This window comes from Cottoperca gobio, chromosome 5 (assembly GCF_900634415.1).
Source record: "Cottoperca gobio chromosome 5, fCotGob3.1, whole genome shotgun sequence".
NCBI classification, from domain to species: Eukaryota; Metazoa; Chordata; class Actinopteri; order Perciformes; family Bovichtidae; genus Cottoperca; species Cottoperca gobio.
Window position 1 is genome coordinate 20,606,820 of NC_041359.1, and position 72,089 is coordinate 20,678,908.

Sequence of the window (72,089 nt, forward strand, 5' to 3'; positions counted from 1 at the left end):
CCCTATATTTGTCTTGGTTCATTGCACTTAGTATTAAACCATAACATATATATATATATATATATATATATATATATATATATATATATTATATATATATATATATATATATATATATATATATATATATATATATATATATATATATATATATTTTTTTTTTTTTTAAGTATAGGTTTAAAAATGTGTAAGGATGTAAAATCTGAGACAAATTTGTGATATTGTGCTATATAAATAAATTTGATTTGATTTGAAAATATAATTAGGTCCAGATAAAATAAAAAGTAAAACAGTAACTGAGCATCAGCCGTCACATTTGAGCCGAGGTAAGGCATCTTCCTAAACATTGTGAATCTTTTTCTAACATTATAGAGGATATTCTCTGGAATGTTAATTAATGAATTAATGTTAATTCATTAATTAATGTTAATTCATTGATCCAGTGTCTTTGTGAGAGAGGAATGTCCAATTTCCAGTTTTAAATGTGTTATTTTGTAGCACAAGCACATTTGGACATGTTCAAATGGAGCAATACCTTCTTAATGCTGACATGTCGATGGCAGACCCAACCATTCACTTGTGATAGAGGGGTTTCCCCTGAGTGGTGGTTACGATTACAGTGTGATTATTGGTTTTCTTGGCAGCTGCCCTTATCCAGAGTGACAGAATCACAACAACACTGTGTGTGTGTGTGTGGGTGGGTGGGTGTGTGGGGGGTTTAAAGAACCATAGAGGTGAACCAGTGGTAGCAAGTGGTTATTTTGTAGATAATGTGTGAGCGTCTGAGTGTTTATGTACATCTGGTAATAACTTACTGGTGTATGTGTGACTTGTTTCTACGTCATTTTGTTTTTAATACAAGCTATTTAAAATGCATGTGTTACTGTTTATCTGTATTCAAATGTATATCACGTATGTATAAATATGCTCATGTAAAGTTCGTCATGTGAATGTTGTCTCCAGTGTTTGATGGTTTGTGTGTTGAATTCATGGAAGTTTGTCTCATCTAGTGTAATATCCTGTTACAACCCCCTGTGTTGTCTGGAGCATCTTTTCTCCCCGCATGTATGTTTTCCCTTGTGGATGGTTTTGTATGTGTGTTTGTGCGTGTGAATGTGTGTGTGGTCTTACGTTTAAAATTGGAAATAATATTGTTTGATGGTTTGTTGCCTGATTTCTGTATTGTGGTTTCACTAAACCAGCCAACATGCATCAGTGTTGAATGCCCCATCCTAAATAAAGCCTGTCACATTGTGTCCTCTCTACCTGTTGATGACCTTACTGTGCTCTTCTGCTTCTGCTCTCCCCTCTATCCTATTTTGTCTTTGACTGTCCTTCTGTTTCTGTTTCTACCTACATTCTTCTCTGCTTTAAATTTTCCTATATGCACACCTTCCCTTTTTTAATTTTTTTTATTCCCCACCTACCCATGTACATTTCTGTCTCTCTCCTCCTCTGACTTCAACTCTGCTCTCTACATATCTCTCACTTGCTACCTCCCAACTCTCCTCGCTTTAACTCTCCTGTTACTTCACCTCTTCTTTTTCACCTTATCCTGCGTTCATCTCCATTGTATCCCCTTCCTTTCATCTCTTTGTCTCTCTCCTCTTCCTCCCTGTTCTGTCTTCTCTCAGAGGGAACCGTGAGAGCTCCAGCCGGGCGTCTAGCAGTCGTCAAAGCAGCACAGACAGTGACATGAAATGCCTGGAGCCACGGCCCTGGAGCAGCACCGACTCAGACAGCTCCAACCGCACCCTCCGGCCACCCGTCACGAAGGCTAGCAGCTTCTCTGGCATCTCCATCCTTACCAGAGGGGATAGCCTTGGCAGCAACAAAGGCTCACAGGGAAGTTGCAAAGGTTCTCGCTCTGGTAAGGACTGTGGAGGAAAGTTATTAGTTCTTTCTGTTGCATGTCATGAATGCTAGCATTAGCTAACCATAGCTTTTACTATCCATTATATGCATTGCTTCTTAAGTGAGGCACACGCAGCTTGTCTGGTTCTTGGAGGCAGTTGGAAAGATTGTTGTCTTGCTGTTCAACAAACAAAATGACCTTTAAAATGATATTTTACATGAAACGGTACCAATCAAATCTCTCAAATCACCGCCCCACACGCATACAGAGCACGAGTTCTCCTCATTAGCCAATATGTCATATCACTTTGCTCAACAAAATCTAAAAATGGTCCCCCAAACCTTCTTTGAAAGTGTTTTTGTTTCACTATAATTAACCCCACGGCAAAAACATTTAAACTCGAGAGGTTTCTCTTTTCTTGCTGAAATGTTAACTTGAGTGTGCGCTCTAGTGGTCCAGGAAACTCTCATTATGTTGTAACGTATGGGATAATACAAGGAAAGAAAAAATATTTTGATAAGGAGGTTTTTGTGGGTTTCATGTCTTCTTCTGCATCACTAGGCCTGCCCCTAGTCAGTCCTGATGTGTGTCCCCCACCTGCAGCCTCCCAGTCCAGCCGAAGCCTACTTCCCTGCCCAACACAACAGCCACAGCCACAGCCCCAGGTTCAACCTCAGACTGCGCTGCTGCCCACCCCACAGCAACATCCGATGGGAAACCACATGATTGCTCAGGTATGTATCTGCACTACATGCATTTATGTCAAGCGAATCAATACAAATAAAGATACACTTTCAAGTTACGATTAAGATCTAATTAAATATAGTAGTCAAACATCTTAAGTTATCGTATGTCTATCTTCCTACTCTTAATTAATAATGAATTAGTTAATTGTTCTGTCTGAGATAGAGCTGCAAGGATGAGATGACAGAAAAATAAACGCCAACTATTTTGATAATGGGTCAATCGTTAGAATAAAGTAATCTTTCATCTCTTCTGTAATTTTATACCAAACGATGAATCGATTTTATTTAGCAAAAGAAAAGGCAGATAATCGAAAATAACGATTAGTTGTAACGCTAGCCTGATCACATTTAAGAAGAATGTACTTAAAGCATCAATATAAAAGTTATTATCAGTCAATGACAACATTTCTAATACTAGAGTAGTAAAAATTACATTTCACTTTGTAAACAGATTTATTGCTTTTTTTTTTAATATTCTTAAGAAAATAAATGTGATTTTAATTTCTATCCGTCTGTTCATCAACAACTTTTCCTCTGTGTTCTAACCCACATCTTTTCCACTTCTTCATTTCTCTTTATTCCCTTCTATCCGCCTGCTTCCGACACCCTCACCCTCTCACTGGCTTGCTAAACTCTCTTTCTATGCCTCTTTTATTTCCTCTCTTTCTGGTGATGCGTCTAGCCGGTGGCATCTTTGCAGCCCTCTCAGCCTGTCTCCTACTCCAGCCCTTCCTGCCCCCAGGTTCTCCTGCCAGTTTCTCCTCCCCAGCAGTACACAATGGTACTGACACCTTTTGTAGTCTAATTTAGTTGAACACTTCATTACTGACACACTTTGCATTTAGCTTTTGCTGCATTCTAGAAACTCTTGCTCTCTTATACCATGTTTTCATTCACATTAGTTTGGTATTTAACTACACTCGTGGTAGAATTATGTACCATTCACGTAGTACTTTGTCTCGGGCTGCGTACAGATCGGTCCCTTCCTGAGAGACTTCCCTCAGAACAAGTTCATTTGTTTGCTTTTCCTTGTGAGTCAAGAACATGTGACTTTTTGTGACGATAGTTCTTTATTTTTAGCACCCTTTTTGGGGAGCACATTTATGTTGTCAGTAATATACACAGATTTGTGTCGATAACAAAATAAAATCCACGTGATTAAATGTAACTAATGCGTGTACATTTTGTAGTATTTAATGCTCAAAACGTTGCTGTGCTCGCATCCTAATCAGCACTAAACATGTTTTACCACATGAGTTGTGAGCGGATGAGTGCGTATCGAGGTGAAATTGTGAAACCCCAAACTGCACAATTGTCCTTGGACTAAACTCAGAATCTAGCTCTTCTTATTGTACTGGATGCAAAGAGATGAAATTGGTATCGATCCTCTCATCTGAGATGGATATTTTCCAAAATGTCAGTGTTCCTTTTAATAATCATATCTCATTTGCTCCCACACTGTGGCTAATGTAGCATTATGGTTTGAGTGATGATAACTCTCAATCACTCAAACCTCAGACCTTACACCACAACATTAACAAGAAGCACTGACGGAGAGAAGCCAGCAGCAGGTCTGCAGCCCATTTGAGGTCATGTCCTATAACTTTATCTTCAGATATATAAAGTTTTACATCATTACCTGTTGCTTTATATATCTGTAGATGGTGCAAATAGTGACTTGCTATAATGCTCTTTGTCCAACTGTCTGCTACCGTTTCAAAATACTGTCCAAGTGTAATTTGCAGTTTTTAATTCCATCATACCTTTTGTAATAAATACTGTGTAATCTAGATTCATCCTAATAATGTTGTACTTTGTATTTAGTATAGTGTCAATCAAAACCCACCAGTGACATAATTCCATTCCTCCCAGGGAGAAGAGCTGGCGCCACAATTCACCCAGATGACGCTGAGTCGGCAGGGCTCCAGTGAGAACCCTGAGCCTCCGCCCATGTATCAGGCTCCTCCCACGGTGCTGGCCCAGCACCCGCCTCCTCAGACCAGCTACATCATGGCTACCACGGGTCAGCCTATGCCGCCTCAGTCTGGCTATCAGCCTGCCACTGGACACCCTCACCCTCCACCTCCTCCACCTCCTCCATCCCAGCCCGTCATGCAAGCCCCGCCACCCCCACAAGGCTACATGCAGCCCCCTCCACCTCAACAGGTAGGCTGTTCTCCACAGGTTGTTGTATATGGCATCAGACACAGCTTTTAAGTTTTGTTTGAATGTCCTTAAAGTACCTTAACGTTTTTTAGAAATAGAAATAGAAATTGAACCCAGGTCAACAAGAAATGTTGTATTACTGTACATCCCAAAAGGTTTATAGAAGAGTTGCATTACTGCTGTGGACAAACACTATTCCAGGAAGAGCTGATGACGTTAAATCTTGCAACTGAGGACTTGAGTGTTGTTGATTTTTAGGGGGGAACTCCTATATGTACTGGAAGAATTTAACTAGTTTATTCCATCAAAGTATGTGTGGAAGAGTTAATTTCTCCTTTTATATTCTAGTTAATTTCAAACATGCTGACACTATCTCCGTTCATATCAGATGTTCCTGCTTCTTTGAGATTTTTGCCACTGTGGTGGATCATGTTCCTTGCACCTCATACTAATGAGTGTTAATGCAAAGATTTGTTAATGAAAGAGAAGGGTGCACAGTGTGATCATCGCTGCACGTTGTTAACATACAGATACAGAGAGATGAGACGTGAGTGCTTGCTCTTATGAAGTATGAGTGATATGGCAGTCTTATGGTGGATTTCCATTTCAGGAACCTGATGGCATGAGCATTCCTGATTCATCTCCTAGCGATGTATAACCGGGGATCTTCAAAGTTGGTTACACAACAGCACAATTTAGTCATCTTCCTTTACAGTAACTGTGTATAGGGAAGTAACTACTGATAGTTAATGGAATAAGACTTAATATTCTGGTAAGATAAATGAAGTAACGGCAATTACAGTGAAACAACGTCACACTGAGTAATAGTTTCCCGGTAAAGGAAAGATAATTGGTATAATTTGCAAGCCACCCCTACCTACGTCAACTGAATTATGTCCATGTTATGTTTCCAGCTGGGGCACAAGTACGCCTCTCGCCTCTGGCTACAACATTTTCCAGAAAATGTATATTCATAACCTATGTTGTTGTTGTTGTTGTTGTTGTTGTTGTTGTCGTTCCAAGTGTTAATGAATGACGACAATAGAAGCTCATCTTGATTCAGGTGCAGGTTGATCGTAATACCATAGGTGTCAAATCATACACCTTTTGTCTCCAGTCTTTCTCTCCTGTAACAGGTAATGCTTTATTCATACTTCTGTCCTTTCAGAATCCTTTCCTCGTACTATGATAGGTTTCCTGGAAGGAACTATGAAATGTGGTTATTTGTTCACTAATTACAGGGAAAGTACAGATTTCCATGAAAGAAACATTAAAACTCAAGAAGATTCACACTTATTTTTAGAAAACATAATTCTTCGAATGTGTTGAATTTCAATGCGTGCCTGTACACAGATTTTACGCTTTTGCATGCACGGCCAACCTGCTGTGTAATGACTGAAAGACTAATAATAATAATGCCTTTTAAAGCGCGTTATAAAAGAAGTGTGTTAGAAGACGAGTGCTTTACATATCAATACAAATCAATAACAAACAAGTATAAAATAGAGTTTTTTAAAGGGACATAAAAGAAGACTGTTTTAGCTTCGCTGTTCTCCGTCAAGTCATTCCACAGCTAAGGGGCCCGAACAGAAAAGGCCGGGCCACCTTTAGTTTTAAGGTCTGACCGGGGGAATAGCCAAGAATGACCGAGCAGAGGATCTCCGCTTGCCTTCAGGCTCGTAGGTCAGGAGGTCAGTTATATTTCCTGGAACTAATCCCCTATGATCATTATAATGCTCTCTCCTGTTGGACCAGGTTATGAGTCTGCCTGTGGCATTTTGATTCTGCTGAAGTTTATTGAGGTTTTGTTGTGTGTGGCATGAGAACAGTGCATTGCAGTGCATTTCTAAATTCTATGCAGATAAATGACCTGACCTTTAGATTTGTTTTTTATAATAAATAAAAAACCAATATGATTGGACAACAGAATTAATATGCTGGTCAAAGTTGAGGTGGTTATCAAAGATCATACCGAGGTTTCTGCAAGATTTAATTTGGGCTGTACTTATGTAACACTTTAATACTGCAAATGACATAGTCCTTTCCAGGAAACGTATCTAGAGTATTACGAACCTGTAAAATTACATGTTACTTTAAAAACTCTCCAGTGATGCATAAATGCCATTAATATAACGCATTAAAAAAGATTGTTCTTTTATAAACTCGGAGTTAGGTGACATATCAGGGATGTGATTCCTGTGAAGTAGCACGATTCACCCAGTGGGGGAGTTTGGTCCTCGCACCCTAAGCGCCTGTGTGTCACCTCCACAAGCTCGGTCTCAGTCAGTCAGCTCGTCTGTCACATTCTTCCGATTGCAGAGGCGGTGACAATAATGAGTTCTCTCACTCTCTGTCACTCACACTCTTCCTTCCCTCCCTCAGGCTTCTGCTTGAATCCATAAAGTAGTTATTATAATTCATTTGAGCAGAGAGAACTAAATTGACCTGGCCGTTAAACACCCTGTGGGAGACATTAGACCCTGTAATGTTTCTCTGGGGCTAAATTGTAAAGGAAGATAGTCTGTTTAGTAGAGTTTTAATAGCTGAAGTGACTAAATTTCTTTTTTTAATTGGCAATAGTGTTGTGTTCATATGAAAGGAATCTGGGGTCAGTAGTGTCTCCTTAAAGCACCTTCTAAATTGGAGCATACAGACTCATAAGAAGAACACTATCACAAGGGCCAGAGTGCCTTTTTCATAGTAAATGGTGGAGAATAGACTATTTACTGGAATCAGGTGCACATTTTACAGTACTTGGACAGCAGAGCAAACAACAGCAGAGCACAAATGTGTGTGTTTTTCCACATGGGATTGTGTGTGGGGGGGGTAGGGATGCTAATTTAGATAATTATTTTCTGTCCGATAGCTGACCCTTGTTAACTGATCATTAACCATTAATCGACAAGATTAATGCCTTGCATGCAGGAGTGCTGTGGTTGAAGTGCCTCACAAGCCTCCCAGCTGCAACGATCAATGAGTATGAAGTGAGCAGTCATTTCAAAACGTTGAGCGTAGCAGTGCACTGAGTTTATTTGTTGAGATTAAAGATCAGTGTCAAGTCCCTTTGTCTTGCTTTCCTACCTGCTGATGAAAGTGAAGAGGTTTAGCCCGGCTCAGCCTCTCTTAAGGTGGTGTGACCTTTTTAAGGTAGACCAGCTATTCTCTTTTCAGTGACGAGCTGCTCCTCCGAGTTAAGCTCCGCTTTTTTTTAAATCTGTTTTTGTACGATTGCATTAATCGGTCAAAATTCGTATTGTCGAATAACACTTAATAGGTTAAATATTATCCCTATTATGGGGCTTTGTATTATTGTATAAATCTTTATGCGTAGCCACTATTTGTAATCTTACAAAACGTTTTGACATGTCTGCACTGAAAACCTGCTGCTTTTAATAATCCATCCGTCGGTTTTCGTTTTGTTTTATACATTAAATTTCCTGCGCTTTTATTTTGTAGTTCCAAACACTGACTTGTATAGACGCCATCTTTTAATGCTTTTAAACACCCTACACACATTCCTATATTATCCTCACTCTTGGATTTCCATACTTGTATAAACAGCATGAGCTGGAAAAGGAAGATACTCTGTGTTTAATGTGTGTGTGGGTGGTCGACAGTGTAGCAGGAGTGCAAATACTGACACTGCTGCAGCATCTAGATGTGCTGAATGGTGTCATGTATGCAGATGAAGGTGGAGCAGGAACTATCGATCATCCTAACATTCAACTCCCTCTCTGTTTATTCGTTCAATGTCTCATTTGGAAATTCTGCATGCTTCATTTAGCCCAGTTGCATAAGCCGCAAGTTGTTCAAGCTTCAACGTTCGACGCTTGGACCTCTGCGACTGTTGTACATCATCACATGCAATTTCTATTTAACATTCTGGTTTGTGCACATCACTGTTGAACACTGAGGAAGCACAGAATTGAGTTCTATAGGCATTGTCTTAAATCTGCCATAATGAATATTTTATTAACAATGCATCACGGGACAACTTACGTGCAAGTTGTTGCTCGTTGTTATGAAGCCACAGACAATTGTTGCATCATGAAGCTGTAAAGCAACTTTCAAGTCCTACGTTTGTTTGTTTGTTTGTTTGTTTGTATGTCACCAGTGTCATTAAGCCGTTGGTGACTGAAATCATCTTATTTCCATGAGAAGTTAGTGGAGACAAAAAAGGTGCTAAAAGAAGAGTGAATATGGACTTAAAATCATCCGCTGGACAGACACTTGATTTCATATGAATTGTAATGTTGCTTCGTATCTGCTTGTTGTGTAAAAAGTTTGCAAACACGTTTGACATATCAACTTAAAAGGAGAGTGCATGTCAGCGTTGTTCTCAAAGCTGATGATAATAAATATATAAAAAATGTAATTCTGTGCTGTGAACATATAGGAGGGGGTTCCCTGGTATTGTCTCTTTGTTATGTGTGAACAAGGTTGAAGACTGCTGATCTATTTCACTTTGATTCATCTTTGTGTATCTATTCATCTCTAAATCTTTTTGTTGTTTCTCTTCAGATACAGGTGTCGTACTACCCTCCTGGTCAGTATCCCAGCTCAGGCCAGCAGTACCGTGTGCCCCAGCCCATCTCCCACCAGGTGTCTTATCCTGCCCAGCGCACACAACCCATGCCTCAGCCCACACAGCAGCCAGGTCAGTTTTAACTTTTTGTCACGCTGTACTGTGCTGTACGGTCATCAACTCTACCTAATACATGAAGACATATGTCATCAGTGTTTCCTGTGCATTGTTTGTCTAAAAGCATTAACTAACACACACACACACACACACTTTTTACTTAATTGGAGGAGCATCCAAAATGTATCCAGACCAAGTCAATACCCAGCTACAGTCCACTTGTTTTTATAACTGTATTTTGTTTTTCCCTAAGCAAAAGAAATGCTAAATCATACTCAGTTTTAAGTCCACTAGGTGAAAGGTTGATTTTTTTAAACGACCTTTTCCCTGCATTGTTTTACCAAGTCAAACACGCTAGGACCAAAATAGAGCTCTTTTTTCCGTGGAAAACCCCAACACTTTTATCCCTCAGTCTCATTTGGAGACCGTCAAGGTTGGCTGTGTTTGTACAGTAAGTGACAGACAGACATTGTTGACAACCAGAATGGACTCTGGCTCATAGCGGAGGCCGCCAAATCCATCATGCAGTCAGTGTGGCCTAACATCCATCCATTGTCGCTGCCTGGTTTGAATTATGAGTTTTGTGATGGTGAAGATTTACATTTAACAAACTTAACTGGAAACCTAATTGGTATAAAGCCTGTTGGGTTCTGAATATGTCTACAAACACTTCTGGGTTATGAAACCATTGATTACTATCTTTTTTTAAGGTATTAAAAAACCTAAAAAAGTATAAAGGTTCAGAGAAATGCGGTGTTTTTGTGCCATCATCCAAGTCACAAGTCTCATCCTCACATTTTAATTAACTCACAAGAGCATAAATCTGTTTTGTTCTGTGTTTGAAGTCGACTTCTGTCCTGTTGTACGGGGATGTTTCCCCTCAAAGGCCCAACTACCCTTCTTCTCTTCTTCTCCTCTCTTGGACTCTACTCTTCCTTAATCACACTACTGTAATGTGTCTGTTGTCATCAGGTCTCCAGACCATGATGCCCAGCCAGCAGCCGAGCTACCAGGGCATGATGGGTGTGCAGCAGCCACAAAACCCCGGTCTGCTCAATTCCCAGAGGGCAGGCATGGGAGGACAAATGCAAAGCATAATGGTTCAGTACCCACAGATGCCATCATATCAGGTACAGACAGTTCTGAGTTAGCTGTAGATTAACATTAATGATACAAAAATAATTTTTGTTGTTGTTATTGCTAAGCAAAATTAGCCTTGCCTGGTGAGCTGAAAACTTTGGCTCGTAGTGTAAACATGTGGATATTCTTACAAGGTTAAACAGCTCCATCTGGTGCACACTTAAGAGAAGAATTTATGTTGGAGTGGCATTCACAATACATTGTAACAACATGATATTGTTAAGAGGGCAAACAATAAGCAAACATGGGCATCATCAAAAGGTAGATGTGGATTTAATTGTCATTAAAACAGCTGATTCACTTAGTGTAAGTAAAAGTATCAATACTGCAGGGTGGAAATACTCGTGTCAAATCATTTAATTAACAGTAAAAAATAAGTAAATACTGTCCATTTTAGAATAATGAATATTATATAATAATATTATAATTACTGATGCATTAATGTGTAAATGTGTACTTTTAATTACTTTTATATATAGCTTGTGTGTTTTACCAGGGGATCAATAGCGTTTTACCTTAACTGATGAATTATCCATCATAATTTATTTGTTGGCTATATTTTGCATCTTCAAAGTAACTAAAGATATTGAATAAATGTAGTGGAGTAGAAGAATAAAGTGGAAATACTTGAGTGGTAGTGTACAGTAGTACCCGGATACTATTCTAAATGCTTGTGAACAAAATAAAAGCAGACCGAAGGCGTCTCCTGAAACAGCATCACGTGTTGTTAATGTTAAAATGACATCATGACAGGTCTCGAGTAAATCCCTCTCTGCTAGTCTTGTCTTCTTTTCTTCAGACGGCACTTAGAAGAACCACCAAGTATTTTTTCCTGAATGGTGTCTTTTCTCCAGGTACCAGTGGGGAATGAGAATCAGCAGGTGGTGCAGCAGCAGTACCAGCAGCAGGTGATGGTGCCAGTCAGCCAGTCTGTCCAGGGACCCATGCCTGTCTACTACAGTGTTATCACACCCACACAGCAGAATAGCACAAGGTTTGTCTGCAAACGTTATGCACAGTGAAGCTTAGTGAGAGCATTTCCTCCCATCAGTGAAGTCGTTTCATTTCGCCGTTTGTTCAGTTGTAATTGTGACGCATGAGCACGTTGTAAAACGTTAAACTTGGCTAGCATTTTCTAGACGGAGTATTAGGTTTGCAACTAATGATTATTTTCATTATCGATTTAATCTGACTTTTTTAAACCTCTTGTTTTTGTCAGTCCAAAACCCCAAAGACTTTAATGTGATATAAAAACAGAGAAAAGCAGAAATCTCCGTAGTTGAGAAGCTGAAAAAAAGCATTTCCCGCCATTTTGTGTGGGTATTTTTCTCCTGTGTATGTGAATTACCTTTCCAATTGCATTTATCTTCTCCCCTTTGTATGCGTCTAATCCTTCAGCCCGTCAGTAAGTTACCTGCAGCCCCCCAGCTCTGAGCAGTATCAAATCACTCAGTCGCCGTCCCCTTGCAGCCCTCAACAGTTGCAGCAGCAATATTCAGGTGAGACTTGGTGTCAAAGGGTTGTAAAGTGGCCAATAGTTAAACATTTTGTGAGCAATAGATGAACACAATTTTAACTTTCTTTTCAATTTCGATTTAGTTTAGTTTTAATTCATTGTATCTAATTTGAGAGTATTATTCTCTCAAAATGAATGCCTGGAGTATTTGCAACTGTCCTCTATGGAGCTGACTGCGGGCCAAGTAAGGTAAAAGGTATTTAGGGTAAAGTTAAACAGAGGTACACAAGGTTCACAAGTTGAACTTGTTAATCAATGTCCTTAAAAAAGAAATGTTTGAAGATATCACAGAGCTGCACGTCAGAAAGGACTTGTGCTCCCATTTGGCCTTAAGTAAATGTTGCTCGTAATGATGGTCACTTTATCCTTTCAACCTCTGCTCCTGTTTGTGCCTTTCACTCAGCTGTATGTTTATTTATTGAACAACTTATGTGATTGGTCTGTTTTTTTAGACACAATTATGTTAGTCATTTGCTCTAAAAGTGAAATTTCAGGCTCTTATTTCTTTTATTTTCCTGCCCGGACACTAAATTCAACAATAAACTTAAGATTTGGATCTTCTTCAATTTTACAAAATGTCAGCAGCTTATTTTTCTTGTTTGGAATAACGAATGGGGATTCATCTTCTGGAATTTATAACTGTAGCTGGTAGTGTGTACATTTATCAAATCCTGGGCCTCAGTTAGTCAAATGTTTTGAATTTATAAGATGCTCTTTTTGTTTTTGTTTAAATAAGTCTGTAGCTTGACCTGAAAAATGTGTTCTACTTGTTTTATACTTTGCCTATAGCTTCTGATAAAACCAACAACTTTTACACTTGCATGTAAGATTTGAGCCCGAGTAATAAGTCTTCTGCCAAACAATATTTATAGCAATATCCTTTTAATTATTCCTGAAAGTAACTTAGTTTACTATATTTGTTTTCATACTTTACCTGTTATGATGACATAAATGATTTACTTGCCATTAGTGATGGGATGTTATAGGATGATATAGGATGATATAGGATGATATGATATAGGATGATGATATAGGATGTTATAGGATGATATGATATAGGATGTTATAGGATGATATGATATGGGATGATATAGGATGTTATAGGATGATGATATAGGATGATATGGGATGATATAGGATGTTATAGGATGATGATATAGGATGATATGATATGGGATGATATAGGATGATATAGGATGATATGATATGGGATGTTATAGGATGATGATATAGGATGATATGGGATGATATAGGATGATATGGGATGATATGATATGGGATGTTATAGGATGATGATATAGGATGATATGATATGGGATGTTATAGGATGATGATATAGGATGATATGATATGGGATGATATAGGATGTTATAGGATATGGGATGATATAGGATGATATGATATGGGATGATATAGGATGTTATAGGATATGGGATGATATAGGATGATATGATATGGGATGATATAGGATGTTATAGGATATGGGATGATATAGGATGTTATAGGATATGGGATGATATAGGATGTTATAGGATATGGGATGATATAGGATGTTATAGGATATGGGATGATATAGGATGATATGATATGGGATGATATAGGATGTTAAAGGATATGGGATGATATAGGATGATATGATATGGGATGATATAGGATGTTAAAGGATGATGATATAGGATGATATGATATGGGATGATATAGGATGTTATAGGATATGGGATGATATAGGATGATATGGGATGATATAGGATGTTAAAGGATGATGATATAGGATGATATGGGATGATATAGGATGTTAAAGGATGATGATATAGGATGATATGATATGGGATGATATAGGATGTTATAGGTTATAGGATGCTATGATTGGTGATGATCTAGATGTTTCTGATGTTATTCTGATATGATATTGGGATGATATAGGTGTTTCGGATATTGATATAGGATGTCTGGGATATATTGATGTAAAGGTGTTGATTAGGATGCTTGATATGGGACTTATAGTTTTTCTGATCTGCTTCTTGTGCTTGCTGTTCTGGGCTGCTTGGCTCTCTGGCTGTCTCGCCTGCTGCTCTCGGATTTCTGCTCTGGGCTGCTCTAGGCTGTTCTGGTCTGGCTTCTCTCGTCTGCTCTGGCTCTATCGGTGTTCAAGGATGCTGATATAGATGATCTGGGCTGTTAGACTGTTACGGATATGTATGGATGATGATGCTATTGTGATTGCGATAGAAACACTCAGGAAAGTTATTGGTGGGGGGAATTTTCCATTATTGGGATAGTCCGTGAATAGCCTCACATGCAGTCCACGTGAGAATAAAAAAAATACAGGATCATTATGTAAACAACTCACAATGGTTGCTATTGGTTTTTTAATCCTTTAATTAGGTAGGGGGCACATTATGATTATGATTACCTTAGTTAAGATTGTTTTTTTTTCCTACCTGTGATGCAAAACTTATTTGTTTCTTGAACAAAATGTACGATATTCCAGTATGTTTTATTGCCATTTTAAAAGTTTTAAACATGATTATCGGGATAATATTATGAATCACAATTACTTTGACCAGGATAATTGTGATGTGAAATTTTCATATCTTCCCCTGCACTGCGTTAGGTAATGAGAAATACATATTTAAGGACCCAGGACTTAACTTAGTAAACCAAATAATTTCTCCTTGCAATAGAGACGTGTCAATGTAGTTTTACCCTCACTATAAATGTCTGTGTAACTACATTTGTGCTCTCTCTGTGTGTTCTCTCAGGAGTACCGCCTCCTGTGCCTGGGGTGATGGTCATGCAGCTCAGTGTCCCCAATGGACCGCAGCCTTCCCAGAACCCTCCTCTGGTCCAGTGGAACCCATGCAAGTACTACAGCATAGAGCAGAGGCCCAGCAAGCCAGGAGAGCTCTACAAACCGGACAACACTCCACAGGTACACACACATACACACGAAGGTCTTCTCCACCAGGGGGTGATGTGATTTGTAAATAAATGGGAAGGATCTCATGATTCCAGACTGTAACTCACAAATCCTGTCATTCATGAATATGTATATTTAATTTATACATTAGCAAGCCCCTAGTGGTCATCAGTAGGAATGACAATGACACGACTCTTGTGACACAGTACTTTATATATTTTATTTTATTTTCTCTCTCTCTGTGTGCAGGCCAGCACCCAGCTGACGAGTCCCCTGGCCTCCCCCACTCAGTCTCCCACCCCATCTCCCGCCGGAAGCGTCAGCAGCGTCTGTCCCGGCCTGGGACCATTACCCCTCATCTCACAGTTCCCTCGGCCAGGAGGTCCAGCTCAAGGTACAAATTAACCATGAGGAAGAAGGTTCAAACACGTACACAGCTTTCTTACACTCCGATACAGCAGTACTTTAAACTGCAACAAACATGTTTCAAGATTCAGTAGTCATGAATGTTAGAAATGAGGACCAACACGAAGACCAGGTAGTGTTAACGGAATTAAATGTGGAACCAGGCTGTTAAAAAAAGATTTCTCCTTTAGTGCACAGGCAAATAAAAATGGACTTATTGTTACAACTGTTGCAGACGTGTGCTTGAACCCCCAGTTTAGACCTTTGTCACATTGACCTTTTTAAACCTGGTCAGTTGGCTTTTGGCCCTGAGCCAATAGCCTCAGCAGGTTCACGCTGCTGGCGCTGTGCCACCTGGTCAAACCTCCTGTACCCACACATGGCTTTACCTCATCCCTGCCCTCTGACCGATATTTACACACAGCCACGATACCTTTACTGGTAAACAGACCCTCTGTTTGGAACGCGTGATTACACACGCAGTCTTGCATCAGTCTGCGATCCGTGTAATGTCGTGCTGACTCAGCTCTATGTCGGATCGTCTTCAAGACACCGATATTATGAAAATAAATACTGCAGTAACGAGCTACATTCGGCCCTTTGACACATTTCTAATGTCTTTGGGTGCTTTGCAGGTTTTCTTTTACTCCAAGTTGTGTTGAAAGGAATTCTCAAATGTGAAATTATTGCCAGTTCCACAAACCGTCATTAAATCGATCTCCATCTCCTTTTTACCTGCTGTGAACATTTGGTCTGGTTTTGGGTTGCACATATTGCACATCATTATGCACTCCTGTAACTTTCACTAGCGAAACAAATACAATTCAAGTGAAAACCTCTCTAGTGGGGAAATTAGTTGAAGTATTTTCAGGATCGTTTTGACTTTAACTTGTGATTTATGTTGTTTAGGTGACGGCCGCTACTCTCTGTTGGGGCAGCCTCTCCAGTACAGCCTGTGTCCTCCCCACCTCATGCATGGCCAGTCCTCCTACAGCTCCCATCAGGTCAGTACTGGCAGGTCAACGCAACTCAACCCTTCTACATGTTAAGGCTGGGATATTGACGGGTCTTGATATTCTTTAAAAAATAAATAAAGCTGGGAAACACAATTTCATAAAATGTTGGCTGTGGAAATAGTTTCCTTCTTTGCAGCATGTTGTGTAACCAAGAGTTAATAAAGTGGCATGTATTTAAATGCAAGCCATAATACACTGTTAACTGAATAATTTGCTGGGCTGACTAGTGTATGTCCCAACTGTTTGTGTTTCCAGTTACCAAAGACTAAGTTAAATGTGCCCGGTGATTCTTTCTACCTCCATCTAGTGTCTTGTTGTGGAACTGCTTTGTAATAATAAGCCTCATAATATCTGTTCTGTGTTCAGGGCCAAGGAGTGATGAAACACGGGGCACGAGGGAAAAAACAAACACTCAAATCTGCATCAACAGATCTCGGCACCACTGATGTTGGTAAGTCCGTTTTTATTGTTTGGCAAATGTCCAGACAGTAACGCCATGTCCTAACGGCAAGCGAGCGTCCGACTATCGCAAAACATTGGATGCTTACTGTCCACGCTGAATCCGTTAAATATGCATTATCAGACTGGAGAAGTAACCACTTAAAAGAGGGGTGAGTACGTTGCAAACAGAAAACACATTTTATATTGTGATTTTTACTGGAAATGGCGCCAGCCAGCTGAGTAACGTCACAGTCACACACACAGTCACACACACACACAAGCATTCTGTCGTCGGTGTGGAAGTTTTGATGTAAATTACATTAGGTATGTTGTTGTGTATCTATATGTTGCACCTGTTGTCTTCTGGGCAAGTAAACCTGTTAATTAAAGTGGGCGAGTCATGTTCAGTAGGAATGTATTCGTCCAGAAACCTGGATTTATTTGGGTGAGAGTGAGAAGTCCTGTAACTTGTTGCTGTTTTGGAGAAAATGTAAGTCACTACCATTAAATAAACCTTGAGTTGCTGCTGAGACTACATTAACATCAGGTGCAGTTCTACAGCCATTTAAAATACACCAAATTGGATTTCCCCTCGTGTATCCTGGTGGCCTCAGATCCGTGCACGCCACAGTTCCCCCAAGCACTGGACATTGCAAGAAGTATTTTAGTGGAAACAGACAGAGCATGTCTCTGGAACAGGTGCTTGAAGTCTGTAAAGATGCAACCTGAGCGATCAGGCTTTCTCACATCTTCTGTCTCTCTCTGACTCCCCTCGTCTCTTCTTTGTGCAGTGGTGAGTCGAGTACTCGAGGTGACGGACCTGCCAGAGGGGATTTCACGTCCAGAGGCTGAAAAGCTCTTCAACCAGCTGTCGATGTGCGGTGCCAAGATCCAGTGGCTGAAGGAGCCCCAGGGAGGCCGAGGAGGAGGCTGTGGCCCCTGTCCTGGTGTAGGGCCTGCTGGGCCGGGAGCCACCGCTGGGCTCGGGGCCTGCGTGGGAGCAAAGGGCGACGGCAACGACCCGGCTCACCTCTACACAGTAGTGGCAGTGTTCCCCAGCACCATGGCCGCCCAGAGTGCTTCCTTCAAACTTAACAACAGCGGGGCCACCCTCTTCAAACTGAGGGCTGCCAAAAAGAACTATGACCTGCGTGTGCTGGAGAGAGCCAGTTCTCAGTGAAAGGAAAAGAGAGGGGGAGGAAAGAAAGAAAGAGACAGATAGAAAGAGAGACTCTTGGTGGAGTGGTGGAAAAGGAAGGAGGACTGAGGCGGACTGCTCTTAGTGTACAATTTAAAAACAAAACAAAAAAATTACTTGAGTTAAATGATGTGTCAAATGTATAAAAGGGAAGAAGGTGTGAATCATGAGGTGGCTGGTGCAAATATGATTTTGTTGTTTGTTTTTATTCATTGTTTTTGTTTTGTATTTATATAGCAGAAGAGCACACAAGACACGCGGCCATGTGTTTCACTGTTGCCGTGGAATGTGTGCTGCCATTATACAAAAACACATAAAATGACACACACACATACACACACACACACACACACACACACACAGACACACAGGCAACAGGGTCACGTAGCACATGACAAAAACACACTGGACAGTCGACCTCAGTCAAACCTTTTCCCCGTCCCTCCTTTTCCTCCCTTTTCTGCCAACACTTTCTCTCCTTCCTTAACTCTCCGTCACCCAGTCGTCTCTTAATCTCACATATTTATAAATTTTCATACGCACAGTTGCGCACTCTGCTTTCCCCCACCTGCGCTCTTTTCTTGCCATGTCTCATACTGCCTCCTATCTTTCTCTGCTCCTGTGCCCCTCTCATGTACTCTCACTGCTCTCTCCTCTTGCTTTCTGTTTGCCTTACTGCTGTTGTGGGTTTCTTGTATTGCGCTGTTTTGTTTTTTTTCTCAGAATTTTGTTTCGTTTTTTGGGATTCAATATATTTATATAAGTGATGTAAGGAATAAAAGAAATCTATATATTCAGTGATTTTTCTTTCTTTCCCCTGAGTGAAAACATTTAGGTCTTCCTTTTATCCTTTACTCCTCCCCTCTTCATCCCGCTCTCCTCTTTCCTACATTTGTTTCCTCCTTACTGCCCTCTTCCTCACTTCTTCAGTCCTCTCCTCTGTCCCACACCCGCTCCACCCCGACGCCCCATTGTGTTTGCGTTTTCCGTTGACAGCTGTGCAGAACGTATCAGAAGAAGTAGTTAAAGTGCACAATGATTGCATATGTCTACTGTAAATTTTATTTAATTGTTATTTTTTGTTTGTTTTTAAAAATATAAAAGTCGAGAAAAAATCTATCAAAACATCTTCTGTGTCATGTGGTTCATTGATTGACTTTATTAATGCCGACTCCAAAGTCTGAGCTACACATCGCATGTACTGATGTGTCCTTGTAAGGGCATCGACTACAAGTCTCTAACCTAAATGTGTTTTTATTAAGTGAGTAAGGGTCTAATTACAATTCACTTAATATTGTAATCTGTTACACAAGTGTATTTTCGTCAAGAAACCAAATGTCATGCTTTAACCTTGTTTGAATGGCTCATCCACAAGTAGGCTTAACATGCTGTAACATGCAGCAACATGCAGCAACATGCTGTAACATGCAGCAACATGCAGTAACATGCAACAACATGCAGTAACATGCAGCAACATGCTGCAACATGCAGTAACATGCTGTAACATGCAACAACATGCAGTAACATGCAGTAACCTGCAACAACATGCAGTAACATGCAACAACATGCTGTAACATGCAACAACATGCAGTAACATGCAGTAACCTGCAGCAACATGCAGTAACATGCAGTAACATGCAGTAACATGCAATAACATGCAGTAATATGCAGTAACATGCAGTAACATGCAGTAATATGCAGTAACATGCAGTAATATGCAGTAACCTGCAGTAATATAAAGTAACCTGCAGTAATCTGAAGTAATCTGAAGTAACCTGCAGTAATATAAAGTAATCTGAAGTAACCTGCAGTAATATAAAGTAACCTGCAGTAATCTAAAGTAATCTGCAGTAATATGAAGTAACCTGCAGTAATCTGAAGTAATCTGCAGTAATATAAAGTAACCTGCAGTAATATGAAGTAACCTGCAGTAACATGAAGTAACGTAGTAACATGCAGTAACATGCAACAACATACAGCAACATGCAGTAACATGCAGTAACATGCAGCAACATGCAGTAACATGCAACATGCAGCAACATGCTGTAACATGCAGTAACATGCTGTAACATGCAGTAACATGCAGCAACATGCAGTAACATGCAACAACATACAGCAACATGCAGTAACATGCTGTAACATGCAGTAACATGCTGTAACATGCAGTAACATACTGTAACATGCAGTAACATGCAGCAACATGCAGTAACATGCTGTAACATGCAGCAACATGCAGTAACATGCAGCAACATACTCCAGTAACATTCACTAACATACAGCAACATGCAGTAACATGCAGTAACATGCAGTAACATACTGTAACATGCAGTAACATGCAGCAACATGCAGTAACATGCTGTAACATGCAGCAACATGCAGTAACATGCAGCAACATACTGCAGTAACATTCACTAACATACAGCAACATGCAGTAACATGCAGTAACATACTGTAACATGCAGTAACATGCAGCAACATGCAGTAACCTGCAGTAACATGCAGTAACATGCTGTAACATGCAGTAACATACAGCCACATGCAGTAACATACTGTAACATGCAGTAACATGCAGTAACATGCAGTAACATACAGCAACATGCAGTAACATACAGCAACATGCAGTAACATGCAGTAACATACAGCAACATGCAGTAACATACATGTACACATGCAGTAACATACTGTAACATGCAGTAACATACTGTAACATGCAGTAACATGCAGTAACATGCAGTAACATACAGCAACATGCAGTAACATACAGCAACATGCAGTAGCCATTACAGGTAATATTGCATCGCTACACAGACAAACTTACATACTTACACATGCACACATCCATCGACGACAGGAAAAGATGAAGATGCTACAAAGTGTTCCTTCAAATGTATGGATGCTGGATTTTATGTCCTTAAGTCTAAAGAGCTTCATAAATTGAGGTCCATATCTTGTGAAATTGTTTCTTCATTCCTGACATTCTCCTTTTCTATACTCAAGAAATATTTCATTAATGTCTCTAACTTTCACTTTAGAGATATTCCTGCATGTTGTGTTTTGATGAGGACGGTTGGAGAACCCTGAACCCAAATCTCCCACAGGTGTTCAGTTGGGTTGAGATTGTCCTCACCAAAAACTTTACAGAAAGCCTCGACAAAAGGAGCTTTTCAAACTCTGCTGGAGGTTGTCCTCCATGATGACACATTTGTTCCTGGGAGGCTCTGAGGGCAGCACCCTGGTAAGAGGTGGGACTACTCCACTTGTTTTTATGGCTTTAATTCTACCTTCTATTACTTTTCACAATTGATACGATCACTTGGATATTGTTTTTTTTTGCAACAGGCGTAACAAAAATTAAAATCTTTACTGATCCATAGTTTTTATACACGTCAGAGACTTTTGTTATATACGTCAAGTTAGTGAAAGAGAGCCTTGAATGCGACCCGACAGTTTGAGCGTCAGGTGAGGGAGAGACCGAGTTTTCTTTTAAAATGTGAAGATTGCCAGAGTGGAGTCCTTCATGACAGGGACCGGGTCACAAACACAGGTTCACCACCGGACATTATCCAACAGGACATCCAGCTGTGTGTCTCCTAAAGAGACATCTGCCAGAGTGGAGTCCTTCATGACAGGGACCGGGTCACAAACACAGGTTCACCACCGGACATTATCCAACAGGACATCCAGCTGTGTGTCTCCTAAAGAGACATCTACCAGAGTGGAGTCCTTCATGACGGGGACCTGGTCACAAACACAGGTTCACCACCGGACATTATCCAACAGGACATCCAGCTGTGTGTCTCCTAAATAGACATCTGCCAGTGGAGTCCTTCATGACGATGGGTACATAATCAAAACCAACTGCTTGGAGCCACTTTCGTAACAGCCGGATCAATAAGATCCACCCGGCTTCCGAAGACACACACACACACACACACACACACACACACACACACACACACACACACACACACACACACACACACACACACACACACACACACACAGGCATTACTCATCTCAATCTCCCACCTGTTGAAGCCTGATTTGGAAAGTTGAGCATGCAAAGGACTGAACAATGGGGCGGGTAGAACAAGCTAGAAAGAGTGAAAGAAGTTTGAAGCTGCAGGGATCCCTCCGGTAGGAACCTCCTCACTTTGAGAAGAAGTGGAATTCAAGTTTCGTGGTCAGTTGCATGAATGATCTACTCTCACTTAGTCCTTTTTAACCCTTCACTAATACTTGCCGGGCACTTGTTAAGTGTTGGATCGCTGAAGGTTTTCTTCTTCATGTATTCAAACAAGTAAAGCAATGGTTCCCATCCTAGGGACCAGTGGGGGTCTCCAAAGCGTCATTAAAAAAATGAAGTTTGTATTATTATTTTATATAAAAACTTCTCACAGGATAAGGGCATGAGGAAGATCTGAACACAAGTTATATTCACAGAGCCTTCATGCATAACAGCCTTGTCCTGCATTGATAAGAATGCAGTTAAAACCAAGGAGCTAATAAAACGATGGTCAAATAAAACTTATTAAGAAGCTTATTAAGTATATATGATTGTTTACATTTTTTAATGTTCACTGTTTGGATTGATTGAACAGTTCATCAGTTGTTCTGTACTGTTGTTGTTATGCATTGAACATATTACAAAAGATCCATAAGATATGTCAATTTATATTAGTCAGGGCTCGTCAGTTGGTAGAAAAGGGAAAAAGGTTGAGATCCACTGATGTTGAGCAGCCTGAGAAGGAGGAGACCCTCGAAACCCGGCGCGGATGCGTTTGCCATCTTGTACCAGGTTGAGAGTAACTCCTGTTTTAACTTTGTTGAAATCAAGTTGCCTCTCCAGAACAGACTTCAGCATTAAAGCAATGCACATGTGGTGAGAAGACCTGTGAATAATATGAAATAAACATAAGAAATGTTATCGTCACATAAGGTTTCTGGTTGATCATCAATCAGAAGCCAAGCAGACAGAAAACAACTACAGGGATTTCAGAGGACACTTTTTTGGGGAATCCCTAAACACACTTAACAGAAGTGATGCTGATGTGTTTTCTGTCGACAGCGCCATCTGCTGGTATCTGCAGGAACTAAACCTCCACGGATCGAACGACACCATGTCTCATTACGACTTGTAAATTCAGTCTGCAGATGAGACTAGGAAAGAAGGAAATATATTTGAACAAGCAGCCTAATGTAGAATAACTGATGCATAAATGACAAATACTTGAAAGGAAAGTTTTAAGGCCAGGAAGGGAGGAAAATTCCAGAGTTGGAAATAATCTAATTTGTTCCTAGAAGACATCTCATCATTTAATGTCATATGCCAGAGATCTATATAATTAATACTTGTAAGCACTAATACAGTAAGAAATCTTAACCACATATTTGTCTTTTACATTCCAACATTTGCTTCTCTGTGTGACATTTGCTTCCCGATGATGACAGGTTGGATGACAAGAACTCTGTGGACAACCCCCCTCTCCCCGATAATGTGACGAAAGAGGAGGACAACACGGTGAGACATCTAATATCCACGACATGCCATGTGGCACACACACATCGAGGGGCTGTCTACAGTTGATCAACACCAAGTAACTGAAGAAAAATGTCACATGGCATTAGAAATTATTCATGTCTGATTGTGATCCACATTGGTGCTTATGTTTTATAGAAATCACTGGTTAATACAATTAAAAATGACAAAAAACTAAACATATTTCCTCACATATTGTACCACTATCGGTATCTAGTCATGCAGATAGTTTCGGATTGCAAACTCAATCAACGGCAGCCTAACTTGTTGTTGGAAACCCAGAATAAGAAAAGGTGGCGTAACATCTTAACAAATCTTTAAATCAAATTCAGGGAACAGTCGAAAACGATCCTCTTCTGCATTATACATATTGCTTCAGCTAACATACCATCAATCATAACGCTTAAGACACACATGGAGCCCTCTTAAATGTAATATTAGTGAAGCGATTTGATTAAAAGCTATTATTCACTTTTAAAGTGAAAGATTTTGACTTGTGTGAGCTCAAACCAAAACTATCTGAACAGTCATACCCCACACGAGGAATATATGTAGTTGTAGATCTGACCCCTTAAACATATTTTGATCTGTATTTATTCTGCTTAATTTCTTGTAAGCGCTCGTACTCGATACATTATGTCACAGATATCCCATCCCCTGTTTTTCTGATCTCTTGATATGTTGAAAGATTGCCAAAGTGGGTTTGTCTAAGTCGACTCTAATCTGCCGAATGTGCTGAAACATTGTGGGAGGGTTGTTTAGGAATAGTGACAGCGAAATAGAGTTGCAGAGTGATGGTGCTGTAATGTGTGAACTGTCTCTGGTATTATCAGTTGTTGTAGTGTGAATCCACAGCCTGGCGGCCACAGGACGCTGCTAATCCTGCCAGTGATGGAGAGTCGGAGCCAGTGCAGCCTGTCAGGCGTCCCTCTGAGTGTGTGTGTGTCTCTGTGTGTGTGTGTGTGTGTGTCTGTGTGTCTGTGTGCGTGTACACATCTTTTAATGTGTGTTTGACATCCTTTTGGCTCTGTTTGACTAGACTGTAGTATATTTAGGAGGAACAATGTCAAGCTTTGTTACATTCAGATGGGAATTCTGTCGATTTCTGTTGAACGCTATTTTGAGATCTAAGCCCCTTCAGTCTCTCCCACCTGTGGATTGTGTGTGTGTGTGTGTGTGTGTGTGTGTGTGTGTGTGTGTGTGTGTGTGTGTGTGTGTGGTGTGTGTGTGTGAGCTTTCATGCAGAATAACTCTCTTTATTAACTCCATTTATGAATTTGAGCAAAAATAAAGATGAAGACATACAGTAGTTTTGACACGTGTGTGTGTTTGAAGTCATTCTTCATGGCTCTGTCTCCGACTGATGTGATACAGTTTGTGTGAAAAGACACCAGACAGACTTCATACAACACAGTCCGCAGGGTGGTTCAGTATTAATAGCATCCTTCTCATATAAATCTGCCGGGCTGTGGGTGGTGCAGGATACTGAGACTGTTTGGGTTAAACAAAGAGACCATTTTATTCCGTTTGTTTTCGACTTTGCTTGATTGAAGACATACTGGCAGAACAAATTGTAAATTTGTACACCCAATCCAAGTCCATTGTGTTTCAATTCTTCTATATATCTTTTATAAATTCTGACCCATTTTTATTCTGTTGTCATGTTGAGCATCTTTCCTCACCCATCTCCAGCTATATTTCATATATGACGAGGAGGTAGAGGTGGAAGACAAAGAGGAACCAGCTCCTGCAGAACCAGTCGAACCGGTCAACGACAGACCTCACAAGTTCAAGGACCACTACTGCAAGAAACCAAAGTTTTGTGACGTCTCACGCATGAGAGTTTGTAACGACCATCTTGTCTCTTTTTGTTTCCCGCATGACAAAATAAGTGCATCGTGATCTTTAAAAAAACAAAGAGTTTTCCTGATGTGATTTTCTTTTTTTGGTTTCTTTAGAGAACAATAAGTTTGCGTTGCTTTGTAAGAACTGCAAAACCAGCATCCACCACCAGAGTCAGTCCTACGTGGAGTTCCAGAAGTGTTATCGAGTACTACTGGCATTTATTCAAAAATTAACTGCAGATAATTTTCTTTCAGATATTTAGTGTACATGTTCTTTTCCTCTCCTCTCCTCTCCTCTCCTCTCCTCTCCTCTCCTCTCCTCTCCTCTCCTCTCCTCTCTTCTATTCCTTCTCTCCTCTCATCTCTCCTCTCCTCTTCTCTTCTCTCCTCTCCTCCCCTCTCATCTCCTCTCCTCTCCTCTCCTCTTCTCTTCTTTCCTCTCCTCTCCACTCATCTCCCTCCTCTCTTCCCTCTCCTCTCCTCTCCTCTCCTCATCTCTCCTCTCCTCTCCTCTTCTCTTCTCTCCTCTCCTCTCCTCTCCTCTCCTCTCCTCTCTCCTCTCCTCTCCTCGTCTCTTCTCTCCTCTCCTCTCCTCTCCTCCTCTCTTCCCCTCTCCTCTCATCTCCTCTCCTCTCCTCTCCTCTTCTCTCCTCTCCTCTCCCCTCTCCGCCTCTCTTCCCCCTCTCCACTCCCCCTCTCTTTCCCTCTCCTCTCCCCTCTCCCCCTCTCTTCCCCTCTCCTCTCCCCCTCTCTTCCCCTCTCCTCTCCTCTCCTCCTCTCTCTCCTCTCCTCTCCTCTCCTCTCCCCTCTCCCCTCTCTCCCCTCTCTCTCCCCCTCTCTTCCCCTCGTCCTCTCCTCTCCTCCTCTCCTCCTCTCCTCTCCTCTCCTCTCCCCCTCTCCCCCTCTCTTCCCCTCTCCTCTCCCCCTCTCTTCCCCTCTCCTCTCCCCTCTCCCCCTCTCTTCCCCTTTCCTCTCCCCCCCTCTCTTCCTTCCCTCTCCTCTCCTCTCCTCCTCTCCTCTCTCCTCTCCCCTCTCCCCCCCTCTTCCCCTCTCTTCCCCTCTCCTCTCCCCCTCTCCTCTCCCCCTCTCGTTCCCCTCATCCTCTCCTCTCCTCTCCTCTCCTCTCCTCTCTCCTCTCCTCTCCTCTCCTCTCCTCTCTTCTATTCCTTCTCTCCGCTCATCTCTCCTCTCCTCTTCTCTTCTCTCCTCTCCTCCCCTCTCATCTCTCTCCTCTCCTCTCCTCTTCTCTTCTTTCCTCTCTCTTTCCTCTCCTCTCCCCTCCTCTCCTCCTCTCTTCCCCTCTCCTCTCCTCTCCTCTCCTCTCATCTCTCTCCTCTCCTCTCCTCTCCTCTTCTCTTCTCTCCTCTCCTCTCCTCTCCTCTCCTCTCCTCTCCTCTTCTCTTCTCTCCTCCTCCTCTCCCCTCTCCCCCTCTCTTCCCTCTCACCTCCCCCTCTCTTTCCCTCTCCTCTCCCCTCTCCCCCTCTCTTTCCCCTCCTCCTCTCCCCCTCTCTTCCCCTCTCCTCTCTCTCCTCTCCTCTCCCTCTCCTCTCCCCTCTCCCCCTCTCTCCCCTCTCCTCTCCCCCTCTCTTCCCCTCTCCTCTCCTCTCCTCCTCTCTCCTCTCCTCTCCTCTCCTCTCATCTCTTCCCCCTTTCCTCTCTCTCCTCCTCTCTTCCCCTCTCTCTCCTCTCCTCTCCTCTCCCTCTCCTCTCCTCTCCTCCTCTCCTCTCCTCTCCTCTCCTCTCCTCTCCTCCTCCTCTCTTCCCCTCTCCTCTCCTCTCCTCCTCTCTCCTCTCCTCTCCTCTCATCTCTTCCCCTCTCCTCTCCTCTCCTCCTCTCTTCTCCTCTCCTCTCTCCTCCTCTCCTTTCCTCTCCTCTCCTCCTCTCTTCCCCTCTTCTCTCCTCCTCTCTTTCCCCTCTCCTCTCCTCTCCTCCTCTCTTCCCCTCTCCTCTCCTCCCCTCCTCCTCTCCTCTCCTCTCCTCTCCTCTCCTCCTCTCTTCTTCTTCTCTCTCCTCTCCTCTCCTCCTCTCTTCCCCTCTCCTCTCCTCTCCTCTCCTCTCGTCCCCTCTCCTCTCTCCTCGCCCTCTCCTCTCTTCCCCTCTCCTCTCCTCTCCTCTCCTCTCCTCCTCCTCTCCGCTCTTCGTCCCCTCTCTTCCCCCTCTCCGCTCCTCTCCTCTCTGCTCCTCTCCTCGCCTCCTCTCTTCCCCTCTCCTCTCCCTCCTCCTCTCTCCTCTCCTCTCCTCTCCTCTCCTCGCCGCTCCTCTCCTCCTCTCTTCCCCTCTCCTCTCCTCCTCTCTTCCTCTCCTCTCCTCTCATCTCATCTCTTCCCCTCTCCTCTCCTCTCCTCTCCTCTCCTCCTCTCTTCCCCTCTCCTCTCCTCTCCTCTCCTTCCTCTCCTCTCCTCCTCTCCTCTCCTCTCCTCTCCGCTCCTCTCCTCTCCTCCTCTCTTCTCCTCCCTCTCTCTCCTCTCCTCCTCTCTCCTCTCCTCTCCTCTCCTCTCCTCTCTTCCCCCTCTCCTCTCCTCCTCTCTTCCCCTCTCCTCTCCTCTCCTTTCCTCTCCTCTCCTCCTCTCTTCCCCTCTCCTCTCCTCCTCTCCTCCCTCTCTTCCCCTCTCCTCTCCTCTCCTCCTCTCTTCCTCCCTCTCTTCCCCTCTCCTCTCCTCCCTCTCTCCTCTCCTCTCCTCTCCTCTCTTCCCCTCTCCTCTCCTCTCCTCTTCCCCTCTCCTCTCCTCCCCTCTCCTCTCCTCTCCTCTCCTCTCTTCCCCTCTCTTCCCCTCTCCTCTCCTCCCCTCTCCTCTCCTCTCCTCTCCTCTCCTCTCCTCTCCTCTCTTCCCCTCTCCTCTCCTCTCCTCTCCTCCTCTCCTCTCCTCTCCTACAGTTCTCCTCTCTACAGCAGCCAGCAGAATACCACAGTCTCACAGCTGCTGCCTTTTTGTGAGTCCAACTTGTGTACATTTCGACACCTTAAAGCCAAATTAACCATTAATTTGCTTAATTAATGTTGGCCAGTTTGTTTTGTTAATATGTTTCAGCATGTAGAATAAGACAGATGTTACGCATACATGGATTGAAAGAGCACACGTTTATCAGTTTATTGTTTTATTTGTGTAAACTGAACACTAAACTGTAACTGAAAGCTGACGGACATTTCTGCCCACTTCTTCACTTTTGTTTCCTTGTTTAAATGAAGTGTGTGCTCTTTATAGTAACAGTTACCTTTGTAGGGCAGAAATGTGCTCACAGAACTCCCAGTGTCCTTTTCATTGCTATTAGATCAGGTGCTTGAATTATCACCAGTTACCATCATCAGGATACCACCATAAGACTGGCTTTGGTTCACAAAAAGCATGATGACAGCGCTCCACTCGGCTTACAGTAATCTTCAGTCAGTCTCACTACTATCTGGCTCTGTACCGCTTCAAAGCCGTAGAGAAAGATGATCTGGATGTTCAGTGAGCCCCTCGCCACACCTCAAATAACCTCTCTCAGTGTGTCTCTGAATCGCTAATCGTCACTCGTGCTCTCGTTCCTGTCTCACTCGAGCCAAACATACTGTTTTTGTGTCTTGTTTAACATTTCAATATTTAATATCCTGTTTGTTCCCAAGTGCTGGTGACCGCATCACAGTGATAGATGACTCCAATGAGGAATGGTGGAAGGTGAGTTCTAGATTACTTTTTCTTCATATTACTCACGCACTCCTGTCTGCTCTCCAAACGTTATGAGCAATACAATTTTGTTTTTGGAGCCAGAAGAATAACGGTGCATTCATGTACGCGTTCTCATCTCTTATCATCTTCCAAGTCAGCTACTTTTTAGCTTTGTGATTAATATTTATCTAGTTGTAAAGTCCAAGAGCTGTCCTTCAGGGTTGAGCTTCTGTAGCTCACAGTGATACATTTTTAACGATCTGAGTTTCAGGTCAAGAAGATAAATTAAACATTCGCAGCCTCTAAACATTAGCACACACTTTTATTTCCCTCGTCGCAGTCTGTTTGGGTAAATAGACTTTTTCTTTGAGTAAACATCATCATTTAAAGTAAGCTGTACGATAAAGATACTTGGCAGTTCTCACACAACGCAACCTGCACCTGATGAGATGGACATCGCTCTTGTTGTGCTGACATTGACCTGTGCTTTCAAGTCACCCAGCTTCCAAAGCCACACTGGTCAATATACTAAATATGTTTAAATGGAGCCATCTAAGATATTTAAATAAGATACTGAGGCTGAAACTTTCGCTCCACCAGGGGAAGATCAGAGAGAGAACCGGCTTCTTCCCTGCCAACTACATCCTCCGAGTGTGAGCAGGAGAGGGGGTCTACATGGTGACACACGAGAGATGGGCCAAATCACTCTGAAGAAAGACTAGGTTAACACACACACACAAACACACAAGGTGTGTCACAAGGTACACACACTCCCATTAAGTGATTATATAAACAAACCATAAATGCCTCCACTATAAATACACGTAATCTCAGTGTTAACTCTAAACTGAACGCACTAAAATAAAGAATTAAGAGCTTGAAATATCCATCCATCGTTTACCGCTTATCCAGGGTCGGGTCGTGGGGGCAGCAGCTCCAGTAAGGAACCCCAAACTTCCCTTCCATCCTCCAGCTCCGACTGGGGGATCCCGAGGCGTTCCCAGGCCAGTGAGGAGATATAATCTCTCCACCGAGTCCTGGGTCTTCCCTGGGGTCTCCTCCCAGCTGGACGTGCCTGGAAAGCTTGAAATATGTTATGTGTATAGTGTATAGTGTATACTTTGCACACAAACACAAAGAATTAACGGCCACACCGACATGCAGCCTAAAGCACTATCTTTGGCCAGTTCTCAGATCCATTCTCTATGGATTGTTTGCTTAATTAAAGCCAAACTTAATCCACTGTCTTACATTCACTGACTGAGACTGTTCAAGTTGCATAAGCCTTAATAATTAATAAACACTGATCCAAAAGAGGAAGGCAAAAATAACAAACACAGTAATTATGCAGTTCTTTACACCAGGGGTTTTCAAAAGGGGAATAAATAGAAAACACATGGTGCTTTCCAGTTTAATGAATTAAACATGTACATACAGACATCATGTGTGTTGACATGACTGCTATTAAAGACATGAATAGACACAAACACACGCACACACACACACACACACACACACACGAGCGTATGTCATGTTGACATGAAGAGAGTGACTGCGAGAAGCTTAAAGCAAAAACCTCAACTTTACACGTAAGTCAAGCTGTTTGGGTCAAATCCTTTTCATGATCTGTCTGTACCTTTAGCACACATGTCTGAGACTTGTTCTGCGTTTATAAGTATGTCACTGCACACTCTCAAATGTTGAATTTACAGATATATTTCTGCTCAAAATTGTTGTGTCAAAAGAGTTGTTTTTGATCAACCACCATGTAACATAAAAACAAACATGTGTTGCAGGAAAACAACAAACCTACACTTGTGAAAGACATTTAAGAAATGTCTCAGTCTAAGTGTGTTCGTTGTGTGTGTGTCCTCAGATTGTAGTGAAGAACGGCGAGGAGTTCAACGGCCACCTGAAGGTCAGTACAGGAAGGAAGCTCGGCTTCTTCCCCGCCAACCTTCTGCAGGAGATCTGAGGACGAGCGCAGACGTCGCATCAAACCCTCGACCAGCTGTGTATTAAGCATGCATGTGCGATATGAAAGGTATTATTCTCCGAGGGTTACGCATGTATCTGTGATTATAATTAAAGGGGAAGGCTGTGAAAGCTCTTTCTGTAAACTGGCCATGATGTTCTGTAAAAAAAATGTTTTGTGTATTTTTCTATTTTTACGCCATAATTGAGCCATTGATCCCAGATAAATATGAAAGGCATCTTCATAGTTGAATGCTTTGTTTGTTATTTATGAGGTGCTGTTCCTTTTTAACAGTTATTTCAACCAGCATCATTTGAAATACTACTGTGAGTGTAAAAGGAGAATGTATTACTGCGCACAACTTTAAATTCATGGCACAGACAGCATATGTTGTTTCTTACTTCATTACTATTTCTCTAATTGCCTTTTTTACCAATATTTTTCATACTAGAGACACACATATATATATAAATATATATATATATATATATATATATTTATTTAGTTTGGTTGCCACATTTGACCCTTCTGTGAGTATGACAGCATGTATTTTCTCATTGTCAATTCTTTACAACAAGTCATAAACGTAATGGACTCAGTTACCTGTAGCTTCCATACAGTTATTGGGAGTCATCATAGCGAAAGGTGAGAATGCTTTTATTTCTTAACATGTCGAGACACAAATTATTCAAATGAGACGGAGGCATTTCTAGAACTTCAAAAGGATGCAGAGCTATTTCCTGTAGCTAGCCTGAGTGCAGTGTAAGTATCCTTAGAGCACACTGTGGGAAAGGCTTGCTATGTAAAGGGACGGCTCAGAGATATGCAGGGAAAGGCATCTGAAGGTCCGACGAGACATTCCACCAGAATAACACAACGCTTAGACAGACAGACACAGATTCACTTTGGTTTCTCTCTTTTTTTCCTTGTCATCTTGCCTTCTGTTAATACAATAAATCCTTTAATTATTATACTTTTGCTGTGTCACTATTCTCGGTGAGCTGCGTTTGTGTTTGTGTTTCTCCCTCTCTCTGGTTTTCTCTCAAAGACCACGTTTGGATGCAGATGATGAGTTTCCTGGTCACGCCTCCTTCCTCCTCTGTTGTCTGTCAGTGGGAAAGGGAGCAGCGTGGCAGGTAGCACTGCCAGGCTTCAGCAGTCCTCTGATTGGACAACAGAGCACCCCTTCAGACACGGGTCACTTCCTCCTGGCAAACAGCCTCTGCTTCATGCCGCTCTGGACTGAGAGACCGCGTAGGAAGATATCACAGCTGCCATGTTGTCATCGCCAACCCCCTGACCCTGCCACTCCAGACAGGGAGGATGGAGAAGGGTTGCCAAAATGTTTGTGGATTTGAGTGGGTGGATGATTTTATGTGTGTGTTTTTCTCTTTATATCTACTGGTGTGAGGTCGAGGGCATGGAGGGGAGGGGGGGGGCGTCGGTTTGATGCTGTGGCTATGAATCTATTCAATTCAAGAGAATCTTTTATTAGGAACACCACATCCAAAGCCAAACATACGCGTCCAACTGCAGGTAACCTTTACAATTACACAAAAAAAACATTTGAAAGTTAAAAAGAGTTAATTTATAACCTAAACATCTAAATAACATAGAACAAGAGAGCAAATTAAGTTTGGAAACAAACGAAATCTAAATCTAAATTGAAGATATAAGAAGAATGTTCACGTGTCAAACCGACAACCAATATATTAGACACAGAATAACAATGTGTTGTATTGAGACACAGCTGACATGCAATGATGGTTTTACCCAACAGAGGTCCCTGTTGCACCGGATACAGAGCTTACGTTCTCACTGAACCAGCTCCACACACCACAGGGAACCAGTCTGTGTTTATTGTGAATAATAGTTGGGAAGCGGATGTAGAGTCTTTTCAGGCCAAAGGATTGCAGGCTGGCAAAGGGGAAGAAATCATTTTATGTTAATGATCATGTGGTTTAAAAAAACAAAACTGTGCAGAGCTGCTGGAATGATTCATTTGTTCCCTAGAAGCCATAATAGATATTTCCATAGTGTTTGTGTGATTTTCTGTCCATACAATCAAATGCAGACATTTTTAATTAGCAGTCATCAGTATCAACGGCTCCTATCAAATTCAGTGATACAATTACAGTTAAAAGCTCCATAAACCCCCTCTCCTTGAGTATCACACCCATGGGTGCAGTTTGAGGCACACAGCTTGTTACTCTTCACGCATATCAGAAATCATGTATGTAATTTGCAGCTCATGTTTGTACAGCATTGTGCAGCTTTAAAAAGTAATACAACTTTGTGAGGTGTCAAACTGCACTTATGGATGTGCAGAATGTGGCGCATCCCTTTTTAAGAGTGCAGGCTTTGCATCATCTCATTGACCCACCACGTTCAGAATCACATTTAGCATCCAGTCCAATAGAAAATCCATCTTCCCCCCTGCCAGCCGCTGAGAAATGTAGCAATGTGTGAGGAAAAATAATAACATAAAATTATATTAGAGATCCTCTTTGCCTAGCAGAGAAGGTATTGATTTTTAGAGAAATATTTCAGAAAGTCTGTTCCACGGGCCAAAGCTAAAGATGCTTCTTCTTCCAGTCCTCAAAGCAACATAACAACATTTCAGGCCTTTCACAAAGCTTACGGACCGGATTTATTTTTAGAACGTTCTTTTTACTCTCTTGCTCTCTGCCTCTGGTTTTATGACACACACATGTGTAAGTGTGCGTGGAATAGTGTGAATGTGTATCAAATCCCATATATCCTGACAGAACTTCTAAATATATATCCTTGACATGATTCTAACTGTTGCAGAATAACACCCTTTTTATTTCCCTTCATTTTTCATTGAGGCACCAAAATTCAATTATCCAATCTGATTTGTACGATTATTAATCTCCATTACTCATAAATTCAAAATTACTTTGCAGTCTTGTGTGTCTTTTTTAAAGTGGAATTGTAATGTGGTATGGTGATGGTTGGAGATAGGCTTGGTGCAGGGCAGGGGTCAGAGTTATGGACTAGAGACAGACAGGTAAAGAGATGGAAACTGTTTCCTGTCTGGCACCATTAAACAATTCACAGTGTTGATATGCACCGGCTGCCACAAAGACAACGGAGGGGAAGACAATGGCAAGATATTGGCAACCTGGTACCACACTACAGTACATAGGTGTGTGTGTGTGTGTGTGCGTGTGTGTGCGTGTGTGTGTGTGTGTTATCAGTCTGTCCATCCATCCATCTGTGTGTGTGGGTGTGTGTGTGTTAGTGAGATCAGGACAGAGTGACAGAAAGTGTTAGGGTATATGTGTGATATCATGCTTGTGCAAGAATAAATTAAAGATGGTGAGGGCACACACACACACACACACACACACACACACACACACACACATACACACACACACACACACACACACAAACACAAAAGACAAGTTTACCGAGTGAGTCCTGAGGCCCAGAGAGAAGGAGAGAGAGAGAGAGAAGAGAGAGAGAGAGAGAGAGAGAGAGAGAGAGAGAGAGAGAGAGAGAGAGAGAGAGAGAGAGGGAGAGAGGGAGGGTTTGGGGGAGAAAAGGCTGGAGAGAAGACTGCAGGGTTGGAACCAATTAGGACAGCAGAGGATCCCTCCACCTGCACTGCGAGGCCCCCGGGGGAGAGCCCCAGTGACAAGATGAGGGATCATCATCATTACCATTATTTATTTGCTAAGCAGAGGCCGACTCTGGGGCCAATCCTAATAGGATTCGCGAATTTCAATGAGCGTCTTGTTTTTGGGGCACGGATGATGCTTGAGGAGGAGGGGAGGGTTAATGCATGGATAAAAGCGAGCACACATTTGCAGACATCAGCAGCTCAAATAAATGCCTTTTAATCAATTATGCACACCTATTATAGGCTCCCAAAGTAGCATCAATAATATATGTGGTGTGTCTGGTAGTTTGGTATGTTGTGTGAAGAAGTCAGGTCAAACTGACCACCTGAAATCAATCATGTGTATTCAGGTGCATGCTATTGAATTAATAGCACGACCATGCTGTCATTGATATCCGTAGCATTTTTTGTGTACTGTTTTGAAAACAAACATCCGAACAGGAAAAAAGCAACAGCTATGTAAAGTAAATTAAGTTTAACTTAAGTAAGTATTTCACACCTATTTGAAGAAATAACTTCAGGGCTGTCGGGGAGACAGAACTTTAGATTGCGCAGTGAAGCCAGATAATGCAGCACTTATACAGTTTGGGTTGAAGTGAGTGCAACAAGTGAGGGAAATCAGCCGAGTTCGTTGATAGATAGATAAATAGTTTCTGCTAAACTCATCGCCATCACTGCATCCACTGTCACATGGGAACACTTATTTTCCAAGTCAAGGTCGAAGTAATTTGCTCCTTTCAACACTGCTGCTTAGCTTCGAGAGAAACTTACCTGCAACAAAGCTCACTAATGACTGAAAGGACATCCTCTTAACATGGCTAAACACCAACACTTGCCGTCTGCTCCTATTTTAATGACGAGTAAAGCTTTATTTTTTCTACTAGTGGAATTATTGTGAATCTGTTGTCTTGAGGAATAATTTGCGTACATCTCTGAATGCATGGTGTCGAAATCATGGATGGAATATTAGACGAGAATGTGTGATATCGTTTTTTATTGCAATAAAAATGAAGAGAAAATGTTAGAGTTCACTGCTGGATGGAATTTTATGTGTGTGTATTTTTTTGTGTGTGTGTGTGTGTGTGTGTGTGTGTATGTGTGTGTGTGTGTGTGTGTGTGTGTGTGTGTGTGTGTACACACCGTGTCTGCCTTTTGATTCAGGTGTTGTGGAAGAGTGACTATAGTTAGTCCATAACTCATGATGCTCTCCATTCAGAAGACACCTTAGGGCCTGCATTACACCCAGTGAGACTCAATCACAGCCTACGCTAAATCGATAATCCTGGAGATAGTTGGTGGGAGGGAGAGAGAGAAAGATGGAGAGAAAGTGGCTGGGGGAGAGAAAGGAGGAGGGAGAGAGACAGGAGAGGGGAAGAACAGGGCCAGAATGGGAAGATGAAAGATGAGGACTGATTTTTCCACAAACTCCCAAAGGGCCCTCTGCTGACTGTGTTTTTATCTGAGAATGAGAGGACATTGTTGAGGTGAGAGAGAGAAAGAGGGAGAGGGAGAGGGAGAGGAGAATGAAACAGAGAAACCGTTGGGAAAGTCTTGGAGAGCAAGTAGAGATGCACTGATGTCTTCTGCACCTTGTTTTGGAGATTTTACTGAACCATATTTCATACAGTCTTGCTAAGAGTCATGTTATAGTTGGTCCTGTGGCTTTAGACGTCATTGTACGTGTTTTTTCTTTTACCAAACCAAGTGTTCAAGTGCATTATGGCTATATTTTCCTTTTTTACACAAATCACATCTCCGTCTCTCGATATTGTCTGACTCCCTGGTAAGACTCTCAAATGTAAATTCTTTTAAAAAGGGGTCACAAATATCTAGTTTTATTTATTTAAAAAGGAATATCATAGAATAGTCAGTAGAGGTCAGCCCAACACAAACCTGAGAAGAGGTCTAATCAACCACAGTAATTGAAAACACCTGTGTAATACAGCCTTAAATATGCACCACGTGGTAAACAACCTGACTCATAATGTCGATGATATTAATAATTAATAATTAATAATAACAGCAGCATTCTGTAAAATATGTACGGCTGGAGCTCAGCTGAAACAGTAGCGTCGTTATTAATGGGTTCTTCAGCGACACGCTGAACACCAAAACTGCTCACAAATGAGTAAAATCAAAGTTGCTTTGGATAAATGATTTTACAAGCAACTATTTAAGATCAGTTAATGTAAAAGCAAGTCTCTAAGACCTTTTAATGTTGGGATTTGGGTCTACAAAGCGGTCAGTCTTTTTTTGTTATTGTTGTAAAAGGAGTGTGAAGCAGTCAACTTGCTTTTGGTATTTTGTGTAAAAACACAGAAGTGAAGGAAAGAGGATGGGGAAGTAGTGGAAGCAGAGGGAATAATACCCTGGTGAGATTCCATCGTTGGCTGGCGGGACGCTCTCTGTAACTATAAAACAATCTGTGCACACAACAGGGCAACATCAACAGGTTGGCTCAGGGATGGGCAGTAGAAAATCTCCATCTGTCTCTTCCTTCTTGCTGTGTTCAGCCCTCTCTCCATCACCCCTGCGCTCTGTCTCTTCACCGTCGCTCCCTCGTTTACTTTCACTCACACCCTCCGACTCTCATTCTTTTACCTCCCGGTCTCTCCAGCTCCCTCTCTCTCTCTTTCCACGACTTGCTGTTGTTTTTGAGTGATGCGCGGCTGATGGCGAACGCTGGGCGATGACAGATGGATGTGACAAGCAGATGGTTTTGCTTGTCGTCTTTAATCACACAAATTCAGTCGGCCATGAAGCCAGAGCTCTGTCTTGTCAAGAGAAACACAAAGTGGAGACAAATTTATCCAACACGCCATGGATTCTGATACATAAAATGTGTAGGCATTTGTGAAGAGAAGGTTCTGAAACGTAAATGGGGGTCTTCGCGTCGAGGTCGGCCTTGATATTGTTTTGATGAGTTTCGACCGCGGTTTGATTGCATGACAAGAAGTTGAACTTTTAACACATACGACCATGTAAAGCTGACGCTGGATATACAATCGCCCTCGTCACTGTGATTCTGGAATTGCTTGACTTTGTTCTAATATTTCGGTAAGGACACACACAAGCTGGTGCAACGACACACGTGCTTACATTTGATTTATTAGCATTTGATTCCTTATTCCCACCCATTGGATTGAATGATATGGATAAACTCACGGTAAATATAAGTTTATGTCATGATGACAAGCAATACTGCTTCCATCGCGATGTAGTTTCCTCTGGACATTGAACTAAGAATCTCTCTGTATTAAAATAAGCAGATGAGAATTATTAAGTACCTGACGATTCAAGGTCCTTTATGAAATGACAAGATCCTATAGATTGCCATAAAGCAATCCATGTTATTATTTTACAACATTCCCCACGATGGCGTAAAAACAACCACAGAAATAAAAAGAATACTAACCTTTGTATTTAAATGGTGCGAAACGCCAGAAGTCTATATTGTCATATTGCTTATTATTGCTTTTCACATTTTTCGATACTAGTGCCATTACAATACCTGAATTTTGATATTGTTACAGAAGTAGGGGTGGGCGATATAGTATGTAATTATATATAACAGTAACGGTAGATATCACGGTACAGTAATTGTTCTGTTAATTCAATTAAGATATTGTTTATAACCTTATAACATAACCGTACTTCATCACATTTGATTGTTATTATTTTTTATTGCCACATGAGACAACACTCAAACAAGTAAAAGTAAAATTATTTCAAAATGGAAGCTTTAAGTGTAAACAAATGTGACTTCAGTGACTTTATATTTTAGAGCGGGGGTCTTCAACGTTTTTCGGGCCTAGGACCCCCAAACTGGTGTTGTGTGGTGCAGGGACCCCCTACTGTATATATTGTACACATTTTATTTTTTACATTTTTTAAATTGCTTTATCTACAAACAATTTTTGCGACCCCCCCCAGCAGTACCTCCGCGGACCCCCTGTTGAAGACCTATGTTTTAGATTATACCAAAATAAAAAATAAAATGACTTTTCCTTTAAGATTTGCTCATCTTTCATTTCAAAGAGCTGAGAAATCAAGAATAAACTATGGTGTGCAAATGTCTGATAGTCATGTAAGTAGAGTTCTTCCTCATATCTGCCCGAAACACACCCCCCTGCGATGGAGCTGGGTTTGTGAATTTCACTCGAAGATCACAAAATCACACGGGAATAGCTACCATGGTGGAATGGTTTACCAAATCTCCACCGGTGGTCCAGCCACAGCTCGCGGTCAGGACTATAGACATGCCTCTTTATGAAACCTCCATTTGCATTTGACATAATTTAAATGCACACGTTATAGATTTACGTTTTTTTGTTTTTTTGTTTTATACATTTGTAAAATAGAGTCTACTAGTTCTGCAAAAAGCCTTCTTTGTGAAGCTTATAATGGTCAGTAATTGCTGACACTGCTGATATTGATTCACCTCTATGGTAATTTTTCCGATAGTTGGATGTTGAATTTGCATTATATTTAGAAAAGTTTTCTAATATTCATTCATCTCATGTACCCTATGTAAATAGAGGTAGAGATAAAATGTTATGCACTCCAATACAACACCACCACCCATTACAGCATTAGTGATCACCATACGGTTGAACCAACAGCACTCTGGCACAAGGTGAACATAGAAGAAGCTTCACAAACACGGCTGCTTGATTGCATCACTTAATAACTCAGTGTACAGTCTATGTAACAAAGCAGATATTGTGCCATGGTACTGTTTCTCACACCATCTTCTTAATCCATCGGGTACATTCATCACCGAGCGTCGCCTGTGTTTGATGTAGGAAGGATTTAATGCAGAAGAGATAGGATGATTTTTGAACCATGATATTAAATAATCTTATCTAACTCATTTTATATAAACTTTTAAATCTTATATGAGCTTGTGTAACTTTAGGACACTATGCCTGCATTTCTTCTATATGGAGAATGTATGAAGAGGCAGAAAGATGTAAATACTTAGAGTCCATTGTGTAAGAACTGGCTGGCGTCAGAACATAACAGTTTTACAACTAAAAAAGTTATTTTAACCAAGAACTATGACTTGAAACTATGAGACTATATAGCTCTGTGTCTGCAGACGTTATCCCATCTTATGTCTGTCCAACGCGTTGTGAATAAATATGCTTTTCAATATAATCAATATTTTTGCCTGATGCATCACAACACACACACACACACACACACACACACACACACACACACACACACACACACACACACACATACACACACACAGACTGCAGCCAAGATGGTTGCCTCAGGAGTAATTAACACCTGAATGATCAACTCAGCAGAATAAGCTGCCAATTGTCTGATAAGGTGTAATGTTGCACACTTAAACAAGTCACAACACACACACACACACACACGCACACACACACACGGAGATACTGTTAGTGATTTCTCTCCGTTGGTGTAAAGATAAGTCGACATTAGTATCATCACTATCATTTCCCTCCATTCCTCTCTGCTTCTGCTTCTGCTCCCTGCATCCCGCCATCAACCCAGTTCTTCGCCTCAGTGTCACGACTACCACGGCTTTCAATCTCAAGGTTAGGCTGGCAAGGTCAAATTGACTTTAGATTAATTAACTGTCAATTAAGGGAGTAATTGTTTCATAATGTGGTGAGCCCCCGAGACAAGGTGTGTGTGAGCGGGGCCAGCACTGTCAGAGCTGGTTTAAGCCGATAAGGTGGTGAGTGAAGCCTCTCAGAGAGGGAGGGAAGATAAAGGATAAAGGTGTATGTGTGTTTGTATGAGAGGAAAGAGACCCGTAAGAGGTAAGTGAGAGAGAAAGAGCGCGATAGAGAACTGTAATGAGAGAAACGAGTGATACATCCTCCATTATCCCATAACTGTGCCGCTGCCGGACATCACGCTCTTCTGCCATCAGAGTACATCAGGTCGCTGTGAGATGGTCTCACATACATGCAAACAAACACACACACACACACACACACACACACACACAACTGTGGTAATCACACGTCCATACGCAATCTCACACAATGGGGTTGTATTCTTCACTCAAATCAACATTCATCAGCACATACAGAGGCGGATGAACGTGTGTTTCCACCACCACAGTGAAGGAGAGAAGAGCTCAGAGAGGGAGAGGAGTGATGGAATTAGAATGAAAATGAGAAATGGAGGAGGAAAAACAAAACTAAAAAGGAAGAAGACATGAATAAAAGAGAGAGGGGGAGAGGCCGTGCAGTGAGCGTTGATGAAATGGTGATTGGCTCTTGCTTGCTAATGGTTGGCCTAGAGGGGTGTCAGTGAAAGACATGTGCAGCTAAGCTCTTCCTCTGCATTTGTAGCAGAGGACCAGTGGGGTTCACCTTTGCAGACCATTGCAGATGTTCCATTGAGAGGACGAATCGATAGGAATTCAATAATTTGTTGATTGTCTGAAATAGCAAACCTTGCAAAGAACAGCTATTCAGGGGATATTGTCATACAGAGCCACTGCTCACCGCATTGGTTAACAGAGCCAAGTATTTTCAGTATCAGTTTTCATTTCCTCTTTTTTTCTGGAGACCTTTTAAAAGCAAACCAAAGCTCCGTTTTTCAACGTTTTATTGAACATTATGAAATGTAAAAACCAAACAGCAAAGAGGAGAACGAGATAATAATAGCCCCAAATAAGTAGCCCTACTTTGTCACTAACAGAAAGTGAGGAGTGGGACATTATTACACAGCAGACATTATTACAAGAGGCTGGAATCAGCAGCGATATGCTAAGATAGTGGAATCATTCTCTCACGTTTGATTCCCTGAAACTTAAGTTTGAGTATTGTATTGTACACACATTTATATTCACAATTGTGAAACCTGTAAATTAAATGCATACAATTTAATTTGGTTGCTGTATTTAAAGAATATGATTCAATAATAATCTGTTCATTGTTTTTTTCATTCACAAGTTCTAATTGGCAAAAGTAAAAACAATAAATAATAATTTAAATAATTTTCCAGACAATGATTCACAGCAGCTTTTACCGACTTCGCTCTGCACTGTTGGTGTCCGTCTCACCGCATGAACACACGGCAGGCTTGTTTACATCATCGAGGAAATGGCGGTCAATATGAACAAAGTACGAGTTGAAACGCTTAAGAACATTCATTGCGTGGTGGAGAAAAACATACGACTGGGTTGAGAATGAGGACTGGTGTTATAAGATTAGTTATACGAGTTACTGTAGAGCAGGGGTGGGGAACCTTTTTCCTATCAAGGGCCATCTTTTTTTTTTTTTAAACATCCTTCGAGGGCCGTACTAATTATTTAACTCATAACCTCTACACATTTTTATTAAGACACAGCCCATTCATTTCACTTTTCTTTCATGCTGTGCAAAAAAAGCAACTTTTTTATCCATGTATCTTTCTGTTTTATCAGAAATCAGCAATCCTTTATTAGTCCCACAACGGGGAAATGTATCTGGTCACAGCAAAAGAACCTATGAAGTAAAAAGGCAGTACACAATAATTAAATAGAATAAAATATAATTTAAGAACCAAGAGGTTGATAGAAAATAAAGTGAGTATTGCACATGGCAGTGATAACTGTACAGCAGTAGTGGAACAGTTCTTGGTGTGGTGGTCTACCTCTCTATCTCTCCATGTTTGTATGTTAAGCTCTGCAGAGAGCTGCTTGTTGGGCCAAACTCCGCCGAAGAGCGTTAACTTTATCCAAACACTCGTCCTTTCAGCTCGTGCAGTTCGGCATGTTTCGTGCAGTAACGACGCTCAAGATTATTTTTCATCACCATAAGTACGTCCGCACAAACTAGGCACACTGGCCTTTTACTTCCACAAATAAATAATCATTCGTCCATTTCTCCTGGAAAGTGCGACATTCTGCATCCAGCTTTCTCTTGTTTACACTCGCCACGCTGCGTTCACTGATGTCAACGACAGTCTCGTTTAAAATTTAAGTTTTTTGACATGACGTGACCACGTGATGACACGTTCCGCTCGTGTTGTGTTCAGGGACCCTGACCTTGGCCAGGAAAAACAATCAGTCGGCCGTTTAAAATATTGCCGTCTAGTATTTTTTGCTAGTGGATTTGTTTTGCGTGCGTTTTACGAATTACCTCACCCGTATACGGCCCGGAGGCCGGAGGTTCCCCACCCCTGCTGTAGAGAGAGAGAGGGAGACGACTGCTGGGGTCCGTGGCGAAACGGTCTCCTGTGTTCGCAACTCTTATTTATCTTCCCAAAGTGCCTAGTCAAAACAAAGTGTATCGTTGGCGGAGCATCATCCAGTCCAGAGAGCGCGCCAATGTACGTGTTTAGGAACCGATAAACAAAACAGAAATGTACATTTTTCTTTTTGGGTACCTGCCATTTTGGATTTGGTTCTCACTTGGAACCGAGTTTCGGTTCCCAACCATAAGCTGAAACTCAAGGAATTTTCCCCCAAGATGATACTGAAGCTATGTTACTTAAATATCTACTTTACGGTGTTGGGCGCCACTTTGATACACCACAAACATTTCAAGAATTTCACATAAAAAAGAATCAGACTAATTACAGTGATTCAGTTGATCCTAACAGCAACTTGCAGTGTGGTAGAGCCACACAGCCACACTGACTTTAAGAGTGGGCTTTTGGTGCCAGACGGGCTGATTTGATGATTTGATGATTTGATGATTTGATGATTTGATGATTTGATGATTTGATACAGTACAATAGGATTACAATTTGTAAAAAATAAAATAATTTAAATAATATTTCTCAAATGCCAAATTATTCCTTTAATCTGCAAAGATACTGCATTTAGACAGTGTTACACAGTCACTGCATCACTGTACGTGACACAGGAGAATAATCCTTGAACACTAATCCATTTCAATTACAGGATATATCTGTGAACTGGTAATCGGTTTCAAAGACGAGACTCTTGGTAATCAACGCTTTCGAAGCAATGTCTGTAAATTTGTTTTCTATCAGTGTTTTTAATTGTTTCCCCCTGTTGCTCTATTTTGCATTTTCTCACAACTATCGAGTCACAGGAGTGATTACAGCGTCTATTGATTAAAAAGCTTTTCTGTTTTCCGTTTGGCTGTTTGGAAGTGAGGCACTTTAAACCACTGAAGAGCAGTCTTGATGGAGCCGCTGGAAACCGATGGAAGCAAGCGTGTGCGTTAGGATGGATGGATGGATAGATGATAGACAAATAGATGAATGATGGGTAGATAAATGGATGGGAAGATGAATTGCTGGATGGGTGCACAGATGGCTGTGTTGATGGACTGATTATCTAAAAAATAGAGGAGAGGCAGAAGAATAGTGGAATGGACACAGTTGATTTTCATCAGATGAGCTGATGAATAAATGGAGAGCCAGATAGGTAGATGGCCAGGGAGAGATTAATAGGTGCTTTCCTCAGGGGGCCACCTGCATCCTCAGCATTTAGAAGTGGGTGGAGAGCAGATACTCATCTGTAATAGGGGTAATGGAGCTCAAAATAAACTCGCAAACAACTCTATTTCTGTTTTTCCCCTCCCCCTTCACCCTGTCAGCACACCCTTACTCCCTCTCACACTCTCAGTACGAACATTTCTCATGTACCCGCCACAGCATTTGGATTTTTTTTTATTTTTTAGGGACTACACATGCAGCTCCAAAGTGGAAACAAACTCAAACAATGGAAAGACAAAATAGAGCATACTCTGTAAAAAGTAATAGCCAATACAGCAAAATGGCCACTCCTTCCTACTTCATCATAATCTTATAATTACATTTTATTTTACTTTATTGCTAGTGAAATATTATACCTTTACATATTATATGTCTTGAACAGTTCCAACAACATTATCAATGAATTTACAAATATTCTTTGCAATTAATGGATTATTCTTTTACTTTTATTTAGGAAATATTAACAAAAGAAAGAAAGGTGATTTCATCAGATGTCGTGCTTCCTCCATCGAACAGTAACAAGCAATTGTTCGATTATCAAAATAGTTGCACTTTTCGTTTCTACTTGTAAGCAATGCCTCCATCTTGAAGTTCTCTTGAAATTCTCTTCAGTAAGAATATAAGTTTCATAGACAACTGACGCCTCTGTTATGCAGGCTGGTTTCCTGGTGCTGTTGTTGTTTTCATGAACGCATCAATCTTTCTGTTTGTGTGTGGACGTGTGCCTCTCTCTGCAGATGTCTCTGTTCAAACCAACACTGTGCTTATACAGTATATTTCTCATGGATATCATGTTTTGTGAGCATAAGCGTGTACCTGTGAGACATGAAAACAAAAGGCTGTTTATGTTTCAGTTTTCTGTTATATTCAATTAGAATGCTTTATGCTCTCTCAACAGTGACACTTACCAGCGTGACACATTACTGTCATTCTTTCATCTCATCCTCCTTCCTCTCTCTTTTGCATGCTCTCATTTTGCTGTCCTCTCATAGCAGATGGGCCAGACACACACTGGTGGCTCTGTGTGTAAAGTAACTGGTAGTGTGTGTGTGTGTGTGTATGTGTGTGTGTGTGTGTGTGTGTGTGTTGGCTACATGCATTTATTTCTCTCGATTTCTCTCTCCCTGTGTCATGCGATTGTGTTTATGTTAGTGTGTGTGTGTGAGTGTGTGCGCGTGCACAGTGTGTGTTGACAGGTGGCAGTGAATGTGGTAATGCCACCAGCCACACACTCAGAATACATTTCCATGTCTCCCACCGCCCCATCTCATTTAATAGTCATCCTGGTGGCTTCTGCGTTCAAACCCACTTATGCTAATGTATTTTGGGGTATCAGGCCGCTTGTTCTTTAACCATTTTATATTAGCTCTATTGATCATTACTTCACTGCAAATAATTGTGCAGATAACTGTTATCTATTGGCATGAAATGCAGGACTTACAGATGGGCAGAAACAAAGTGAAGAGTGTGCAGAATGGGAGAGGGGAATAAAAACAGCGAAATCAATAGTGCGTAAGCAGTTTTCGTCCTCTTGAGAAAAGTTCAGGAAAACTACCATGATGCCTTTCTGCATTCAAACCAGTGAAAAGTTGGGACAGTTTAAAATCAGCAAACATTACTGGTAATTGCAAGTTTAATTAGCATCAGGGTTGGAGAGACATTGAGCAATAGTCCAGTTCTTTTTGTTTTTAAGCAGTTTTGTGTTTACTGTGATAAGATTTATTCAGTTTTCCTTTCTGCAGGTGTGTCTAGACTTACAGCACTTTCTTACTTTCTTACAAAGCTCCTGTTGCATGCATGAAACCTATCTGTTTTACTTTTTTAAACTTTGGATATCTGTTTGTAATATTTAAAATGGTGGGAGTAGATACAGCTCTTTCAAGAAACAGAAATGTGACAGAGGGAAAGATGGATGGGAATTGACTGTATTGTTTTCAAGTCTTTGTCTTCAGGTAAATCACTTGTATTGTTAACTGACAGAATGGTGCCAATGATCAACAAATACCTCTGGAGAATATACCGCGCCTCTACAGACAGATTCTGAGAGATGGACTGTCAAATCAAACCTGAGGGAAGCAGTTCTGCGGTTACTTGTAGTTTAGATTCTACATGAATATTGGGACTCTGGGAGCACATAGTAACAAGGGTCAGGGTGTTTTCCACTGGTTAAACATTGGACACCAATGGCTGTAATATATTTAATTAGATGTGTGTTAGTTTAGCCACACTAGTGGTAGGGCTTTAGGGATGGCAGTCAGCCTTTTGTTTGTCTGTTCGTCTCACACTCAGGTGATGAGTGAATTACCTGACAACGGTCGGATGGTTTGCCACACAATCAAATTCATTACAGACATTCATGGTCCAAAGGATTATTGTCAACCTCAGCTGTAATAATAAGCACGATAACTAAATGTCAGTGGTACACAAAGTGCAGCTTGAACTGGGGAACGTTGAAACAAGTCTGACAATTTAATTTAGATGGCCTTCCCTTGGATCATCCTTACACAGTACTTAATGTAGTTACTTTTTCATTGTATACACAAATGGAAATAAGTGATATTAGTTGTGTGAGATTTCTATAACGTAGGAAAACATTTTCTCTTGAGAACCTACGTTGTCCAACACCAGCAATGTATGAAAGCATAGTACAGATGGTATACAAACACTTGGTCAGAACATTGTGGACGATGAAGAAAAGAGTAATCACATCTGTGTCAGTTCTTCATGTCAGGCCATTGAAACAGACGAGGCGTCTCTCAAATGCTACATTAATTAATCACTGATAATTGAGGAAATATCTTTCCCCGTTCATTAAACCTTCATTTCTATACAAAATGCAAGACGGATCATCTTTTCTAACATTAATATCATTTTCACTACATAATTTTTTGCCAGCATACTTTGAGGTGTTTGCTAGATGCGTGATAAACCGAAGTTTATCATAAGTATCTGGTGTGTGCTTTATTTCTATAGGGAATTAACTTATCAGTCAAGATACATTCATCACACTAGAAGCTGCTAACGAAGTGTGTGAATTTATTCTGTGAACCAAGCCTTTTTTCTCATATTGCACTTTATAAACTTTACAAACTTTACAGTCTTCTTGTTTGACTAAAAGACACAGAACGTTTTGTGTCAGTTCTGGTCCAGCAGTGCAACGCAATTTCTATCCTTCAGATATTTGCTTCGACAGCCTTCCTACTCGGGTCGAAGGTATTGTATCTGTGTTGTATTTGTATAGCTTTAAAAAGTAACACCCATGAGGACTAAATCCAAAGTCACTTTTCCCCCCACTTTTCCAAACATGTGGCTGTAGATTGAAAGGCTGCCATGTGACATGCATCATTGAGCTGTTGGTGTTTAGATGTAGATGGGGCTGTTGGCTCTGTTTTTCTCTTCATTCACTTGATATCACTTGGGACCAGAGCAGCATGGCAACCAAATGTGTCATCGTCTCCCAGGCTAATTTAATTTAAGACGCCATTTATTCGCTTGTGGCACTTCTACACCTCCTGAGCCTCCAACAATGTCCTCTTAAGAGATGACATTGTTGGCTGATATGAACTGGACGATTTTACACCATCTCTGGATCTCACACACTTTACAAGTTGTCTGAAAGCCGTGCCCTGCGCTACTCCAGGGGTACGATATGTGTTAAACATTAGTGAACAAAATAATCAGTTTTGTACTTGCTGGTGTTAAACCAAAAGTAAACAGTTAAGTCTGATAGTAATAAACTTTATTTGTATAGTAGGCATATACATTTATTTGATTTTACATTAATGAATGTTTTTATCTTATTTCTATCTATTTCTATTAATAGCAGAGTTGTGTTAGTTGTATGATTTAATGTTGTCTTGCAAATATTGGCCTGAATATCAACGTCGGCAGGTTTAGAATGTGCTTATTGTTAATTCAGTACCTACTTGTTAGAGATATTACATGTTACGCACATGCATCAGAACCCACAAGTACGTACATGTAAGTGTTCAGTATGTTCGCACACACTCAAAGACACCTGCAGTTATTTTTATTTTTTTTAAATGGAAGTGTCTGATAACCAAAAGCCCAATCACAGCCCCAATATGTTATTGCAATGCCCTCTGTCCAGACTTTTTACATTTCAGTCAACCCTTAAGGGAACATTATCATACTGAAAACTGATTTAATGAATAAAGGAATGAATATACTCAGATTAAATCTGATTCTATAATTATACAATTGATTGACAGAAATGTCACATTCAAAGTAATTACATTAATCCCCTATATGCAGTCATAGTAGCGTATCACTTCCAAGATAAGCATACGATACATTTCTCTGCTCTACGCACTGTGATGATGATCTGTCAAACTGCACTGACCTATTTCAAACCAGCACCACCGCTGTTTCTTTTCCTCAATTGGCAACATGACAGTCCAAGGTCTCAGGTCAGATCATTAAGGTGTCTGACCCCAACAACTTGCTGCCAGATTGCTTAGCAACTGCCCATAACTCACAGAAACCACATCAGCAACACCTTCGTGCAGAGTGACAAGTGACAGTTCATATAGAAAGCCTCTGTGCTTATGATAATGTTAGATTATGATATGATAATGCTCAGATTAGCAGAAAAGTAGACATCGTAGTCTTAGATTATGAGAATTGAGAGGTTTGGGAATATACTGTATACCAAAACAAAGCTGTTAATGGAGGTGTGTATGGGTCGGCTTGTAATGCACAGTTCTGTGAGTGCTACACTCGCAGTCACAGTTTCCGTTCTTCACACACCAATCATGTCTAGGACTGCCGTGTCAGTATTTATACAGTTGTGACCTTCCCCTCTGTGACCTCCTGATCCTTTTCAGCATGTATAGTTTACTGGCTGCCTGTCCAACAGCGGATAAATCACATTGGATCTCTTTCATTCTTTCCCTCGTGTCCCCAAATACCGCTCATCAGAGGGACTGACGCTGCCGTGACACGATCAATGGGTCCTGCTAGGGCGAAAAAAATAGATGCAAATTAAGGCATTTGCTCTGGTTTTGTGTGCGTTTCTGTGCCTATACGTACACGTATACAAAAGTACAGCAGTGATACATTAAAATGCTCCTTCACATACAGTGGCCTGTACGAGTGGAGGGTTGAACACCATTCTTTTGAAAGATATTCCCTCAGTTGGTGTTTTGAAGATGGTTGTGGAGCGCGCTGTCTAACATGCTGGTCAAAGTCTCCCACATGTGTTGAAGTGGGTGATTCACATCATCATCATTGTTGTACACGTTGAACCATTCAGTGACCCCTCGTGCCCTTACAGTATGGAAGCATCTCTTTATGTTTCTCTAAGCATTTACCTGTCTGTATGTTTCCATCCAAATATTACAGAAAGTTATTAAAGTATCAATCAGTCGACTCAGCTGAAGTTTTTTATTATTCAATTTTGTGAATAGGAAAGGGGGCAACTGTATATCCACAGTCATTTGTTGCTGCTTCCCATTTTACATGGTACTGTACTCCAGGTCCTTTCTTTTATTTATTTAGATATTGTTTACATAACCTACTTAAGCCTACCTTTCACCAACACTGACATGCCTCTCAATGCAGCACCAGCACTTTCATGTAGACCTAGCAAGCACTGCCGTCTCTATTCTTGGCTTGCCATTTATTTACATAACTCTGGCATCAACACAATGCTTGTAATACACTTTTACTACTCCAAACAAACGTGTTTTTGTGGACGAAGACGCAATTTTAAATGAGTTTAAATTCCACAAGCCACCATTTATGTAGCAATACGTGATTATATACTTTCAAGTATCTGCTGTTACGAGGGCCTTTACAAGGACAAATGGAAGTATAACATTTTAACAGCGCGGCAAACAGACCCGGTACTCAAAATTAATTATTTATTATCCTTTTAAAACTAATTTGTTGTTACAGAGAAATGGCCACTGAAATCATGGAGCCTGGAGTCAGGAGCACAAACCTTTCCACATTATTCAATAACAAGCACCTGTTTAAACGTTAAAGCGTGAACGTTTAGAAAGAGGGGGTGTGTACCCATTTAACAACTCAAGTGAAGTTAGAGAAGGGGCTCCAGTGCATGGGAGGCCTCAGGAGACACATATTGACAGGAAATAATGAATCAGGAGGAACCCTCTGGAGGTTCAGGGGATGAGGGGAAAGACAGAAAGAAGGATGAGGGGAAGATGGAGGGAGAGGAGGGGAAGATGGAGGGAGAGGAGGGGAAGATGGAGGGAGAGGGAGGGGGAAGATGGAGGGAGAGGAGGGGGAAGAGGAGGGAGAGGAGGGGAAGATGGAGGAGGGGGAAGATGGAGGGAGAGGAGGGAAAGATGGAGGAGAGGAGGGGGAGGGGAGAGGAGGAGGAGGGGGAAGAGGGAGGGAGAGGAGGGGAAGATGGAGGGAGAGGAGGGAGGGAAGATGGAGGGGAGAGGAGGGGAGTGAGGGAGAGGAGGAGGAAGAGGGAGGAGAGGAGGGGAAGATGGAGGGGAGAGGAGGGGAGGAAGATGGAGGGAGAGGAGGGGAAGAGGAGGAGGGAAGATGGAGGGAGAGGAGGGAAAGAGGGAGGGAGAGGAGGAGGAGGGAAGATGGAGGGAGAGGAGGGGAAGATGGAGGAGGGGAAGATGGAGGAGGGGGAAGATGGAGGGAGAGGAGGGGAAGATGGAGGGAGAGGAGGGGAGATGGAGGGAGAGGAGGGGAAGATGGAGGAGGGGAAGATGGAGGGAGAGGAGGGAAGATGGAGGGAGAGGAGGGGGAAGATGGAGGGAGAGGAGGGGAAGATGGAGGGAGAGGAGGAGGGGAAGATGGAGGGAGAGGAGGGGAAGATGGAGGGAGAGGAGGGGGAAGATGGAGGGAGAGAGAGGGGAAGATGGAGGAGGGGAAGATGGAGGGAGAGGAGGGAAAGATGGAGGGAGAGGAGGGGGAAGATGGAGGGAGAGGAGGGGAAGATGGAAGGAGGGGAAGATGGAGGAGGGGAAGATGGAGGGAGAGGAGGGAAAGATGGAGGGAGAGGAGGGGGAAGATGGAGGGAGAGGAGGGGAAGATGGAGGAGGGGAAGATGGAGGGAGAGGAGGGAAAGATGGAGGGAGAGGAGGGGGAAGATGGAGGGAGAGGAGGGGAAGATGGAGGAAGAGGAGGGGAAGTAGAGGGAGAGGAGGAAAAATTAGGAAGAAATGGCTTTGGGCTGAAAATCCATCCATACCTTCGTAGCATTTGTGTTGAGTGCAAATTATTTTTATTTATTTTTGCTTTATGGTGCGTGAATTATGTGTGTGTTCCTACTCTTCAAGAGACCTTTGGCAGAGCAGCTATAATATACACATGTTCCCTTGGGGGGGGGGGGGGGGGGGGGGGGGGGGGGGGGGACGGCAAGATACCTTTAATTGACAGGCAGACAAGTGTCATATCAACATCAGACTGAAGGGAGAGATCTGTAACATCTATTTTCATGCTTTAGAGGCGGGTTTTGCATATTAATATTTTCATCCAGAGGAGTTTAGTAACACGGGGGAGAGGAAGAGGCAGCACTCTCAAATAAAAGCATAATATCAAATCAGACAAGTGGCCAAGAGAATGAATGCATCCGTCAGTCCCACATTATAAATTCAGACAGTTTACATACCGAGGTGATAATCAGAAATTCAGTCATAGAAAAAAGAAAGATGAGACATTCCCTGGCAACAAGCCCCCCCCCCTTTCGTATTGCAAATGAAATATGATTGTGTTTCTCTATGTGTGAAGTATTGGGATATACATTTTAGAAAAACTAATTGGTTAGAAGAGAGCCTGTAAAGAAGGGATAAGAGTTATGTCTTTGAAATAATGTTTTATTTCTAATAATTAAATGCACTTATGCACCAATTACTCATTTATTTAGGAGGAGCATAATTATTTGCACAGCACATGTTAGTGTAAGGCTACTGAAAATGAACATTAATGAAGGGTAACGCCTGCATACGGACTCAAAACTAAAAGATGTGTTGTGCTTCCACACCCACATACAGTATATGCATAGCAATTATATTATTAATGATCATTGTTTTCATCATAACACAAACATATTTTGATATGGATCCTTACCCTATAAAGTAATTGTGACCAAGTACATACAGTATTCACTGGGAACTTTGCAGTGCTCACAAAAAGAAAAGAAAATGTTACCTCAAACCTGGTTTGGCATTTCTGTAATGCAATTTCTTGTTACTCATTGGTTGGCATATACACAGATGCGGATAGGGGCCGATATGTTGGCCAATTTATCGGTGTAGCTCTAATACCAACAGTCTGACATCCAACACCCCGTCTCTAAATAATAAACAATCATCAAATATATAAAGTTTATCAAAATGATGTAAATTAAATAAAAAATATCCAAAACACATTTGTTATCGTCAAATCTAAAATCTACAAAATTAAAATTTTACATTTATTTATTTATTTTGGTACATTTGATAAGAGGGAAAGAGTTTTAAAGTGTATATATCTGTTTAATGTTTGTATGTTCATGCATGCGTTTTAGGGATGACCATGTGGATTGTGTGTACACAAGCACATGTGTGTGTATGTATCTTTGTATTTCCCACTGTCCAGATGTGAAGTGCTGACGCCCGGTGGTCTTCACCAATACATTCTGCCGTGCTGATGTTTGATTAGCTAGACACACATGCTCAAATGCACGCGCATGCTGATACTGGTTTACAAAAGACATACAGACCGATTGCTGGCACTCTGTCCTCTGTCCTGCTCCAGCTGGGGTCTTATCACTGTGTGTGGTGGGTGGTAATCAGAAGATATAATACATCAGCCAACCACAATGAAAGGGAGCATCGCTCGTACAGCTACACTCTCAGCAGCTAGTGCGTCCTTGAAATCGAGAATGAGACTGGGGTGGAAAAATTAGAAGTCCAGCACCCAATAATGATGAGTTTGGCCAAGCTTGTCCACACTCAATGCAATCCCAGTCTTCTTTATTCTTACTCTGCTTCTTTTTTATGGTCAGATTGGATCCTACATGGGATCATTGTCTACTGTGAGGCTTGTACTGTATGGCTTCACTGCCAAATAGCTGAAATCTTGTGTATTCTCCCTTTTGTTATACTATTTATTGCAGGCACTTTTCTTTCGGCTATAGGCTTTAAATTCTGTAATTGCCTGTCTATGTAATACAGTAGTTTCCATTGTTGCTGGCGGTGTCCGCCTGTTCTGTCCAGTCTCAATTCATGATTAACGATGCTGATAAGAAAAGCCAGTGAATGCAACGTGAGTTCAGTACCGTGTTTGAGGACTTTGTTGACTGTCCTTTTAAAATCGTGTGGCACTATGAATCCACTTAGATTGTCAGATTGTTTGGATCTGTTTAATGTATCATTGAATTTTTATATTTTGTTGTTTGGAACGAACAAACAAATCGCAAATTTACTTTTATCCAAAAATGTTTTTTATAATAAAATATATTTAATAATTTTGAGCTTATTAATCAATAATTAAAATACTTTAATTTCATCCTTATCATTTAACATAGTTTTCAGCCATCAGTTACCCTTAAAAAGGCTGCATACAGGACAAATTCAATCCTTTCCCCCCAATTCTTCAGGTACTAGAGTCCAACATCACCTCTAAGACGAGAGCAGCATCAACATGGTGACATTGTGCGGCGTGGGATTGTTTAATCTAAATTCTCTTATTCCATCTGCTACAGTGCCTCTCTCCAGGGGTCCACGACTACTCTAGTGCTCGCTGTCACCGCTCTGCTCCCTGCCTGCCTAAATGAACAACCCTGTCTGTGTCTCAGGGTCACCTTCCCAAGCTACAAGCCTCCACTAACACTACCTCATTTCACCTCCCTCTCTCTCTCTCTCTCTCTCTCTCTCTCTCTCTCTCTCTCTCTCTCTCTCTCTCTCTCTCTCTCTCTCTCTGTGTTCCTTAGTGTTTTTAATACCTGTGCTTCACTGTAACCATCTAAGACCTGAAGGTTGGCTACGGAAACCGCATTACATTCACTAATTAATGCTATCAGACAATCCATCCACTGATTGTCTCACAGACTAATGTGACAAAGTTCTTTGAGCTGGCATGAATTAAACAAAAAGCAGATAATGACAATGAGTGCAGACTAGTCCATAATGCTTAACTAAAAGACTGCAGTTGGGATTTGTTTTGACTCCGGTGCTGCCAAAATATCTCACCTGGTTGCACAACAGCTTTGATAAAGCTAAATCCAATACTTGAGCTACTTGTGGGTTCACATGATTGACTTTAGTTCCCGAGCCAAGTGTGCAGTTCAGTTATGTTGCACCAAAAAGCAACAAAGTAAACTTTTCCAGCTGCGACATAAACAATAATGTGATAACACACAACACTTTGTTCACATACTCTGCCGTTATTATATACACATTACTGTTACTTTCATTTCAATAACTTGCACTAAAAACGTTCACACAAACATACTGCAAATTAGAAAAACTCCTTTTCATCAAAATTGACTGTAGGTTCCAATTAAACGCTAAATATTCCCAGTAATTACACTGGGTTTAGGATTTCAATTTCTACCAGAGAGCCTTTTGATTGATCAATGGATCAATCCAGCAATTAATCACCTCATTAATTACATCAGGGGCTGATTGTGATCAGGTTGAAGATCAAACCGCAACAAGAGGCAACACTATACACACCCTGTATGTTGCTTTTAAAGCAAAGTCTTTTTGGTCACGGTTTCCTTAAATTATTATAGATATTTGTGTTTTTTTCTCCTTTATAATACGTGAAGAGAGTGTAACACACTAACTGCAACCTCCACTGTCAGCGGTATCACTCACAAATAATGAACACAGTAATAGTTTAACAAACTGCTGACAAACAATTTGCACAAAACCATTGGAAAATGTCATATAAAGTATTGTATGAACATGCACCTATATGTATAACATAATGATTGAATGAACGGCTTTCCAATCCTTTGCAAATGTGAAATGTAGAATCCTTTTTATATTTTATGGTGTCTGAACGTAACATATTTTCACAGCTCCACACCCGATTAAATATGCAAAAACACACGCAGTGTATGTAGCCCAGTCATTTGTGAATAATCTATGCAACCAGAAAAAAGTTCATAATTCTTCCTTAAACAGGAAAAGATTTCTCTGCTCTTTATCTACCTGCTATGCTTGCGAGGCAGGGAAAAATACACTTTAACTGGTGCCATATCTCCGACACTGTGAACACTGCACGACTATGAGTGTTCATCAGATACAGAGCGCTGATACTGAGGGCAAAACTGACAAAATTCCTCGGAGATAACATCCTTTCCCATGATAGCTGTTTCGTTCACCTCTCTTTCTTTCTCTCTCTCCCTAAGCTCACACTAAAGACTTGATAACACCAAGGCTGCAGTGTGGCATTACTCCTTCCACCCCTCTTTCCCTATTCCCCTTTTGTGAAGACCTCATTGTTTATCAACCACAACCCCAAACAGCGTTCGTTCCCTCTGGGCAGCACTCATCGCGTGTGTAAGTGATATGGTTGTTGACTACTAATTGCATTAACCCCGGCGGGTTATTGAAGTTTTGCTCCACAACTTGTGTGGTCAGTGCAGAAAAAGATGACCTCAAGTCACCAATTCATTAGGTGGAGCATCAGTGAGCGCAGGCAGGCAGCGCGGTGAGTTGAGAGACACAGCGTGGTTCCCATTAGTGTTAGCCACACAGGGAAATATGGAGGTCATTTAGTTCCAACAGAGGGACGTAGAGCAGAGCCGGGATCTTAACATTGAGCTGTCGTTGTTAAGAGGCCCCCTGCTCTGCCGACTCTGGATGCTGCCAGGAAACGTAGCTGTGATGATGACTTGACACTGAAGTTACATAAAAATCTTTCATTCGGTATGTAATTGTTACGTTACAAAGAAAAGTTTACATAACGTCAGAGTCTCCACCAGCACCGAGTGAGATGACTTCACAATACAAATGTACTTATTTATCAATTCATTGAATCTTAAGCTACCGGTTTCATCCAAGCAAAACTAAACATTAGTGTGTGATCTGTGTGGTTGAGATGTTTGTGATTAGTTTTAATAATAACATTGGTGGGCAGCTAATTAAATTGTATGACTGCACATGGAGGGGGCTGATTAAGAGGAGGTGGGAGATGATTGCAGGTCATTATTTTAGCCTTGGGCGCTCTATCTAGATGTCTACGAATGTGTGACTTTGTAATCACATGGGCACACAAACTTCACACATGCCGTAGTACATATCCACACATTTCATATAAGCAAAAAGCAAGAAACAGAAACTGACGCTCTCACTGCGACCTTCTCTTCCACAGCGCTTCAAACTTTGCAGTAAACACGGGTAAAGCTTCAGAAAATCTCTCATTTCAAATGTACAAGTGGGAGTTGGAGAGGCCTAATGAGTTTAAAAAAACCATTTCCAAGTAGATGTAAACTCAGTATTAACCAGGGATGTTTTAGATTTAAACAGAGCATTTGTTTTCATCCTTCCATTCAAAGTAACTAACTGTCACTGTGTTATTGGAGACCGGAGACCATTCACGGCAAAGAAGAGAATATATTAGCAGCTGACATATGAGAAGAAGAATAGAAAAGAATAATTAAAGGAGCAGAGAGACAAAGTGAACTTTAGGTTAACAGTGTGGAATAAGGATGAGAAGAAAACGGGTCAGTTTACAATGCTACTAAACAGATATTAATAAAAAGTATAGTAGTAGGGAAGGGACTAACAATCCTTACTGTACCCGGCAGCTGCGTAATATATTTAATGAAATCAGTCAGTGCTAAAAACAAAGAAAAAGCCTTCGAAGGAAAAGGAGTCAGGTTATTTGGAACGTGATCTCAGGTATGATCGTGAGACAGAAAGTTTACAGGGGAAGGGATATTATCTTTACTTTCACTGGACTCACTGTGAAGAGCCTGAAGAGTCTGAGTCAGGGTGCTGAGGCAATTCCAATTTGTCGCAAGGGTGTCGTTCGTTGGTTGGTCACAGGGAGTTAATGAGGCGAGGCCGCGAGTTCTAAGTCATCCTGCCACCGCTGCCGATCCCAGACCTGATTACTGTAATGAAATGGTCAGGAGATTATTAATCAAACGCCACTATATATCCACACACTGTGTACACACACACACACACACACACACACACACACACACACACACACACACACACACACACACACACACACACACACACACACAGATTGAATCTCAGGCACACACAAACAAGACAAGACAATTTAATAGAGAAAATAAGTGACACACGAGTGATGGAGAGTATGTAACCCAAAAATAACACAGAGCACATGCTGGAGCATCACTGCATTGTTCCAAACGTTCCTCTAGACCGATAGACAGGAAGTAGTAAATGCACTACATTAAGAAATGTGTTTTTATAGTGTGCAGGAAAATGAGAGCATGACCCCCCCCCACTGTAGTCAGGAGCTGGTGTTACAGCTGGATACTGATACGTAATGCACTACATGAAGTATTTTTGGGTTCATGTGTTCTAAAGTCATGGTTTACAGCATGTAATGTGGGGATCTACACAAATAAACGTTTCCACTGTAGTTTGAACAAAAGAAATGACACATTCATTCAACTGCAGTGTTATGTTATTATGTGTTATCTCCTGGCATGTTCAGAATGCTATGCAGTCCTTCTCACTGGTATTAGGTGGAGTTGTAGGTTCTTTATTTTGCCCGGCTGGTGGAGGATTAGAACCAGGTTTAGTGGGTTGAGTTGTTTACTGAAAGAGAGAACCTAAACCTGCTTTTATACTAAAACTCTTAATCTGTCTAACTACATATTTGTTTCCTTTTTGTACCAGAAGACCACCACCAGAACATTTGTCTATTTTCTTTCATACATCGTGATGGCCTAGTGGTCTGGTGGTACACCTTCCAAAAACAAAACACTAGAAGGTTGGGAGTTCAATACCAGGCTGCCACCGTTGTACACCTGAGCAAGGTACTTAACCCTGTGATGCTCCAGGGAGATGTTCACTGTAAGTCGCTCTGGATGAGTGCATCTGCTAAATGACCTGTAATGTAATACACATTACTCATTCCCTCAACACAAATGGTCTTGATCACATTTGATTGACGAACCTACGACAATCCATATATTACTACATCCTCATTAGTACATGAAATCACCTTCTTCAAAGTGATTCCTGTCTACTTGGCATCAGTGAGAAGAACATGAACAAAACAGAACAGAAATAACCAAAACTCTTCCAACTTGACAAACAAGTTTGAATGCAAAGCATCATCGTAAGAAGCCGATTGAGAAAATAGTTTTTCAGCCTCTTAAAAAAAGTAGAAAAAGTAAAAAGTAAAGTAAAAGTGGCAAGTAGGAGAAAAGGTCAGATGCATGAAGCCTCATTTTAAACCTGCATTGTTGAGCCTTGTGTGACTTATTCTGCACCGAGGAGAAGAATTGGCCGGTGTGCACAGCAGACCGTTTGTCCGTCTGCCGTTTTGCTGCTCCCACAGAGAGCAGAGTTATTTTTCACTGAATTATCTCCCCTTAATGACCAAGGGATTCTAATTAAAGGCATGATTAGGGATCGTTCTTAAGCACCTTATTGGAAATTAAGTACAATCCATTCTGCCTGACAGCGAGTTTCTAGAGATACACTTTTGCTGATCACCACGTGAACAGCAGGGGGGAAGATGCTAAGTCTTGCTTTTTTTCGTTTGCACACACACACCAGGCCCGGCTTGTGGCCAGTTTTTATCCACAGAAATGTTTTTGGATAATATAAATAAGGCCCCTTCTGCTCTTTCCACAAGAACTAGTGAATGGATTATGAAGTCTTTACACTCCATTTTCTTAATACTCCCCATCGTCCTTGGCAATAAGGTTAATGCCTCATGTCTCATCTAAGTTATTTCACAAGAGATCCTCCAGGGTGCACAAGGCGCAGTTGGAGCAGTCCTTTATTTTCAAAGTGTACGTTGAAGGTGTTCAGCTTAGCTTCTTCTTTAACTCGTAAAGATCATTTATATTGTAGTCAAACTATGATGAAGAAGAAATCTGCTACTTATCGCATGATGTTTTTTTGGATTTCAAATTTTAAATACATTCTGGATATCATGCATTGGTTATGATAAAAAAAACACAAGCTTGCTTTTTTCCCCCCTCTGGCTACTGCAAAAACTAATAAATTGCCATTCTGTCCTATTGAGCCACACACACACACACACACACACACACACACACACACACACACACACACACACACACATGCACACACACACACACATGCACACACACACACACACACACACACACACACACACACACACACACACACACACACACACACACGCACACACACACTTTAATGAACCTCCAGCTACAGTATTATCTTAGCACACCATGTAGAAAACAATTCTATTACAGTCTATTGATTTGCTTCATACAGCAATAACAACTAAGTATTGATCCCACCTAATTTAGCTCTACATTATTTGAAATGCATTTCTTGAGGTCTGGAAATTCTTAAAATCCATCTTTTTATTCCACAATGCCTTTCAATCAATTTCTAATATGTTTAAATAATAGAAATCCACACAGTAGTCCGACTTGTGTTGTCTTTTTATTCTAATACAATGAAAACACAGCGATGGTAACGGCTCAACGCGAGAGGGCCCTCTGCCAACTTTTCACAAGAGGAAGTCATTTCTTGATTTTGAATCACGACCCTAACCCTTCTGCCAAACAAGGAAGTCCATACTCTGTATTTTAAAGATGTATGCTTTGCAATTACTGCATCCCTCACTATCCTGACACAGTTTCTTGAAAAGGTCACTTCTATCCTGTTAGAAATGAAAATCCTTTAGGAGAAGATTCTTTACCCTTTTGTAACCTTTACATAAGAATTCCCATTGGGTTGACTCATTGTGCAGTGGAGGGGCTCATAAATCTATATCCTATGGAATGGATGTCTCTAATCAATGGCTTTGGATGCTTGTCTTGTCTAATCACCTAGTCACACTCACTGATCATGACAGCTGGGTCAAAACTAGGGAAGCGATTATCAATCACAATACATGCGGCTAGTGGGCAATGTGTGCATGTACATATGTGTAAGTATGTGCATACTTAAAGCCTGTAGTACCTGCACAACTGGTTGTATGTGCTAATTGAGCTGCTGTGGAAGTGCATGGATTGTGGGGCTTGTGTGGGCTTTACCAGCTGAAGTGTGGAGAGTGTGTTCGAGTTTGCAAGTGTGTGACAGGAAGGGTCAAATGTTCCCTGAGGGCCGCCGGCACTCCTGACCCTCCTACAACACCAATTTAACCATCGGTTAGTCCATGCGTGGCACGGGGTGGGCCGCGAACGGTGGGCTGTCGCCATGTCTGAGGGTTTGTGGATGTGTCCGTGTGACATCTTAACTAAGTCTGTTTCTATCAATTAGAGTGAAGAGGCGAGAGGCTGCAGCACCGAGGGGAGGACAGAGGTGAGAGATACAGGAGAGAAATATATTGAAGAAACCAAAAGGCACAGTGCTGCTGAGAAAGAAGTGGTGTTCAGTGAAGCTCTAAGATAACTACATTGGGATTAAAGTCTTACTTCAGTGAGTTGGTGGATGATAGAAAATGGCATATGACTGCAGAAATAATATTTTAACTTCTCAAAGTTATTTGAATTGTTGATAAAATAACCAGAATCTGAATGTTTTTTGTTATGTGCTTATGTCAAATAACAATTATTGGCAGATATAATACATTGCCATCTGGCTTTTCAAAGCCTATCTTACCCTGATAAGTTTGTTTTGTGACCTCCAGTGGTTTAATTTGTCACCTTGCTGCATTTGTAGCTGCAAACTAGAGTTTTTTACTTTTAATGCAAGACCCTGTTAGACCATAAACGTGTTTTGCTTTGCCTTGCTGCAGTAACATTGACTTGCCCAAAGTTAGCAGTGTCATTAACACAGCCTATGATGTGCATCAAACGCCAAGGCCTGCTGATTTCCATGTGAAATCACACATTGGTTGTGTAGTTTCACAACGTTAACTCTGTAGAAAAGCTGCAATCTTATCACATTCACTTCCTCGATCAACACTCGATCTCACATATCACATCTTCAAATGTAGTGGAGAGAAGAAGAGAGTAGGAAGATAAATAAATCCCATCCCACTTGAGTTTGTAGTCCTGGGTGGTGAGGTAGAAGTGTACTCCAGATTGTGTCGGTATACTGTAACATCACTGTTGGGTGTAAGAGAACCTGCTTTTGACCTCAGCCAACGTTGGGTAAGAAAATATGAAGCCTGTACTTCATTTATTCTCTTTACTCTCAAATGATAATTTCAGTATTTGCCTCGAAAATCCAGGTTCAGTTATGCCACACACCAAAATGGTTCACTTGGGACATTGCCTACGCGCCTTTAGGCAAATCCTAGTAGGATTCATATATCAAAACAGAAACATTTAATAGTAATCTGTAATTGATGTGAATTTGGCTGATGAAAACCTTCATTAAATGGTCATTACAGCCCCGCAATGTGAAATCCATACAGACCTGTATGATAATGAGACGACCCTCAAGGGCTCCTTTGGCTCTTCCATGGCAGTTTTTAGCACCACTTCTCGTCCCTCCTAATGTCGTGCCTTTTTTTTATTCCATGCATAGAGTTAAACCATACCGTGTGCCATCTTGTAAGTCTGCAAAGATGCATGGACTTCATGCAGAGTTGTTCACGCTAAATGTTTGCCAACAGATGTAGTAATGTGAACGTTTGACAGCACTATCACATTTACGAAACTATCAGGTTCAAAGTTCTGATTTTGAGATGGACATTACAGTCAAAGTTCTCTGTTCACCTACCTTTTGATTTTGCTCCGGAAACGCATGCACCACAGCGCTGCTTGCAAAGCCACTATTAGCGCAAACAAATATGCTTACATACAAAAGAGAGGGGGACTTTGTTTTTTATGCATTATATAAAATATGAATGAAACGACAAACACAGTTTATAATGCAAAAGTTGACATCTTAATACATACTGGCCATTCAATGGGTGTTCCATCTCAATCAGCCTCAGATATAGATGTAGTGGGCTTCTTGTGTATCAGACAGTGCCTCATCAATCTTAGCGGCGCTGTCCCCACAACAAAAAGGAGAGGAAAGCAAATTGCTGTATTTAATTAATGCACTGCCTCCTTTGTTACACTGCTGCTCAGCATCTTTCAGTCCACAGCAGGAGAAAAGGAACAAGAGAAACTCATTCACGCTGCGCTGTTCACACACACAGACCGCAAAAGAGAGAGTGAAAGGTAAAAAGATGGAGATGGAGAGAGAGAGAGAGAGAGAGAGAGAGAGAGAGAGAGAGAGGGTCTAAAAAATGAATGGCCGAGCAGAACGGGCTGCATCCATCGGCAAACTTTATAATGAATGTCTAAGTTTGGCAAGCATGATGGATGAGTCGGGAATGGTGTTTGTCACAAATGCAATCTTCTTTGAATCGCTCTGCTGTTTCCCAGTTCAGGGCAAGGCCTTGTGTGCTGTGCTGAACCAGCCAGAGCGTTGCACTAATCATGTCATTAACGTTTAATGATCTGACAATTAACTCAACAACTACAGAGCACATATGTATGACTAATATCTCTTCTCAGTGTGTGTAAATGTTAATCTCGTTAGACTTGTTTACAGTAACATATTGAACAATTAAGGCAAAGCCACGGCATATTAAATTAGCTCTGAGTGATGTGTTGTAGCTGTGGAGCTAAATTGACATAAAGCTTACACAGGATGATGGTCACTTTGTGCTGAACCACAGCTGAGCCGAGGGAGCTCACAGGGTTTTGTCAGAAATCAGGTTAGCTCAGTGGACTATCCTTTGATGGTTGAACTGAGACAAAGAAAACCTTTTTCTTTTCTAACCTCAGCAACACAATTGACAGTAAATGTCATGCTACTTTGCAGTGGAAGAGATCAGATATGAGTCACGTGTATCTAATATTAAAGGTGTCTTTAACGTGAGGACTGTAGTTGTTCAGTCTGATCATTATTTTATTTTTCTCAGTCTAAATCTTTCAAATGTATTTTGTCCTCATCTTATCCACCTCTGTTTATAAAGCCTTCTCTGTTTACACCCAGGACTACTGTTGAGGACGCAGAGATAATAGCGTGTGTGTGTGTGTGTGTGTGTGTGTGTGTGTGTGTGTGTGTGTGTGTGTGTGTGTGTGTGTGAGTGAATACAATCCTAAAACATACAAAGATGAAATTAGTTTTAAAAGTGTAATGAAAGGTATGTAAAACATTTGATATATTTTTTATTATGCAACCCTTGGAGCATATGTACAGCTTATGTACACCACAACAAATTATTTTCAAATCATGCCCATGTTTAGGCTAGCAATAGAACGATCTATTCGCGCCAAGAGTGGCCTGATTAAGCAGATCGGGTATCTGCCATACAGTAATTTGATGACATCAACTAGTGCCACAGCCCCCTGGCCTCATGTTAACTTACATACAAATGATCCCAATAACTTCCACACAGTGAGGTATGCAGTTATTTTATTTTTGGGGAGAAGAAGAGCGCTGGCAATGGCATGGCACTCTGTATCGGGGGATAGTCTGAGTATGGGAAGCAATATCTAGAGATGCTGCCTTCCTAGTTTAAAGCTGTAAAGACATACAGTATGCAATGGCTCACAATATTTTATGCATTAATGAGTCAAAATGCGTACAGTATGCAAATGTGGTTTTGACCTTGAGATGGACTTGATTTACTCTCAACTGTAATTTGACCTGCGATACTTTGGACCTGGTCTCGTAGTTTGACAGACCGTTAGACTTAGAGGTCACTTTGACTCGTAAACAAGTGTGAACATCTATCTACAGTTGAGTAACTCTAACATTTAGCCAATAAAACAAGAAATATTTCTATTTAATTACATTAGAACTCAGATGAGCTTGTATCCATTTAAGGTAATGAAGTTCAAATGTTTGTCAGATTACTTAAACCAGAGTCGTACGTTTTATCGAAACTGCCCACTGCTGCTGTCCGTGTGTCCAGGATTGAAGGAACGCAGTCTGCTCGGTCTAAAGGACAAACAGCAGGGTCCATTTCTCAGAGATGTGGGTGGCCGGCTGCTTGCCCACCCATCAATATCATGCAAGTATGTTGGTGTGACCTGCCATGCGTGTCCCCTCAGTTTAGATCAATAACATGAACAGATTGTACACCCCCCCCCCCCCCCACCTCCACTCTCTGAGGGATTAGTGTGTGCCTTTTCAACATCATTATCATATATCCCCTCTTTGAAAGGGCAGTGTCAGCTACACTGTTGGAACACTACAGAAATTCAATCGACAGAATAAGCTCTATGACATAAAATAGAATAGATAGTTTAGTGATTTAGTTTAGTGTAACTGATAATGAAGCAATCACTTGATCCGTCTGAGTGAGAGTTTTCTTTCTCCATTTTCTAATGAATACATTTATCAGTACAGACTCATCAGTTCGTTTTTAAAAGTTACCTAATGATAGTGTGTTACATTTGTGGGATAAGAAAGGCTCTCGTGTATTTATGGCACTCACAGCAGCTCTACAAAAAAACAGTAATACCAAAAACTAAGACACAGGAAATCATCACTCACACACAATGGGTCAAAAACAAACCAAAGGAGACGGGCCACACATGGCAAGTCTCAGTGGAAAAGAGGACACGTGGGATGAAGGGGGAAGAGAAAAGAGAGGAAGGAGAGGTGTTCACCTTGAGAGTGCTCATCCATTACAGGAAGGCTGAGGCCCGCTCTGTCACACTGTCATAGTGATGCCACCTCTACACCACCCGAAAGGTCACCTAGCACTTCACTGCTTCAAACACAAAATACACACACACACACACACACACACACACACACGCGCACACGCACACACGCACACACACACACCAACACACACACACCAACACACGCTCCATTTGTGTATTTACAAAAAAGCAGATGAACACACTCCCATCTGTCGCCCTATCACTGACAAGTCGCTGCTGCATCCACAGAAACATAAATAAGCGCGGATATGCAAACAGCTACTGTTATTGTGAGAGGGAGACGTTCCACCAGTCACACAAAAAAAACTAACAAACATTTAGATAATTTTTGCTGTTTTGCATGGGACCAGGATCTTTCTCTGGATCTAGAGTGTGAAAATGCACCTCCCCCCAGTTCTGCACCTCCCCCCTATATAATCACTATTTCATATGTGTTACATTATTCACTATAACTCAATCCTAGTTGTGAAAGGTGTTGATTTTCGCTCAGCTTCCTCCTGTCTGTTTGTTGTTTGTAAAGTGTATCGAGTCTGCAAGGAGCACATATAATGATACGTCTATATTTGAAACCCCACCTTTATAAAAGATACAGATTCTATTGATGTGTTTTGTGTGGATTCCCATTGTAGCAGATTTTACACAGTGACCTCAATATTCCTTTTACACTGGAGTAAACAATAGAAAAATAAACTATGTTCGGTTTATGGATTAAATAACAGGAGCAATGGTGCAGCTACACAATATTATACTGTACGCACATTTTGTGTACTGTGGAGATTTTATTAAGTAAACGCAATGTATTTTCTTCTCTCCGCGGTGCGTCATGACTAGATGCAAGCAGTGTGAATCTGACAACCAACATGAAACAATGGCTAGCTTTCAAAGTAAAATGGTGCAACAAAAAGACTGAGGATGAGACATGAGGAGAGTGATGTTAAAGATAAATGAGTTGTTTCGCACGGCAAGATGTCCGAGGCTAATGTTTAGACAACTAGTGACAAAGGGTTGACTATTGGTGTTTTCTAAAATGATTTACATGATGAGATTTGTAGTGGATAAACATCAGTAATGTGGATATAATGACTAATAATAAGAATTCATAAAATGACATCATTCTACTGTAATGTAAGGAAAAGACAACACGTATGCCATATTACGATATTGCAATATCCAAAATCTAAGAATGATATCTAGTCTCATATCTCGATATCGATATAATATCAGTATGTTGCCCCGCCCTATACTGGAGGAATAAACGTGTCATTGTCCCAAATAAAAATAATACTGAATTAATCCAAACAGACCATTTGGTTTGTTCAAGATCTGACAACTGTCACTGTTATTTTGCACAGCGACAACGTGTGTGTGTGTGTGTGTGTGTGTGTGTGTGAGTGTGTGTGTGTGTACTGTACTGTACAATGTATTCATTTTCATCGGGCAGCTGTAACTGCTCCCCCACACAGCACTGTGGAACCATGGTGCTTTTATTTACTCTCAGCGACATACAGTGGAGGAGGAAGTACTCAGAAAAGTACTAACACCACATTGTAAAAATAAAAGTCTGAGAGTAAGTAAGTAAGGTACACATATTAACCATTAACTAGTTGCTTATTAGCATGCATATCAGCAGCATATTGGCTTTTTATCCGTCATTATAAAGCATGATTTGACAACCATGTTTCAATAACATCCTATTTACTGGTTGTTGATAGTAAGTAAGAAAGTTGTTGTACATGAGTCACAATCTTAATATGCTTTGTTAAGTATGGACCTTAATAGGTGGTAGTACCACAAAACACAACACGACAAGTGTTAATAGTGTGCAAAAAACTATAAATGAGGTCTTTCTAATTCAGAATATGTGAGAATAAAAGAGTGTACAAATGAATACTTGAAATTAAGAGTTAAGAGAGGGAGGTGAAGGAGTGCGAGTGAGTCAGAGAGGTGAGCGAGGGTATGGCAGGCAGACTGTGCTTCTTTAGGATCTGGAGAGAACAGGTGGTGTTATGATATCAGCGTGGTGCTTTAGAGGCTGCCGAGCACAAATGTTCATCTAAGCGGCCAGTTAGCGGTTACCTCAGCATCTGCTTGCAGAAAAGAGCCTCACAGCAGGACATTTAAGACCATCAATAACCCAGTAAACCTGCAGGCTTTCTGCAGTATGGAGTTCAACAGACTGCATTTTAAGGGGGGGTGGTTTCCTAGATAACTACACTACTATTTACATAAATAATGGCAATTCCAATAGTCTGGTTGATTACACATTGTGCACTTGTTTTTTAATTGCATGAGGCCATTTCAGATGTCTTATGTCACAATCTCCCCGGTAGTTCTGTGTTTTGCTGGACACATTTCCATCCCAGATATGGCTATTTTCTCTGCTCTTAATCATATCAAACCTCTCGGGTGACTTGTATCATAATTCCCTGCAGTAAATACATACTCAATAGCTCCTTGATTAACACAAGAGTTACCATAGCAACTAACAAATAACTGCTACAAAAGCTGTGCTTTATGGAAATTCACGGCACAGCAGGAAGTGACTTTTGAACGGTGAAAGTGCTCGGGTACAAATGTTGTATTATACAGTAGGTAACTTTTTTTCCACTTGCAATTCAACAAGTCAATTATACAGCTGTCAATTATAGTGTTTTAGCTAGTTTGAGTGCATGTATAATGCATGTATAATTGCATGTATAATGTTTCTGGGTTTTTTTTGGATAAATATGTGCTCTGAATAATACAAGGACATGTATAAAAAGACTTAAACCAGACAACTTTATGTGTTAGACCATTGTGCAAAACCCTGGAACCCTATTTTCAATGACAGTATGTTTAGGTAAGGTTAAGATCGTTTGTACGGCAACTAAAGCACGTGGATTAAGTTAGGGAAAGATTACTTGCACCTCTGAGATTTATAGAAGCTCCTTCGCTCTATATTCACTGAGCGTTTGCGTCGGATGTAAAAATGTGCTGTCCAACCCGATATGTATGTAACTCTTACTGATACTGGGTAGAGCTCTTGTCAACCGTAGTTTACTTTTCAATTCCCAGATATTTCACCAAGAGTAAAGTTTGTGTTACTTTAGCCTTCAGTCTAACCTCTGTGTCACCTTAGCATAAAACATTTTTATGTGCCAAACAGTTGAACAAAAACATCTAAATATGTAGAGAGACCCCATTTGTCTGTGTTTTAGCTCTTTATTTTCTCATCCAGGGGAACAACAATAGCATCACTCAAAGAGTCCCTGTCATTTATGATTTAACTACAAAATCCAACATTTAGTCGACGTTAAATTCTCTGTGCTGCCTCTTTGACAAATAGTCTAGTGCCATCGTCACCATTTGCACTGCTTTGCCAAAACCACTCAACTGTATCTCTCGATCATCACTGTCCATAAAACATCCTGTCCTCACCAACTGTGTTGTCAACATAAAATGCCAAGTGCACTAAACGGCCCTGAAATGAAATGTGATAACCTTGAATTCTTGATTGTTTGTCCTACGTGTTCATAATAAAAACTTGGTTGGCTATACTTAAATAAATAAAGTGTCCAACACCAATTTCTGATGGAACCCAAAGACTGGCTGAATTATTACCTCTGAATGGCACCAGTACATGTCCTCCAGCCTGTTTACTGCCCTGTGGTTGTTTCATCCTGTAACTTCTTCAGTTGATGTATTATGAGGCCTTTAACTTGTTACTCGGCCTCCGGGGAGGATGGGGTAGCAAGGAGGACTCCATCTTGCATCCCAAACTTCATGGCCTTGATAGACTGCCCGTGCACTCTGGTAGAATAGTTTGAAAGTTAAGTGAGAGCGAAGGCAAATAACACTTTATTCATTAGGTAGATGTTTATATAAATAAACATAAAATAAATCACATTTTCAATCGCTTTCTTTTGTGAGTGGGAAGGAGAAAGACTCTTGTTTAAACAGAAGCACTTCCGTTGAAGTTTAGTTAATGACCTGTGGTGAAGAGCCACTCACACGAGGTTCTGGTTCCTTTTGACTAAACTAAGATACTCACTATTCTTCAAGGAGTTTAAAAATAATGAGGGTTGTACTTTCCAATTGTCTAGCATTGTTTTCCAAAAAAGAAAGCATGCAAATGAGCTGAATTTAATATACTTCTGAGCCTTAAACATTTGAGTGGAAATACAAATTTACACTAGGACACTCCATCATAGCGCCTGAACGTGGCTAATGTACAAGTTACACTTTTGAAATTGGTCTCGTTGTGTCTAAAGAATAGGAAGCTTCTAATTCCTCTGCAAATAAGCATGAGAAAAATATTCCACTCCAAAGCAGAGGTCACTTCGCTGTGCCGAGCCCAGACGTTCAGAGAAAGAATAAAAAGAAAGAAATCTAAAACCGTAAGATTAAAGCCTAATAAGTGTCGGGGAACAGCAGCTGCTGACAGCTCCAGTTAGTGAAACCTGCTGCCCCCAGAACACAGCGAGATAAAGGAAAAGAGAGCGAGAGAGGAGCACTGAGAGAAGGAAAAGGTTAATTGTATCTAAGAATACTTACGACTGTTTGCATTTTCCATCATTTGCAAAGGCCCACCTTAAGGTTCCCTGACCTTTTGTTTGCTGCCTAATGAAACCTGTGTAATAAATCACACCGTGACACACCTCTTCCTTCTCTCCTACTCCTACTTGTGTATTTACTGCTGCTGGAAGTCCATGTGCCACTTCTCTGTCTCTCTCTAGTCCTTCTTCTTCTCTCTCTCTCTCTCATTCTCTCTCTGTGTCTGTGTCTCTCTCCCTTTTGCGGACCCTGAGTCTGCATTAATAACTCTGACACTCCAAACGGGGGAGATAAAGGGAAATGAAGATGGGAACCAGAGTCTCTCAATATGTGCACTTCATCATATACCAGACAGCATCTGAAACAAGGGGAGGGGGATGTGATGGAATGGGGAGGAAAGAAGAGAGGGGGGTGTTGAAGGAAACGGTCAGCATTCACCATGTAGAGCAGGTGTCACCATGTACTGGGCAGCGGCCGGGGTTCGGCTCCAAGTCGTGGCCCTTTGCTGCATGTCGTCCCCTCGCTCTCCCCAAAACATAAAAATAAAAATAAACATTTGCACCATCTCACCACACAACAAAGCAATTTATCTAAACAAAATATCAAAGGCAAATAAAAAAAAGGGCTAAAACATCAAGAGAAGTGTGAAGTGAAGCGTTTTACTCTTTTGCGTTCAAAGGTCAAATAAAACACGTATTATTACATTAAAAAATGTAAATATTATTTGTTGAACTATATAAAAAGAAACACACCAAAGAAATAAGATATATCATGATAATTTAAATTAATGAATGGGAAGACCCCCTGGCAGAGTGCCACGGACCCCGCTGTGAGAATCCCTGTCTGAAGGTAATCAGCGAGCAGACAAGAGGAGAGGCAGCAGAATGAAAAACCAAGCGAGCGCACACACATGTCTCGCTGCATATATGTTCCCATCAAACCTGTGTTTTCGTAAATCATTAAATCTCTATCATCTTGTCGTGACATTAGTCTTAGTGACTTCTGTATAATTGGCACTATCTTCACGCCGTGTAACGATGGTTGCTAAAGATTAATGATGTTGCCTGCGTAATAATAGACCGGTAGCTATCGAAATATATATATTTCTTTACCTTCAAGAGACATGAGTGTTCATTTGTACCAACTGTATTTATCATCTGCAATGTCAGAATTATAAATGCGTAACAGTGTGTCTCTGTGCCAGCCAACAAGGCTGTCATTTAAAACTTTACACTTTTGTCACCACTGTCAACTTTTAGCTAAAAAACAGCTTTTTTGTGTGGTTTTAAGCTTAATGGCAATCAGGTTTTGAGCTCCAAGTGGTTTTTAAAGGGTTTATAAGAAGGAGAATTGTTATCATCCTGTAAAGCAGCTATAATCTTTATTTTTTTAAATATTAACAATGGATTATCACTTTTTGAATCCTGTTTCTGAGCTTTGTAGCGACTTTCAGCTCATTGTTTTGGTTTTCTGTTTGGCAATTCAACTGTTGATATTATGTCAGTGATGTGTTACTTAATCCATTGTCTGCTACTGGAAACCTTGATTCTGTTTCATAGTATGAACACTGATTAAATTGCGTTGTTTTTTAGAACGTAGTTACAGGCTAGGCCGTCTTTTCCTCCGAAACAATAGACTCACTGCGAGACGTTCTAACTGGAATGAACAGGACTTTCTGCAGTGAGGAAACGTAATCTGTAGACAGACAACTTGTTGGAGTCGCTGACAAAAACGCAGTCCCACCTGCTAATATTATCCCTCTCATCATCAGCAACCTCCTCCCTCTCATTGTCATCATCGTAATCGGCATCATCACCTTTCAGACCCGCTTGTTTCAGGATGTGAAAAGTTTGAATCTCCCCTCCCTCCGTTTCCCGCATCCAACAAAAGCATATCTTTAATAAATCTGTTGAATTAGTTCAAAAAATAAAATAAATAGCAGACACTTTGTTTTCAGACGGTTCAAACTCCCACCAGTAATTAACAAGCAGAGAGACATATGGAGAGCGAGAGGCAAGCAGAAAGACAGATCCTCAGTGGCTTTAATTGGAACAACATCTCACACTATACAGAAGTGTCATACCGTTCCCATCATCAACAGCTGCATGTTTCCCTCCGTGCCTCCCTGTGCACTGCTTTTTTCCACTTCTCCGCTCTCTGTGTGCTCGCCTTCAATTAGCACTGGCCAATCAGTAGCCCAATTAAGTATTTTTGTGACTTCTTGCCTCTCAGCCATCTCCCAATTAGAGGGATATTAATTAGGATTAACGTATAGGGGATCACTGACTGCAGGCTCCCTCAGTCTCTGCATTGATACATATGGGAGCCTTTTTCTCATGATTAGAGGTATTGACATTTAGCGAGACACACAGAAGGAGAGTGGGCGGATGTACAGGTCATGAATTACTGTGTATTATTTGGTCTATATATATATATTTTTTTATCACCACAAATTTCCCCATGTTGCAAAACGGCCTTGACAACCAGCGTTAAAAGATTCTCCCCAAGCCAATCTCAGCCAAACCCTCCCTCTTCGCGTCCCTTCTCTTGTCTGCCGCGTTCCTTCACGAGCAGACAAAGTAGAAGCAATGAGTCAAGGCAGCCATGC

At 41.2% G+C, this 72,089-nt stretch overlaps 1 protein-coding gene and 1 pseudogene across 10 annotated transcripts in view; both read left to right on the plus strand.

Annotated features, from left to right (window-relative positions):
• Positions 1 to 19,173, plus strand: part of r3hdm2 (R3H domain containing 2) — a 51,720-nt gene extending 32,547 nt beyond the window's left edge. For 4 of the 10 annotated variants that reach the window (XM_029431248.1, XM_029431246.1, XM_029431249.1 and 1 more), the window contains 13 exons: positions 1,635 to 1,870; positions 2,417 to 2,589; positions 3,284 to 3,382; positions 4,474 to 4,767; positions 9,289 to 9,424; positions 10,382 to 10,539; positions 11,404 to 11,543; positions 11,948 to 12,048; positions 14,828 to 14,997; positions 15,235 to 15,379; positions 16,300 to 16,394; positions 16,773 to 16,857; positions 17,639 to 18,027. In XM_029431248.1, the coding sequence (XP_029287108.1) occupies positions 1,635 to 1,870; positions 2,417 to 2,589; positions 3,284 to 3,382; positions 4,474 to 4,767; positions 9,289 to 9,424; positions 10,382 to 10,539; positions 11,404 to 11,543; positions 11,948 to 12,048; positions 14,828 to 14,997; positions 15,235 to 15,379; positions 16,300 to 16,394; positions 16,773 to 16,857; positions 17,639 to 18,027 (2,221 nt within the window). Of the gene's footprint in view, positions 1 to 1,634; positions 1,871 to 2,416; positions 2,590 to 3,283; positions 3,383 to 4,473; positions 4,768 to 9,288; positions 9,425 to 10,381; positions 10,540 to 11,403; positions 11,544 to 11,947; positions 12,049 to 14,827; positions 14,998 to 15,234; positions 15,380 to 16,299; positions 16,395 to 16,772; positions 16,858 to 17,638 lie in introns of all 10 variants that reach the window. The other 6 variants (XM_029431250.1, XM_029431252.1, XM_029431251.1 and 3 more) reach the window with 3 other exon arrangements.
• A 4,306-nt stretch (positions 19,174 to 23,479) lies between these two features.
• On the plus strand, positions 23,480 to 31,052 carry LOC115007733 (SH3 and cysteine-rich domain-containing protein 3-like; annotated as a pseudogene).
• Positions 31,053 to 72,089: the final 41,037 nt, after the last annotated feature.